This window comes from Crassostrea angulata, unplaced genomic scaffold (assembly GCF_025612915.1).
Source record: "Crassostrea angulata isolate pt1a10 unplaced genomic scaffold, ASM2561291v2 HiC_scaffold_263, whole genome shotgun sequence".
Lineage (NCBI taxonomy): Eukaryota > Metazoa > Mollusca > Bivalvia > Ostreida > Ostreidae > Magallana > Magallana angulata.
In genome coordinates, this window is record NW_026441816.1 from 4,838 (window position 1) to 76,926 (window position 72,089).

General features: G+C 33.3%; 5 protein-coding genes across 5 annotated transcripts; all 5 read left to right on the forward strand.

Annotated features, from left to right (window-relative positions):
• Positions 1-1,799: 1,799 nt before the first annotated feature.
• Positions 1,800-2,809, forward strand: LOC128169955 (uncharacterized; the record flags this gene model as incomplete). The annotated part of the gene is made up of 2 exons (XM_052835969.1): positions 1,800-2,077; positions 2,278-2,809. Coding segments are annotated over 2 exons (523 nt in total), but the record flags the coding sequence as incomplete, so codon positions are not given.
• Positions 2,810-27,197: 24,388 nt separating this feature from the next.
• LOC128169956 (uncharacterized) lies at positions 27,198-27,899 on the forward strand. The gene is made up of 2 exons (XM_052835970.1): positions 27,198-27,344; positions 27,546-27,899. The coding sequence occupies exons 1-2, from the start codon at positions 27,198-27,200 to the stop codon at positions 27,789-27,791; spliced, it is 393 nt and encodes a 130-aa protein (XP_052691930.1). The 3' UTR covers positions 27,792-27,899.
• Positions 27,900-30,047: 2,148 nt separating this feature from the next.
• On the forward strand, positions 30,048-32,320 carry LOC128169958 (short-chain collagen C4-like). Its single transcript, XM_052835973.1, has 5 exons — positions 30,048-30,148; positions 30,742-30,952; positions 31,061-31,138; positions 31,340-31,576; positions 31,777-32,320. The coding sequence occupies exons 2-5, from the start codon at positions 30,742-30,744 to the stop codon at positions 32,019-32,021; spliced, it is 771 nt and encodes a 256-aa protein (XP_052691933.1). The 5' UTR covers positions 30,048-30,148; the 3' UTR covers positions 32,022-32,320.
• Positions 32,321-47,736: 15,416 nt separating this feature from the next.
• LOC128169957 (uncharacterized) lies at positions 47,737-48,438 on the forward strand. The gene is made up of 2 exons (XM_052835971.1): positions 47,737-47,883; positions 48,085-48,438. The coding sequence occupies exons 1-2, from the start codon at positions 47,737-47,739 to the stop codon at positions 48,328-48,330; spliced, it is 393 nt and encodes a 130-aa protein (XP_052691931.1). The 3' UTR covers positions 48,331-48,438.
• Positions 48,439-50,586: 2,148 nt separating this feature from the next.
• On the forward strand, positions 50,587-52,856 carry LOC128169959 (short-chain collagen C4-like). The gene is made up of 5 exons (XM_052835974.1): positions 50,587-50,687; positions 51,281-51,491; positions 51,600-51,677; positions 51,880-52,116; positions 52,317-52,856. The coding sequence occupies exons 2-5, from the start codon at positions 51,281-51,283 to the stop codon at positions 52,559-52,561; spliced, it is 771 nt and encodes a 256-aa protein (XP_052691934.1). The 5' UTR covers positions 50,587-50,687; the 3' UTR covers positions 52,562-52,856.
• The last annotated feature ends 19,233 nt before the right edge of the window (positions 52,857-72,089 follow it).

The window sequence follows — 72,089 nt, forward strand, 5'->3', positions numbered from 1 at the left end:
CTTGAAGGTGACTTAAAGGTGGCTTAAAGATGGTATATCCTTTAAGCCACCTTTACGCCACCTTTAAGCCACCTTTAAGGACTTGCTTAAAGATTGTTTTTCGCCCTGTGCTTTTCAGTGTTTATTACCAATAGTCTAGCACTACCACTGTTAAGCTAAGCTGAAAGTACATGTAACCTAACTAGTTAAGCAGAATCAGACCCTACAGTACACAAAGGGAATTAAAAATAAAATAAACCACCGTGCATATATATTTCATGTGGACATTACTGCTGTGAATTTATCAAGCGGTGCCAACCTTTAGTAGTGTTTTTATATATGTTAACAAATGTTAAAGAACATTTGGTTCGAAAACATCGGAGGCTTTATCCCTGTGGGCTGAGATTCTCATGGCACCTACTAGTGGTGGGCAACCACCATTGTAAAAACTACAGTTACAATGTAGGGGAAAAATGAAAAAATAGGTTCTCTTATACTTGAAATACATCCATTTAACATAAATATTAAATAGAGTGTTAACATCGGGCTCGGAAACAATTAATGTCTGTTCTGTGTGAACGAAAATTTTCAGAGTTACTAACCAATAGTCTAGCACTCTCATTGTTAAGTTAAGCTGAATGTACATGTACCCTATTTAGTTTAACAGAGTCAAACCATTGATGATAACCTAACAAAAAAATATATGATGAACGCGATGAATTCAATTTTTCCAATAGTCATTTTTCCTTATGTATGTAGCAATACACCTTCCTCACTTGCACGGAGACCTCTTGGAGTCCTGTGGGATCTCACTGCGTCTTTATCGCACTCTCATTGTGCACTCACAGCGTTTGAACGAGTCTTTTTTTTTGCTGCGTTCACACAGCGACCCCCGAGAGCTGTTGCTGCGATCATCGCGCTCTCTTGGTGTTTCTTCTGCGTTTATTAGTGTTTGTACCACGCTCCCACGGCGTTTCTAGTGCGTTGTCAGCCAGCCAGGTGTGACAGGGGTTTAAAACAACACAGCCACAGTTCAGAAAACTATTTTCAAGCTTTTGAAAAATGACCCCGGGTACAAAAATATCACTTTATATCAATATATGGTGAGGGTAGATTCTCTAGTTGTCAAACTTTCAGAACTTTCACACAAAGACTTTTCGGACAAAGGCCCCATTTAATAAATGATAAATCAAAAGAACTGATGAGAAAAGTCGAATAGTATAAATTATTGGTATATAACGTAGTAGTTTTAGGTTATATTAACAAAACAAAAAATGTCAATGTTACTTAGAATTTATAACGTTACATTAATTTTGTCAAAATTGCAAATCAAAAGTGTTATATATTCAACATGTAATTTGAAAATCATTTATGTTTTAAAAAGGAGTCATACACTGATTTGATACTTATTAATTGGAAAGAATAGGGGAAATGGGTATAAAACATATACAACCCAATAAACAAATCATCCTGTGAGTCATTACGAAGCAGAATATATAGCAATTAAGTCAATAGTTTATTATAGTGATATGTGTACATGTATATAATTAATTACAAAATTCATTTTACAGATATAATGTTAATACACCCGGCCAATGGACCTATAAGTCGCTTTAAAACTATTACAAAGTGAATAAAATTTGCATGTTTTAGGAGTTAGTTGGCTTTGTCAAATGTTTTTGTTGTATAATTAATAGAAAAAATTGAGCAATTTGGCAAAGATAGTTACATGTTAGATCAGTGAACAGAGTACTATAATTGGTAATATTTTGAATGGACACTATTACTAAGAAAACTTTTCAGTTTCAATTTCATTCAAGTCACACAATTTACATATTCTGTCATGAACCGGTTCTCCTCTTTTTCACTGGCGGTTCATGGTACGATCACAAAGGAGCAGCGGTTGATCTTCTGTGTTTACCAAGAGATCCAGAGTGGGGTGAATACATTGATGGAGTTAAAGGGACCAAAGCTTATGTTTTTGGTGCGGAATACGAAACATACTACACCATCAGCAACCTGCGCAAAGTCTATAATCATGATGTACCGTGTGCTGTTTGTCTTCTTCGAAATAAATCCGTCGTCAAAATGTTTCCAGGTAAGTTTTCTAAAAGAAAAATTTTAATATAATTTTTTTTATCTGTCGTTTAATGAAAAACGTATACATATTTGTAATAATTTTTTAAATTGATAGACATATAACCTTTTTGTGTTTGTAGATGAAAGTTTTCTGCTTTGCTTTTATTTTTGCGTAGAAATACAGTCTTATGTGCATTGAATTTCATTATTTTTTTATAGCCAGAAAAACGTGTTACAAAGGATGGAAATTAGAGTATCACGGGAACTTAATGGCGGGATATTATAACAGTCCAGCTGGTACAATGTACACCTGTGTTGACGAGCATCCAGACACTTTACATGGTGGTCGTGCAAATCAAGATGGTAGACTGTTTTATTCCGTAGAGGCTCGATGTGGTTCCTTGAAGTGCCCACCTTATGTGGAAGGGAGAGAACTCGTCTGTGCTGTTTGTTCTAAGGAGTAAACATTAATAAACCAGTACTGACTTTTTTTCTACATTTTGTTAGGGTAATTTAAGATTTGTTTCAACGTCAAAATATGAGTCAAAACTGCTCTCAGTTTTGTTGTAAAATCTCTCACATTTTAATTATAATTCTTTATGTTGTTATTGATTCCCTTGAGCTAGTCAAATCTAGAGAGAATAAAATATAAAATCTGTTGTGTTTTATATATCCTATTTATTATAAGGGTTTTATTCGAAACCGCCAGGTTACGAGTTGAAAATGTAAATAAAACAAATAGATATCCGAAAGATAAGCGTCAAGTTTTTAAATCAAAATGATTTATTACATTGCGGAAAGCTTTATATTATTTTGAAGAATTAATTTATTAAGGTCTTCCGTTTTCAACGGAAGACCTTGTACTGATTCTGTTGGTAATTCTTTTTATTCTTTTTTTTCTTCTAGACGTTTTTTAAAACTCAAATATCTTGCTTGTTTGTTGTCCTATAAAGTTCAAATTTTCAGAGCTTATTGATAATTACTATTTCTCAATATCTAAGGAAAATCGTTGAAATCGACACTTCCGGTACCGAGTTATTTCCCTTTTCCCCAAAGATATAGGTATTCTTGTGCACGCAAAGGCTCTGAAACCGCTCACAGCGTGTGTTACAAAGTCACAAATCTTAAAAATAGAGAGTTTGAACGTTGTCCTCCGAGTTTTATTTTTACCATTTTCCTCCTTTAAAGTTTCAAAAAATTAATTTGAATTTGTGTTTCAAAAAATGCTGATTTTTGGTTTTGTTTTTGTTTTGTAGCTCTTTAGTTTAAAATTTTTTCTTAACACATATAGAACAAAATATGTGCAAAATATCAAGGGCTTTCACTTGACACCATTGAAAAAGGGCTGGCCCCTTAAATTAGGGGTCTAGAGCCCTTAAAATTTTTCGCTTTATAACTCAAAAATGGTTAATATTTCGCTATAGCTGTCGATAGAAAAGTTGTTCATTATTGTGTTATCAATGTCGTTACAAAATTATTTTGTACCGGTAATGCTTAATATGAGTGTAAAAAGCTTGTCTTGTTAACATGTACTTGTATTCATTTGGCAAGTAAGCGAATCGTCTTCGTGCGCATAACGAACATAAATTAACAGCTGAAAGTGTACCAGCATATACGGGATGCTTTGATTCATTTGAAAAATTGTCTAAAAAGTACATGTTTTTCTCACAGCCTTTTTTTTGGAGTCACCTCTGTTTAGGTCCTATGGTGGACAACCGTTAAGAAAAACAAAAACGAGAAAATATAAACGTTCTTTTTCTTATCTAGTGAGATACATAAACTAGTTTAAAAAAAAAATAACTTCCATGAAATAGATGTGTGTCATTTAACTGCAAGCATTTCAAATCGACCTAAATTCTTAGTTGTGTGCGTCATTACATAACCCATCTCGCCTGCGGCCGAGAAAATCGATCGCCAAGGTCGCGGCTGGACTACCTAGCGGTCAGCGGTTATCTAATACACAAGAGTCGCTTCTGTCATATGTGATTTTATTTAGCCGCAAACACAAGAATCGTACACAATGACATTAAAGCTTACTCTTCTTAATTTGAATTAAATGATAGAGTGTCAATAAGAAATTATTCTGTTTAATCATAAAAGCAATGCCATTCTCGAACTGAAGCAGTATCAGACAGGTAGATCAACTGTGGGATTAAAGGGGAAAAAAACTTATATTGATTAAGTTTAGTCATCATACTGCAAACATTGTAAATCTTCCTGGGTTCTGAGCCCTCTATGTGTGTTTTACCTTTACGTAAGTTATCCGATCCCTCATCTGCGGCCGAGGAAATCGGTCGCGGTTGCACTACCTAGAGGTCAGCGGTTATCTAATAACAAGATATATATACAAGAACTGTTTCAATTTTATGTTCTTAAAGTTTGTTCACCTTCAATTTATTTAATTAAACATTAGAATGTGAATTGAGAAGCCCCTCTAAAAATTGACAAAAGCGATATTATTCCAAATGAGAAACATCATCAGACATAAATCAATAGTGAATTTGTAATTCTAAAATGTTCTAAAAACTGTACATGTACTAATAATGTTATAGATAAACAACGAAAAACCACAAAGATTAAACCTTAAAATGATGATCACCCCTAGAACATAGCCAAGGAGATCCCGCGCGAGTGGACAAGTGATCCGCGGTAGCTTCTAGTCCTTCTACATATACTTTATCACACGTGCCTGTTTATTGATATTTTGTAGGATTCCAACTATTTGTTTATTCGAGATTTCGACCGGTACATGTAAGATTGACTAGTGTTTCAATTTAAGATTTTTTTATTTACCCACGAATATTTCCGCTAAATACTGCTGAGAGGTTTTATAAATATCGTGGAAAGTAGTTGACTCTTCATAAGGTTGCACATAAATGAGAGAGAGAGAGAAGAGAGAGAGAGAGCGCTCAACATTGGAAGCATTATTTAGCCGTATTTAGAAAATGAAACAGTCTCCAAGCGTTCAAGGCAGGATACAAAAAATCAAATATCAAATTAACACATGCGGTAGAGGCAATTGCAACTTCTCTGGCCTTTCCGGCAAGTTTGGAAAAACACCTCGAATGTATTAACATCACCGGATGTTAGAATTTTATACAAAATGGAGTCGCTTCCCATTAAAATAAGTATCGGCAAGAAGTCTTGTATGTCGTTTCTGTGTTATATTTTAGTGTATATTGATACCTTTAATGAAGTATAGCTCACATCTCAACAGATCATAAAATGTGTTGTAATTATATCAAGTTTTATAAAAAGGGGGGTTGTCATGGACGCCTAGGTAATACATTCGAAGTGTTTTTCCGAGCTTGCCGGAAAGGCCCGAGAAGTTGCGATTGGCGGTAGAGACTGACACGATAAAAGAATTGTCCAGAATTGAGGGATTTAGTGATATTTTTAGAATGTTCACATGAGTTTTTAAACAAGATTTGTTTAGATTTTATCGGTTTCATGATCACAGTGCAAGGACTTTATTTTTTTTCAAAATGTGGCGAAGACCTATTTTTGGCGACTACTTAACATGTGTACATTTTTCTCCTCAATGTATGTCACTTTCCCACCCGTGTGTTTATTCTGTCAATCTATGCTAAGTCAATCTGCTCCACGTGCGACCGAAAATCTCGTGTCGTGTCAGCGCACATTTAGCTCAGAATATTGCCCCCGGGCTGCAGATCAGCAATTGATAAATAATTGAGTAACATTTGGAAGGATGCTTTCACTGCAGCGGTCAATTGTTAAACAATAAGTATCTAAATATTCGATGTCAATCAACCTCACATTAAAGGTGCGATATCGTAATCTGAGACTGTGGCTAAAAATTAACCTGTTGAACATGCTAAACTTCTATAGTTATGAACAGAATAAAATATATATTATCAGAGACTTAAATAACTTAATAAGTTATTTATGTCTCTGGTTTTATAAGTTAACAGTTTTAAGTCAAAGATTAAATAAAATTTGTTCTCAGGATTAGAAGTAATGATATACGACTACATTAAGCAATAAAGTCGGTCGATCGTCATTAAATCATCAGAGTACTGCAAGTGTCGACAGTTTCTTATTTCTTTGAAATAATTGTAGTAGTTCAATTGACTTGCAGACTATAATATAGCGACTTTTCTGCCCCCCAAAAATGTATGCATTTAATTGCGATAGATATTTGTTCTTATTTTTACTTATTGTTATATGCACATTGATAAAAAAAATCATTGAAGTTGTGTGGTATGAGGTTGTAATGCAGATTAAGTGACCTAAAACTCAGCTGAATATTTTATTTTTAATCTAGCTTGTCAAAATGGGAGATTGTTAACTTGTAGCTTGTTAACTCTGAAAAAGTCTAGAACAGAAGAAATAAAGTCTTTATAGCTTTCGCTACATCTTTTTATTTATGTGTACGCGTACATAAAGCTATTTTATATTTTTTTTACTGTATAAAAAGGCGTTGTTTTTCCTAACCTTAAATTTAAATCTATAGAAATTCAATATCTACATGTAACATCTTAAAAGCTTTGATAGCTTACCGCCAAAAATCATTTAGTGATGCAAATTGACAAATGCCCATGAAAAGACAATATTGGACCCCAAGGGTCATTTAAGGAGAAACATTGGGAGTTTCTATTTCATGTAAAGATTCCTGATGACCGATGATGTGTCATTAACTTGACCCAGGGTCAGTTGCGCAAGTTCAAAGTCATATTAAACATGTGTCATATCTTGCATTAATGGAAATGAATAAAAGCTAGTGTTTGACATAAAGATTACTTGTGACCTGTAAATATACCCTGCCTTATCTGACTCACTTAAAAAAAAGAACCATCCATTATTCTCTAATAGAGAAATACGTGAGTAATGACTTCTTTCTTAGCGGGGATATCATTTGTGAGCTTGCTAACAGGACCTTTTAGATGGTCCAGTGGGAGCAATGCCCCCCTTTCTCTCAACCAAAATTTCCCTTAAGTTAACGCTTAGAAAATAGATTTTTGGGTCATGTCCCCCACCGCCACATCCACACTTTTATTATAATTAAATTAATTATATACATGTACATAAATGATGTACTTTTTAAAGTTATCCTAAACTTGAAGTAAGTAAAACTGAGAACTTGCCTGGTATGAAAATAATACTTTGAAATTGAGTCTCGTTTTCGATTTCTTGAACTTACTATTATCATATTGATAATCCAGTATCATTAAAAACCATTTGTCTTCTCCTTACACTCGCCAGGTTCTAATAGACCTGTATCAATAACAGACTATCTCCACCTGACCTCCACATTTGCATACAATCTAAATAAACACCTACTTAGCAAAGATATGCCTTTATCTGTTTAATGAGTGGTGCAATACTCAATCTAGAGGTTACATAGAAAACAGGCATGAATTAATTTTTTTGTCTCCATTTGAAGAGTTCCAATCAATTTTCTAAAGCTCTAATTGGTAACAAGAAATGGTCGTGTAAAGATGACCTTTAATCAATACAGGGTCTGTCAGGCTCTGACAAGTGTCAGGAGAAGGAGGTGTTTTAATCAGACTGATGGACAATCCTTTCGAAACACGAAGTTGCGACGGAAGACCTACTCGTTGCTTTGCAACGAGCTCGGCTCTAGTTTTTATTACTAATTCATCATGAAATATTTTCAGTAAAAACAACGACTCAGAAAAGCTAATGCTTTTTCCAGCCTATATGTTACACCCGTCAATTTTAGGATTGCTTGTCACTTTTTATATTCTAAACAGTTTATTCTAAAGGAACGCACGATTTAATTTAATTATATTAATAGATTCAATGAAAATTGATGGAAAACCATAATCTAGTTTGTTATAAGTCATTCCATTTGCTAAAAGAGTATTTTATTGCATAACCTTGTCTTTCTGAAATGATTTGCTTGAAAAACGATCAATCCGTTTTAATACATATAAATGTAGTACACATTAATGTCATTTTGAAGACGAAACAAAACCAGACCGAAAACCAGGCACACATATTTCAAAAATCATCGATTATTTAAGAACTCTATGTCGTACTGTTATATCATCGCACATGTGCAAACGATACACTGAAGTGGATCGTACAGTGGCATTATAATTTTGCTGGGTTTTAAAAATTAGTAGCAAGTACCCGAGAGATCAATGACAAAGTATATATTGTTGTTTTCCTTAGTGAATCTTGGAACCATAACACAGGTGATGAGTATAATATGCATTGTTGATCAATTCTTTAAAACACCAGTAGCTCTCCCAAATAGCTTTTTAAAATTTTATTATCAGAACGAATTTCTGATCCACTGAATAAAATACATGTATATATATTGATGAAACAATTACAACAAGCATTCTGAGAGTATTGCATAAGCAATACACGTCCCCTACCGGATTGCAGAAATATTTGAAAACTATGCAGTGTTATGCAGAATATTATTTCTTACCGTCTTCCGTGTCCCGAATCAACAGACCAACCAGATAACGAACCCGATTGTAATAATACAAAAAACCCTGTCGATTAAATCTACAACACAATGCTTGCCACTATTTTACAGAACTTATTTGTTAGAAACAATAAAAGGAATGGTCCAAGTAATGCGCGATGTTATTACTGACTACATACTTTCCTCGTTTATTCAATACACACCGAACCCGATAACGAACCCGAACATTAAAAAAATTGGAACATAAAAAATTAATTTTCTCGAAAATACGTCAACCAGACGCTACAAAAACTTGATCTGTAGTTCGACATTTGGAAGCTGTTCAGCAAATTTCACAGTATTCCTCAAACGCATAAAGAAAAAAGGTGTGGAAAACTGAAGTGGGACAGACAGACAGACGGACGGACAGACGGACTGACGGACGCAGAGGAAAGCTATAATCCCCTCCGGTGATAACCGGTAGGGGACTAATAACAATCATATATATATATATATATATATATATATATATATATATATATATATATATATATATATATATATATATATATATATATATATATATATATATATATATATATATAAGAAGCACTAGCAAACCAACAACACTCGTTATCTAAAGTGTCGGATCAAAAGATACAAGGTTATAAGATGAGATATAAAAAAGCACTAAAAATAACCAACGACACGAACAATAAAGTAAAATATTGTCAAATTTTCGGGACAACCCGTCCCTTCTTCAGGACAACAAAATAAAAACTACATAAGAAAGAAGAAAAACATCTACAAAACTAGCACTAAACTAAACTAAATAATATATAAAAACTAGATAATGTTTAAACACCGGATCAAAACGTGGCAGCTACATCTTTATATTTTAGAATTCGAGCCCGAGAAAGAAAAATCCCGTCCGACGCAGCGGACGGTCTGTGAAGAAGTGCTGAAAGATAACGCGAACGAATTAACTTGCTAATTGGGGGTTGCTGTTAATTAAGTTGTACTAGTAAGATAATTCGTAGTGAAAGTTTGTAGGGAAGATTGGCCCTGTAAAAGACCACATAAAAAATCATGAATGTTAAAACTAATGGAAGTGAAATAAAGCAAAAGAACAAAACCGATTAAGGAAATAGCTAATAATTTGAATAAATAACATGATTAATAGTTTGTACATGGACCGAAAAAGATGAAGATGGTGATATTGCTACGAAAACAAATCAGTACTTAGTTGATGTTCATTTTGGTGAAGTCACTTAAATTGTTAATGCCGTCAGGGCGGAATGACTTCAGTCTATGCATCCAAAATTTTTCTTTGTTTTTTCTCTCCGCATCTGTCCAGTTAGGGTTGTGATCAATGACCAAAACCATCATGTCCTCCCATTTGTGATCATCTAAATTAAAATGTTCCCCGACGGGTTCTTTAATTTTCTTAGTTTTGATGGTGGAACGATGGTTATTGATGCGCCTGCGGAGGTCTCCTGTTTCCCCTACGTATTGTTTCTGACAAAATTTACAATTGATGAGATATACACAATTGTCCGTACGACAAGAAGTATTTGCGAAAATTTTGTAAGTACGGCCAGTAATGGGGCTAGAGAAGTCGTCTGCATCAGAGCTGTGTTTGCACAACAGACATCTGGTGTCAGAACAAGTTCTAAAGCCACCATTAGGCAGAGGGTTCTTTAGTTTGGTTCTTACCACCATGTCCTTAAGGTTTCTAGGGCGCTTGAAAGCTGCCATTGGGGGGTTTTTGAAAACCTCAACCATTTTATCATTGCTGTAAAGGATTGGTAGGTTCTTCTTTAAGACTGCATTTAGGCCCCTAAGGACAGGGTGGTAAGTAGTGACAAATGGGACCTTGTTTTCTTCGTTTTCGGGTTTATATTTCAGAAGGGATAAACGATCCTCTTTAGCTAAATCATCAATTGCATTCTGTACAGAGTGCGAGCTGTAGCCCCTGGCACATAAGTGGGATTTTAGGAGTTGACTTTGCTCAGAGTATAGTTCTTGAGTTGAACAAATACGTCTGACTCTGGTGGCTAGGCCTTTTGGTATGCCTCTAAACGTATGAGGTGGGTGGCAGCTAGACGTCATTAAATAGAGGTGGGAATCTGTAGGTTTAGTATGAAGATTGAAGACCTTGAAAACCATAAACTATATAGACCTAAGAGCAACTGGGAACCAGCCCCTGGTAAATGCGGAGCCTTAGAATCATATATAGAAGCTGTCGAGTCAGACATCGAGAAACTCCTTTCCAAACAACACAGACACCCGGATAATCTAAATAAAGAAGAAAGATCAGCATTACAAACCCTAAAGAACCGGGAAGACATCGTCATTAAAAAAGCAGATAAAGGGTCAACAATTGTTGTGATGGACCAAGACAAATATCTTGCAGAAGCATACAGACAATTGTCAGATGAACGTTTTTACCAAAAGCTTGACACTGATCCTACAGATGACTTCTCAAATACTATTACCAAAACATTAGATACTATGTTTGAAAATAATGAAATTGGTTACAATATTTATTCTACCCTTCTTCCTATCAACTGTAAGCCCGGCCAATTTTATGTTCTTCCAAAAATTCACAAACCTGGAATGCCAGGACGTCCCATAGTAAGTGCCATTGGACATCCCACTGAAAAAATTTCAGAATTCATCGACCTTCATCTCCGTCCACATGTTGAAAATTTACCGTCATATCTTAAAGATACAACGGATTATCTTAACAAAACGCCATCTTCAAATCTTCCAGATAATACTATTCTCGTGACGATGGATGTCACATCCCTTTACACCAACATTCCGCATGACGAAGGTATTGCAGCCTGTAAAGAGGTATGGGACGCTAGAGAGGTTCAGATCCCTTCAACTGAATCACTCACCAAGCTCCTAGAGCATGTTCTAAAATTCAATAATTTTATGTTCAATGGAGAACACTACCTTCAAGTCAGTGGCACTGCTATGGGCACCAAAATGGCACCATCTTACGCCAATATATTCATGGGTAATCTAGAGCGTAACCTACTAACACAGTCACCCTTCAAACCTCTTAGTTGGTTGCGCTTCATAGACGACATCGAAATGAAGTGGGTTGACAACAGAAACAACCTCGATGATTTTATTACCTTTGTCAATTCTTTCCATCATTCTATCAAATTTACGACTGAAATTTCCTCATTCAACAACACGTTTCTTGACACTACTTCAACTTTAGTCGATGGTAAACTCGATTTCAATCTTCATACTAAACCTACAGATTCCCACCTCTATTTAATGACGTCTAGCTGCCACCCACCTCATACGTTTAGAGGCATACCAAAAGGCCTAGCCACCAGAGTCAGACGTATTTGTTCAACTCAAGAACTATACTCTGAGCAAAGTCAACTCCTAAAATCCCACTTATGTGCCAGGGGCTACAGCTCGCACTCTGTACAGAATGCAATTGATGATTTAGCTAAAGAGGATCGTTTATCCCTTCTGAAATATAAACCCAAAAACGAAGAAAACAAGGTCCCATTTGTCACTACTTACCACCCTGTCCTTAGGGGCCTAAATGCAGTCTTAAAGAAGAACCTACCAATCCTTTACAGCAATGATAAAATGGTTGAGGTTTTCAAAAACCCCCCAATGGCAGCTTTCAAGCGCCCTAGAAACCTTAAGGACATGGTGGTAAGAACCAAACTAAAGAACCCTCTGCCTAATGGTGGCTTTAGAACTTGTTCTGACACCAGATGTCTGTTGTGCAAACACAGCTCTGATGCAGACGACTTCTCTAGCCCCATTACTGGCCGTACTTACAAAATTTTCGCAAATACTTCTTGTCGTACGGACAATTGTGTATATCTCATCAATTGTAAATTTTGTCAGAAACAATACGTAGGGGAAACAGGAGACCTCCGCAGGCGCATCAATAACCATCGTTCCACCATCAAAACTAAGAAAATTAAAGAACCCGTCGGGGAACATTTTAATTTAGATGATCACAAATGGGAGGACATGATGGTTTTGGTCATTGATCACAACCCTAACTGGACAGATGCGGAGAGAAAAAACAAAGAAAAATTGTGGATGCATAGACTGAAGTCATTCCGCCCTGACGGCATTAACAATTTAAGTGACTTCACCAAAATGAACATCAACTAAGTACTGATTTGTTTTCGTAGCAATATCACCATCTTCATCTTTTTCGGTCCATGTACAAACTATTAATCATGTTATTTATTCAAATTATTAGCTATTTCCTTAATCGGTTTTGTTCTTTTGCTTTATTTCACTTCCATTAGTTTTAACATTCATGATTTTTTATGTGGTCTTTTACAGGGCCAATCTTCCCTACAAACTTTCACTACGAATTATCTTACTAGTACAACTTAATTAACAGCAACCCCCAATTAGCAAGTTAATTCGTTCGCGTTATCTTTCAGCACTTCTTCACAGACCGTCCGCTGCGTCGGACGGGATTTTTCTTTCTCGGGCTCGAATTCTAAAATATAAAGATGTAGCTGCCACGTTTTGATCCGGTGTTTAAACATTATCTAGTTTTTATATATTATTTAGTTTAGTTTAGTGCTAGTTTTGTAGATGTTTTTCTTCTTTCTTATGTAGTTTTTATTTTGTTGTCCTGAAGAAGGGACGGGTTGTCCCGAAAATTTGACAATATTTTACTTTATTGTTCGTGTCGTTGGTTATTTTTAGTGCTTTTTATATATATATATATATATATATATATATATATATATATATATATATATATATATATATATATATATATATATATATATATATATATATATATATATACTCGACTATCATGGTCAATGTCGACGCTCGATATACATAGCATGAATGTCGACACTTAGGAAAATTGAGTTTATAAGCGTTTGCTAGTTGTAATTTGACAAGGATGGACTTTGATAAGATTGGTTTGCCGTAATTAATACATATCTTATCGTTTTATAAAATAAAATCTAAGAAAACAAAAGATGTCAGAATCGTGTCGACTTTCGCAATATATACGCGTCGACATTATGTTTTTCTGCAGAATGTCAACACGAAAAAATGTATATGTGTTTGAAAGGGGTATTACTGTTCCCGTCTTATTTCGTGTTTTGAAAAGAAAAATAGTTTTAAAATACATGGGGATTTTATTTATCAAAAACGCTACACATATTCAGTGTTTTCGTTTTATGTCGTCAACTGTATTTAGTTTTTGAGCGGAATTTGCAAATCTTTTAATAAATCGGTGCATTATCTCAGTTTTTCTAAAAATAGACAGAGAGTTGTCCCGCATGACAGTGATGCGGAAAGTCCCTTCTACTTTCGTTTTTCAACTTACTCGCGTATATTTACATTATGAATTCTTTATTCCTCGCGGCATTTCTTGTTTCTAGATTGTAATTTTTGTTTGAAAGAAACAAGAAATAGTTTTATAATTGTATCCACCGGTGTATAATAACAGCGTGTCCCCCCCCCCTTCCGGTAAGAGTACTTATCTGGTCGCGTCTTATTCTTTTTGAGAGCGTCATCATATATTTACAGGTTTTGTTATGTCTTAATTAATGTCTTAGTTAAAAAACACATGGATGCAGATATATCATGACATGACATGCAACACATCTTATATACTGTCGACGCCTTGTGCAAAAAATTGCGATTACGAATTAATTTGCAAAAAATTAAGGTTGTTCGGAAAAAGAGATCAAAACGAAGTAACTTTAACTTTCATCTAGGGGAAATAATCTGAACTACAAGGCATCATACAAATATTTAGGGATGATTTTTCAACGAAAATACGTGATTTTAAAGTGAATGCTGAAAACCAAGCCTAGTCCGGAGGATGTGCCCTGCGATCCGTCTTCTAAAGAATCAACGCAATTAAATTGGTTCGATTCCGAACCTTCGAAAAATTATTTTATTATTTTGTTATATCCCTTCTTTATTATCAGTGGGGTATGGGGATACAAGAAGCATCATTGTATTGAAACTGTACAAAATCGAGCCCTCCGATATTTTCTCGATGTTCATCGGATTACTCCGTTGCTAGGGAAAGCGGGTGTTAAAGTTCTAAAATCCGACACGAAATGAACATTTTGCGTCTTTTGAATCGACCAGTATATCCAAAACTTCGAACATATATCCTATTTAAATCAAGCTTTTACGTAGAAGAATATACGTTATGCTAGATCTCGCTTAACCCATCAGATCCTTGGCAATGTTTAGATGTGGTGTTCTTCCTCTAAGGATTGAAACAGGTCGCAATACAGAGGAGAACCGGTTCATGACAGAATATGTAAATTGTGTGACTTGAATGAAATTGAAACTGAAAAGTTTTCTTAGTAATAGTGTCCATTCAAAATATTACCAATTATAGTACTCTGTTCACTGATCTAACATGTAACTATCTTTGCCAAATTGCTCAATTTTTTCTATTAATTATACAACAAAAACATTTGACAAAGCCAACTAACTCCTAAAACATGCAAATTTTATTCACTTTGTAATAGTTTTAAAGCGACTTATAGGTCCATTGGCCGGGTGTATTGACATTATATCTGTAAAATGAATTTTGTAATTAATTATATACATGTACACATATCACTATAATAAACTATTGACTTAATTGCTATATATTCTGCTTCGTAATGACTCACAGGATGATTTGTTTATTGGGTTGTATATGTTTTATACCCATTCCCCCTATTCTTTCCAATTAATAAGTATCAAATCAGTGTATGACTCCTTTTTAAAACATAAATGATTTTCAAATTACATGTTGAATATATAACACTTTTGATTTGCAATTTTGACAAAATTAATGTAACGTTATAAATTCTAAGTAACATTGACATTTTTTGTTTTGTTAATATAACCTAAAACTACTACGTTATATACCAATAATTTATACTATTCGACTTTTCTCATCAGTTCTTTTGATTTATCATTTATTAAATGGGGCCTTTGTCCGAAAAGTCTTTGTGTGAAAGTTCTGAAAGTTTGACAACTAGAGAATCTACCCTCACCATATATTGATATAAAGTGATATTTTTGTACCCGGGGTCATTTTTCAAAAGCTTGAAAATAGTTTTCTGAACTGTGGCTGTGTTGTTTTAAACCCCTGTCACACCTGGCTGGCTGACAACGCACTAGAAACGCCGTGGGAGCGTGGTACAAACACTAATAAACGCAGAAGAAACACCAAGAGAGCGCGATGATCGCAGCAACAGCTCTCGGGGGTCGCTGTGTGAACGCAGCAAAAAAAAAGACTCGTTCAAACGCTGTGAGTGCACAATGAGAGTGCGATAAAGACGCAGTGAGATCCCACAGGACTCCAAGAGGTCTCCGTGCAAGTGAGGAAGGTGTATTGCTACATACATAAGGAAAAATGACTATTGGAAAAATTGAATTCATCGCGTTCATCATATATTTTTTTGTTAGGTTATCATCAATGGTTTGACTCTGTTAAACTAAATAGGGTACATGTACATTCAGCTTAACTTAACAATGAGAGTGCTAGACTATTGGTTAGTAACTCTGAAAATTTTCGTCCACACAGAACAGACATTAATTGTTTCCGAGCCCGATGTTAACACTCTATTTAATATTTATGTTAAATGGATGTATTTCAAGTATAAGAGAACCTATTTTTTCATTTTTCCCCTACATTGTAACTGTAGTTTTTACAATGGTGGTTGTCCACCACTAGTAGGTGCCATGAGAATCTCAGCCCACAGGGATAAAGCCTCCGATGTTTTCGAACCAAATGTTCTTTAACATTTGTTAACATATATAAAAACACTGCTAAAGGTTGGCACCGCTTGATAAATTCACAGCAGTAATGTCCACATGAAATATATATGCACGGTGGTTTATTTTATTTTTAATTCCCTTTGTGTACTGTAGGGTCTGATTCTGCTTAACTAGTTAGGTTACATGTACTTTCAGCTTAGCTTAACAGTGGTAGTGCTAGACTATTGGTAATAAACACTGAAAAGCACAGGGCGAAAAACAATCTTTAAGCAAGTCCTTAAAGGTGGCTTAAAGGTGGCGTAAAGGTGGCTTAAAGGATATACCATCTTTAAGCCACCTTTAAGTCACCTTTAAGCTGAGCTTATAGGTCCTTAATGTCCAAACTTCTTTAAGTCACCTTTAAGCCATCTTTAAGCCGCCTTTAAACATCTTTAAGTGGCATTTACGCTCCCTTTAAGTTGTCTTTAAACTATCTTTAAGTTCCCTTTAAGTCAAGTTTGATCAAACTGAACAATAAAAACATATATTGAATGAAAAAGCTCTTTTATAGTGATGGGAGGGGGTCATCCGAATGATAATATAATTTCCAAGGAAGGGGGGTGGTGTTCCAGGCGGTTTTAATTGTCGCTCCATTAAACACAGATCGCTATCATCAACACCGCTCCGATGGACACAGATTGCCGATATAAAATTCTTTATAATTGTTTAGGGGTTTCAAAATTATTGTAGGGGTGAGCGCAGTCTCTGTATCTTAATCTGTGCATGAAACTAATTAAAGTATGTTTGTTTCCTATTATAAATTAATCGGTGAAATTTCTCTCTCTCTCTCTCTCTCTCTCTCTCTCTCTCTCAGTTCATATGGTCATTAAACAAAATAAAGATAATGAACCAAAAATGCATGATTTAATTTGATAATCGGTTTAAGGTTTGTATTTTTTTTTTCAATTTTCAATATTTCTAGGGCTAACTCTAGATCTGCTAGATACAAGACTCTCAACTGCCTTTGTTATACTAGTATCGGGCAGGGTATTACTGCTTTGTTTGTCTAGACATAGTTTTGTTCGTTTGTGTATATCTAATTAGAGTCTAATGTTTGTCCAACTTAAGAAAACCCCTGGAACTAACACAGAACATACAACATATACACAACAGTTGTGTCGTGTACCCAGGTGCAGGTTTGTGTATATCTAATTATATTATCATTATGATGTTGACAGTTAGGTAAGCATAATACATGTAGTAGCAGTAGCACAATATAATGAGATGCCAGTGCCAGCATACATATATAAGTTCTACTTTCACTTTCTAAATGTGATCTCCCTTTGACAGCATCTGTATCATCATCTTTTAATATTTAAATAAGCTTATCATCGTTACCTATCAGTGAGTGAGTATCGCATTTGTAAAGTTTCTGTCATTTTAGTTGCAAAAGTTATTTTTTTCATTTGTCAGACTGCATGCACTATTGAGTTGACCCCATATTGACCCTGTATAAACAATTTCTTATCAAATTTGTGTATTACATGCAAGAAGGTGTAGACACTTTTTTTTTATATGAGTTATAATATTATAGGAAGGAAGGAGTATTTCTTTCTTAATGTATTATAATGCATCAAATACAATATTGGTCATGACCTTATGGGACTGTTCTGACCCCACGAAACAGGAAAATACAAAATATCTTCTAATGTCATTATGATGCATCAAATGGTGTAAAGTACATTAATGACCCCCAGGTGTTGTCTTTAATAATAGGAAGGAAGGAGTATTTCTTTCTTAATGTATTATAATGCATCAAATACAATGTAGGTCATGACCTTATGGGACTGTTCTGACCCCACGAAACCAGAAAATACAAAATATCTTCTAATGTCATTATGGTGCATCAAATGGTGTAAAGTACATTATTAATGTAACATTAATGACCCCCAGGTGTTGTCTTTAACCCCCCCCCCCCCGCATTTCTGAAATAGGAAATGATATGATACACTGTATATTTTGTTAACTTCTGAGATCTGAGATCCTCATCCCTAAACCATATAATTTATTTTTGCTCTTTGTGTCATTACGCGTAAAATTGTATATAGAGTATGCCCCCTTGGAGACACCCTGACATTTTAGAACTAGAAATATTAATGTATTTTATCTTATTCATATGTTATACAGTAGCGTTTGATCCATGTGGGTATTTCCTAGGCTAATGATGTCACTGCTTTGTTTAGGAGACTTTACAATTGCCCCATATAGGCGAATACACATGGAAGTGATGCATATAACATTTTGTTTATAAATCTTAAAAATTGAATTAAGCAATTTCCAAAATGTTAATGTGAATCACGAGAGAAAAAGCAATCAAGAAATGATTTAAAATTTGTTACTGTACACATGTAAGAATGTATTAAGAAGACTGAATCTTTATAACTAGGTTAGATTGTGGGGGGGGGGGGGGTGAATGTGGAGTATAAACATTTATAATTTGAATCATTTATTGTTATAAATTTAACTTGTCAATGAATACTACTTATTGATCCCAAGGTAGAAATATGACCTCTGATCATATCTCAATAGATCATTTGTTAATTATGCAAGGTGTAAGGGTTAGGGTTAGGGTTAGGGTTGGGGTTAGGGTTAGGGTTATGGGTTAGGGTTATGGGTTAGGGTTAGGGTTAGGGGTTAGGGTTGGGGGTTAGGGTTAGGGTTAGGGGGGTTAGGGTTAGGGGGGTTAGGGTTAGGGGGTTAGGGTTAGGGTTAGGGTTAGGGTAAAGGCATATTTACGAAATCATTTGCTGTATCAACTTTTCAATGTCACCGAATTGTCACGTGGTCTTTGAAGGGCGGAGTTAAAGCTGGATTGATACATAAATATAGTGATTGTTGTTTAGGTTAAATTTCTTTACCAGCCATTTTACCTCACATTTAAACCTGAAACCATAAACTTGTTGTTGAACCCTGTATGGGGTTAAGTTTTGAACTTATACTTCAGTAGAAGCTCTTTAAAGACGAAACAAATTCATTAAATGTTCCGGTTTGCATTAAAATTTACAAATATCAATTATTGTAAATGACGAAATGAACTCTTCTTAAAACTCCCACAATAGATGTTAAGCTGGAATGTTTGATTTAAAAGGTTAAGGTTAAAAGATGAACCTTAAATGTCTTATTGAGTTTTCTAGGTATCAGTAAAGTTGTGTAAAGTCAACACAACAGACATAACCGCATAACCATGATTGAAGTTAGTTGAATAGAGTCAGAGTTCGATATATAGAGGTTAAGAGTCAAGATACAAGTCGTCCGTCTAATCCGTTACGTTTTCCCTCACTGTCATATGTAGGTTAACATTAAGTTAGAATTATTAATAAGCGAGTTCCCCCTTTTTAATGTGTACGGAGCGGAGAGTAACTGTTTGTATAATTGTGTTATTAACTGGAATAAATGTGGAAAATACAGCGAGTGTTGAGCTAATTCCCTAGTAATCGCCCGGGACAGAAAATACCCCATACGGTACAAACCCGGCGGTTATATTACTCCCTATAAAGCACTGATGGTAGCACAACATTATAAACTTAGATACAGTATTACGGTTTAAAATAATGTGCAAAGTAGAATGTTTGCCTTTTCTCGCGTGCCTTGTTCATTCATTCGGAAATGCTACACTTTTGATTTAAAACAATTCCTAGATGATTACTGTAGTATTAGATTGTTCACAATACACTTTTGCAGGACCTAGATGCCGGGATTTCTATCTTATATAGAATATTTGTAGCGGAACTTTAAAATACATGGTTTAGTCCGGCTGAATGTAAACCTCCATGGTTACTAAAAAGTAGTTGTATGCAGTATCTAACACTCTTTAGAGCACACGCGGTAAATACCAATGAAGGACAAGTCATCTGCCAAAGAGGACATCTAAGGCGTGTTCAGCAAAGCGAGTGCTCGCGAACGCTTGCCAAAATTTGTGTGGCGGGTACAGGGGATTTTGGCGAGTGCTTGCGTGCACTTGCTCTCCTGAGCTCGTCTCTGCTAGGTATGATGGTTATACCTGTATTTGGGCTACCATACTGTAAAACATGCATAGTACCGTCTAGACATGATAAAGGCAGGTTGATAGTACGCCTCCCTGTCGAACACCTTGTTTTACTGGAAATATTCCGATTCATATTGATTTAGGACAATTGAATTTAGTGTGCTTTGATGAAATTTGGTGATGTAGGACAATACTTGGCCAAACTTTGTAAAGTTTGAACATGAGTCCAGGCCTTCACTCGGTCACTCTATCAAACGCCTTGCTAATGCCCGGAAAATATACGTATACATTGCTTTCTTTCTATATTATTATGCAGTGATAACTACATTTAATAAAGTTATAACAACCGATCTATAAATACTTAGACTTCAATATATGAAAACCGTTAAACACAACGGTGGTGTCACATACCATGCGGTCTAGGTATGAGCTATGGCTTCGATGGATAAAGTTATCAAATTGATTATTAAGTTGAAATATGTTTAACTGATCAATGCAACAACGGATACTGTATAAATGCTTCACAGCTATAATCGCTATAAAACAGGTAAATTATGTTACCCAGAATGGAGAAGAAAACCGCTTTACGTATGCAGATTTTTATTGGCGGGAAAAAAATTAAAAAAGATTCTCGAATCATTACATGTGTTAGATCGGTTTGTCCATTGTGAGACAGCGATGTAAGACACTGTAAAACGTAAACATACATCAATTGCTGTAAGGAAACGATCGATCAATGATCGAATGTGCTAACTCCTTGAAGAAATTGTTTTACTTCACTGATTACAATTTAACATATTTTCATTGATCTTTTTTTCTTCAAATTTTCACGACCTCTCCTCTTGACTTGCACTTTATGAAACACGCGGAGGAATAGCACATAAGCTAATATTTGAGCGTCATAAAAGAAAGTTGTCACTCCTCTCTACAGCGATTTAAGGAAGGAGTCTTCTCGTTATCAGACATCCTTCTTATATTAAGAAATTCATAACATTTTTACACAGTCAAACAGATTATATAACCAAATGATTCTTTCCGTTTAATCAAATTTGACCTTCTTGTTTTCGTATCAATGTCAGGTCAAGGTCACTACTTTTTCCTCAACTTAACGGATGTTATAAATAAATGTAGTTATCTGCAGTTATATAGACATCTGTTTAAGATATAAAGTTTCTATTCTTCAATGAAATGACAAAATATCAGAAAGTCTATCAGTTTATACTACTAAGTTGGATTTAATATTTAAACTAAAATTAATATTGCTTAGTTCGCATTTCCTCTAATTTTCTTAAATTTTGAAGATATTTTGATTATTTTTTTATGCTACCAATATTAAAATATTTCTGATTTTTACATATTATGAAGACCTTACATAAAGATATGAATTGACAGAAAAACTAGATTATTGACTATTTAATAAGAAAGAAACTCCGATTTTAGTAATTTTTTCACACAAATCAATTAATAGAATGAGCGCTTAAAAAAGCTAATAAAAATGAAAATTGATAAGCAAATCATATTTTAAAAACATATTCTGAAATCCAAGTACCTTATCATTAGTTCACATTAGTTGAAAAAATCCAACATTAATGTTATTGTTTTAAAAATGCTAAATAAACTCAAGAATGTCCATCAATTCTGAATTGCAAAAACATGTGATATTTTCCTACGCCAATGTTTTACAGTAAGTTCTACATGTCATCTCTTGTAAGGATGACATACACCGAAACTTTATGTTTTACTGTAAGTTCTATATGTCATCTCTTGTAAGGGTGACATACACCGATACTTTATGTTTTACAGTAAGTTCTACATGTCATCTCTTGTAAGGGTGACATACACCGATACTTTATGTTTTACTGTAAATTCTACATGTCATCTTTTGATAGGGTGACATACATCGATACTTAATGTTTAACTGTATCTTGTACATGTCATTTCTTGTAAGAGTGACACACACCGATACAATATGTTTTACTGTATGTTGTACATGTCATCTCTTGTAAGGGTGACATACACCGGTACTTTTTGTTTTACTGTAAATTCTACATGTGATCTCTTGTAAGGGTGACATACACCGATTATATATGTTTTAGTGTATGTTGCACATGTCCTCTTGTAAGGGTGACATACAAGGTTACTTTATGTTTTACTGTAAGTTCTACATGTCATCTTTTGATAGGGTGACATACACCGATACTTTATATTTTACTGTATGTTGTACATGTCATTTCTTGTAAGAGTGACACACCGATACTTTATGTTTTACTGTATGTTGTACATGTCATCTCTTGTAAGGGTGATATACACCGGTACTTTGTGTTTTACTGTAAATTCTATATGTAATCTCTTGTAAGGGTGACATACACCGATTATATATGTTTTAGTGTATGTTGTACATGTCCTCTTGTTAGGGTGACGTACACCGATACTTTATGTTTTACTGTAAGTTCTACATGTCATCATTTGTAAGGGTGACATACACCGGTACTTAATGTTTTACTGTGAGTTTTACATGTCGTCTTTTGTAAGGGTGACATACACCGATACTTTATGTTTTACTGTAAGTTCTAAATGTGATCTCTAGTAAGGGTGACACACACCGATACTTTATGTTTTACTGTAAGTTCTACATGTCATCTCTTGTAAGGGTGACATACACCGATACTTTATGTTTTACTGTAAATTCTACATGTCATTAATCTGATTTACATATATTGTAACAAAGATTGAGCTTACATGCCTGTGCGACTCAGAAATACACTTACCATAACCCCACATATTGAAGATAGCATGAATATGTGTGCGTTATTTCTTTATACAAAAGAGGTTTTATAGATACATAATCAAAAAACATCTTTGAAAGAACCCACACTTTTTAAATATTTTTTTAAAAGATGAATTAAGTTACATCTTTTTCACTTAAAATAAAACATGAAATTTATTTGATTCAAATAAACAGATAATAAAATATAATGATACATTTGTAAATTGTCAAAATCAACTTATCTTTATGAATTCTTAAACTATCACCTAGCGTCTATATCAGCAAGTATTTATATATATTACAACAAAGCCACAACAGCAGGTGCTTTTGTTCAACCTTCGCATTTTGAAAAAGCTAAACAGATCGAAATTAAATTAAAATTGTATACCATACATTTAAAATAACACAACCGAACATCCTGTTCTTTTGAAAAAGAACTATCCTTGCTAGCCTGTCACACATTTTTTCAGTTATTTGCGCAGTGGTAACATTTGGTATTGATATATTTTAACGATATTTTTATTCTGAAAGGCATGTGTGTATGGAATGAAACTATATCATCCATAAAAGATAGATTTATCTAAAATATCCGTCAATATGTAGTTCCTAATTACGTCCACCGTCTGCTGAGGGAAAGATACTAGTATGTGTGTTTGATCCAAAAGATAATAAACAAATACGTAAACAATAAAGAATACCAATAAAACACTATGTATTCATTTATTATTGCTGTCAATAAAAAAGTAATGTTGAACATCAAACAACGACTATTGAATTTATGTCTTTAAGTTAACGTATTTATCTTAACGAGGGTCATTTTCAAACACATGCGCTAAGTAAATATGTCCTGTCTAAGATTAAAGAACGAACAGGTTACGATGAAGAACATGACCAAAGATATGTCGTTGCAGTATTTTAATGAAACAATCTCAAATTTCAAAATTGTTATCAAAACCACAATCTAATTATTAATCATTATTTCTAAACCGTGTGAAATGAATGCAGAGATGATTTTTTTTTTTATTCTTTGATCGAGGTATCTTTGTCTTGCGTCAAGTGGGATAGTTTTGTATTAAATTTCGTCCTAAGTCACGTACCCATCAATATCAACTAAAGAAAAAGTCAAATAATTAGATATGAAAAAGCGTTTTAGTAACAGAGTTTTGATTCCATATTGTAAAACCATTTATTTTATATCGCACCAATCATTTATATCTTAAACATTATAAGTAGCGCACACCAAAAATTTGACTGATTATATTTAAATATATCTATCTATTATGGATAATAAAGTTTCATCCAATACACACATGCTTTTGAAATTAAAATGCGAGAATTCTTAAACGTCAGTTGAAAAAACAAGTAATTGTGTATTTGTACAATAACAAAAATAATTGCACAAATAACTGGGAAAATGTGTCGCAGAATACAGTGATGGAGTTGGTGGAGCGAGAGCTTTTGTTGATGGTGCGGAATTCGAAACATGCAACTCTCCCGGCAACTTGCACAAGCTCGCGGACCATGATGTACCGTGTGATGTTTGTCTTCTTCGAAATCAATCCGTCGTCAAAATGTTTACAGGTAAGTGAGAATTTTAGAAAAAAAAATTTAAATATCATTTTTTATCTGTTGTTTCATGGACAAAGTATAAATATTTGTATTGATTTTTCAAATTAATAAACTTGTAACTTATTTGAGTTTGTAGATGAAAGTTTTCAGCTATTTTGTATATTTGCATAGATATACAATCTTATGTGCATGGAATTTCATTATTTTTTATAGCCAGAAAAACCGTGTTACAAAGGATGGAAGTTAGAGTATCGTGGAAACTTAATGGTGGGATATTATGACCATCCAGCTGGTACAATGTACACCTGTGATGACGAGTATCCAGACACTTTACATGGTGGTCGTGCAAATCAAGATGGTAGACTGTTTTATTCCGTAGAGGCTCGATGTGGTTTCTTGAAGTGCCCACCTTATGTGGAACGGAGAGAACTCGTTTGTGCTGTTTGTTTTAAGGAGTAAATATTATTAAACCATGAACCGCCAGTGAAGCCTTGGGATATCAGAGAAACGTTTTTATTATAGTTTATGCTTAAATGTCTTATATTATTTGAACTTATAATTTTATATAATCATAAAGCAGGGCTTTTTGTGTTCATTTTAAAATACCACAATTTCTGGACTGAAGTTTTTAATGTAGCTGTGAAAAAAAATGTTTATAAGTGTCAGAAATAATAAAAGTGGATTAAAAAATGACTTTACCTGATAGAACTAACTCGGCATTCGAAGGACATTTTTTTCCCCATCTTGTGTAAACAACGCTCCTGTTTTTGGTTTCTTGAAACAATCAATTAAGTAAGAAATGTACTTGTAACATTACGGTATTCACATATTTTTAATGACATTTCATATATGTAGTATACCTTGCATCTTTTGTGCATCGACCTCTGTTTTTTCTTTAATAGCTTTCACTGATTTTTCGATTTTCTGTTTTTGGTCAAATATTAGAAATATAGTTATTTTGAATGTTGGAATTTTGAGGTCTATTCATTTTTTGAGACTTTTTGGTAAATTTGAGTCATCAGCGATGATTGAATATTGATAATTACTGATAATTACTGATAATTAACTTTTTGCATGCACGGCCTAGATGAAAATACTTGTTATTAATCTGATTTACATATATTGTAACAAAGATTGAGCTTACATGCCTGTGCGACTCAGAAATACACTTACCATAACCCCACATATTGAAGATAGCATGAATATGTGTGCGTTATTTCTTTATACAAAAGAGGTTTTATAGATACATAATCAAAAAACATCTTTGAAAAAACCCACACTTTTTAAATATTTTTTTAAAAGATGAATTAAGTTACATCTTTTTCACTTAAAATAAAACATGAAATTTATTTGATTCAAATAAACAGATAATAAAATATAATGATACATTTGTAAATTGTCAAAATCAACTTATCTTTATGAATTCTTAAACTATCACCTAGCGTCTATATCAGCAAGTATTTATATATATTACAACAAAGCCACAACAGCAGGTGCTTTTGTTCAACCTTCGCATTTTGAAAAAGCTAAACAGATCGAAATTAAATTAAAATTGTATACCATACATTTAAAATAACACAACCGAACATCCTGTTCTTTTGAAAAAGAACTATCCTTGCTAGCCTGTCACACATTTTTTCAGTTATTTGCGCAGTGGTAACATTTGGTATTGATATATTTTAACGATATTTTTATTCTGAAAGGCATGTGTGTATGGAATGAAACTATATCATCCATAAAAGATAGATTTATCTAAAATATCCGTCAATATGTAGTTCCTAATTACGTCCACCGTCTGCTGAGGGAAAGATACTAGTATGTGTGTTTGATCCAAAAGATAATAAACAAATACGTAAACAATAAAGAATACCAATAAAACACTATGTATTCATTTATTATTGCTGTCAATAAAAAAGTAATGTTGAACATCAAACAACGACTATTGAATTTATGTCTTTAAGTTAACGTATTTATCTTAACGAGGGTCATTTTCAAACACATGCGCTAAGTAAATATGTCCTGTCTAAGATTAAAGAACGAACAGGTTACGATGAAGAACATGACCAAAGATATGTCGTTGCAGTATTTTAATGAAACAATCTCAAATTTCAAAATTGTTATCAAAACCACAATCTAATTATTAATCATTATTTCTAAACCGTGTGAAATGAATGCAGAGATGATTTTTTTTTTTATTCTTTGATCGAGGTATCTTTGTCTTGCGTCAAGTGGGATAGTTTTGTATTAAATTTCGTCCTAAGTCACGTACCCATCAATATCAACTAAAGAAAAAGTCAAATAATTAGATATGAAAAAGCGTTTTAGTAACAGAGTTTTGATTCCATATTGTAAAACCATTTATTTTATATCGCACCAATCATTTATATCTTAAACATTATAAGTAGCGCACACCAAAAATTTGACTGATTATATTTAAATATATCTATCTATTATGGATAATAAAGTTTCATCCAATACACACATGCTTTTGAAATTAAAATGCGAGAATTCTTAAACGTCAGTTGAAAAAACAAGTAATTGTGTATTTGTACAATAACAAAAATAATTGCACAAATAACTGGGAAAATGTGTCGCAGAATACAGTGATGGAGTTGGTGGAGCGAGAGCTTTTGTTGATGGTGCGGAATTCGAAACATGCAACTCTCCCGGCAACTTGCACAAGCTCGCGGACCATGATGTACCGTGTGATGTTTGTCTTCTTCGAAATCAATCCGTCGTCAAAATGTTTACAGGTAAGTGAGAATTTTAGAAAAAAAAATTTAAATATCATTTTTTATCTGTTGTTTCATGGACAAAGTATAAATATTTGTATTGATTTTTCAAATTAATAAACTTGTAACTTATTTGAGTTTGTAGATGAAAGTTTTCAGCTATTTTGTATTTTTGCATAGATATACAATCTTATGTGCATTGAATTTCATTATTTTTTATAGCCAGAAAAACCGTGTTACAAAGGATGGAAGTTAGAGTATCGTGGAAACTTAATGGTGGGATATTATGACCATCCAGCTGGTACAATGTACACCTGTGATGACGAGTATCCAGACACTTTACATGGTGGTCGTGCAAATCAAGATGGTAGACTGTTTTATTCCGTAGAGGCTCGATGTGGTTTCTTGAAGTGCCCACCTTATGTGGAACGGAGAGAACTCGTTTGTGCTGTTTGTTTTAAGGAGTAAATATTATTAAACCATGAACCGCCAGTGAAGCCTTGGGATATCAGAGAAACGTTTTTATTATAGTTTATGCTTAAATGTCTTATATTATTTGAACTTATAATTTTATATAATCATAAAGCAGGGCTTTTTGTGTTCATTTTAAAATACCACAATTTCTGGACTGAAGTTTTTAATGTAGCTGTGAAAAAAAATGTTTATAAGTGTCAGAAATAATAAAAGTGGATTAAAAAATGACTTTACCTGATAGAACTAACTCGGCATTCGAAGGACATTTTTTTCCCCATCTTGTGTAAACAACGCTCCTGTTTTTGGTTTCTTGAAACAATCAATTAAGTAAGAAATGTACTTGTAACATTACGGTATTCACATATTTTTAATGACATTTCATATATGTAGTATACCTTGCATCTTTTGTGCATCGACCTCTGTTTTTTCTTTAATAGCTTTCACTGATTTTTCGATTTTCTGTTTTTGGTCAAATATTAGAAATATAGTTATTTTGAATGTTGGAATTTTGAGGTCTATTCATTTTTTGAGACTTTTTGGTAAATTTGAGTCATCAGCGATGATTGAATATTGATAATTACTGACAATTACTGATAATTAACTTTTTGCATGCACGGCCTAGATGAAAATACTTGTTATTAATCTGATTTACATATATTGTAACAAAGATTGAGCTTACATGCCTGTGCGACTCAGAAATACACTTACCATAACCCCACATATTGAAGATAGCATGAATATGTGTGCGTTATTTCTTTATACAAAAGAGGTTTCATAGATACATAATCAAAAAACATCTTTGAAAAAACCCACACTTTTTAAATATTTTTTTAAAAGATGAATTAAGTTACATCTTTTTCACTTAAAATAAAACATGAAATTTATTGATTCAAATAAACAGATAATAAAATATAATGATACATTTGTAAATTGTCAAAATCAACTTATCTTTATGAATTCTTAAACTATCACCTAGCGTCTATATCAGCAAGTATTTATATATATTACAACAAAGCCACAACAGCAGGTGCTTTTGTTCAACCTTCGCATTTTGAAAAAGCTAAACAGATCGAAATTAAATTAAAATTGTATACCATACATTTAAAATAACACAACCGAACATCCTGTTCTTTTGAAAAAGAACTATCCTTGCTAGCCTGTCACACATTTTTTCAGTTATTTGCGCAGTGGTAACATTTGGTATTGATATATTTTAACGACATTTTTATTCTGAAAGGCATGTGTGTATGGAATGAAACTATATCATCCATAAAAGATAGATTTATCTAAAATATCCGTCAATATGTAGTTCCTAATTACGTCCACCGTCTGCTGAGGGAAAGATACTAGTATGTGTGTTTGATCCAAAAGATAATAAACAAATACGTAAACAATAAAGAATACCAATAAAACACTATGTATTCATTTATTATTGCTGTCAATAAAAAAGTAATGTTGAACATCAAACAACGACTATTGAATTTATGTCTTTAAGTTAACGTATTTATCTTAACGAGGGTCATTTTCAAACACATGCGCTAAGTAAATATGTCCTGTCTAAGATTAAAGAACGAACAGGTTACGATGAAGAACATGACCAAAGATATGTCGTTGCAGTATTTTAATGAAACAATCTCAAATTTCAAAATTGTTATCAAAACCACAATCTAATTATTAATCATTATTTCTAAACCGTGTGAAATGAATGCAGAGATGATTTTTTTTTTATTCTTTGATCGAGGTATCTTTGTCTTGCGTCAAGTGGGATAGTTTTGTATTAAATTTCGTCCTAAGTCACGTACCCATCAATATCAACTAAAGAAAAAGTCAAATAATTAGATATGAAAAAGCGTTTTAGTAACAGAGTTTTGATTCCATATTGTAAAACCATTTATTTTATATCGCACCAATCATTTATATCTTAAACATTATAAGTAGCGCACACCAAAAATTTGACTGATTATATTTAAATATATCTATCTATTATGGATAATAAAGTTTCATCCAATACACACATGCTTTTGAAATTAAAATGCGAGAATTCTTAAACGTCAGTTGAAAAAACAAGTAATTGTGTAATTGTACAATAACAAAAATAATTGCACAAATAACTGGGAAAATGTGTCGCAGAATAGCAAGGATAGTTCTTTTTCAAACGTGTTTCGCACGCACAGGATATTCAATTTTGTAATTTTAGATGTATGGAATACATTTTCAACTTAATTTCAATGTGTAGCTTTGTCAAAATGCGTAGGTTGAACAAAGGCATCAGATGTTGTGGCTTCTTTGTTGTAATATATATAAATGCATGCTGATATAGAGGATAAGTGATAGTTTAAGAATTCATAAAGGTAAGTAGATTTTGTCATTTTACAAGTGTATGAATATATTTTCTCATCCGTTTATTTTAATCGAATGAATTTCATGTTTTATTTTAAATGAAAAGATATAACTGAATTCATCTTAAAAAAATATATAATAAGTGGAGGCTTTTTTCAAAGATATTTTTCGTTCCTTATCTATGAAACCTCTTTTTTACAAAAATCACAACAAAAAACACACAAACTTCCATGCTATGTTTGGTCTGTGAGTTAAAATAAGTGTATTTATGAGTTGCAATCGCATGTAAGCTCAGTCATAAACAGCACACATACTCATAGACAACACACGTATCTTTGATTAGATATATGTAAAGCAGATTTATTACAAGTATTTTCATCTAGGCCGTGCATGCAAAAAGTTAATTATCAGTTAATATTCATGTAACATGGAAACTGCAAATTTACCAAAAGTCTCACACAATGAATATACCTCAACATTCTAACATTAAAAAAAATTTATTTTACCAATATTTTACCAAACAAAAACCAGAACTAAGGTTACATTTAGTTGATTTGACCTTAAGTGATTACAAAACTAATATTGTATTTTAACTGTGCTTCAGATGATTGTGGCTCTTATTCTTGTGATTTTTGTGATGGAAGTACGGGCTGTAACAAACGATGGAAGTTGTAAAGACATGCTGCAGCAATATCTGACAGGACATTTGTCATCTGCTCTAGGAGCATACCAAATAGAGGATTTGAGGGACGAATTCAAAAGTTTCACCGACCAAATCGAAAAATCAGTGAAAGCTATTAAAGAAAAAAACAGAGGTAGGTGCACGAAAGATGCAAGGTATAATACATGTATTAAATGTCGTTAAAAATATGTGAATACCGTAATTTTACAAGTACGTTTCTTACTTAATTGATTATTTCAAGAAACCAAAAACAGGAGCGTTGTTTACACAAGATGGGGGAAAAAAACATGTCCTTCGAATGCCGAGTTAGTTCTATCAGGTAAAGTCATTTTTGAATCCACTTTTATTATTTCTGACGCTAAATTTTTTTTTTCACAGCTATATTAAAGACTTCAGTCCAGAAATTGTGGTCTTTTAAAATGAACACAAAACCCCTGCTTTATGATTATATAAAATTATAAGTTAAAAGAAATATGACATTTAAACATAAAATATAATAACGTTTCTCTGGTATCCCAAGGCTTCACTGGCGGTTCATGGTACGATCACAAAGGAGCAGCGGTTGATCTTCTGTGTTTACCAAGAGATCCAGAGTGGGGTGAATACATTGATGGAGTTAAAGGGACCAAAGCTTATGTTTTTGGTGCGGAATACGAAACATACTACACCATCAGCAACCTGCGCAAAGTCTATAATCATGATGTACCGTGTGCTGTTTGTCTTCTTCGAAATAAATCCGTCGTCAAAATGTTTCCAGGTAAGTTTTCTAAAAGAAAAATTTTAATATAATTTTTTTTATCTGTCGTTTAATGAAAAACGTATACATATTTGTAATAATTTTTTAAATTGATAGACATATAACCTTTTTGTGTTTGTAGATGAAAGTTTTCTGCTTTGCTTTTATTTTTGCGTAGAAATACAGTCTTATGTGCATTGAATTTCATTATTTTTTTATAGCCAGAAAAACGTGTTACAAAGGATGGAAATTAGAGTATCACGGGAACTTAATGGCGGGATATTATAACAGTCCAGCTGGTACAATGTACACCTGTGTTGACGAGCATCCAGACACTTTACATGGTGGTCGTGCAAATCAAGATGGTAGACTGTTTTATTCCGTAGAGGCTCGATGTGGTTCCTTGAAGTGCCCACCTTATGTGGAAGGGAGAGAACTCGTCTGTGCTGTTTGTTCTAAGGAGTAAACATTAATAAACCAGTACTGACTTTTTTTCTACATTTTGTTAGGGTAATTTAAGATTTGTTTCAACGTCAAAATATGAGTCAAAACTGCTCTCAGTTTTGTTGTAAAATCTCTCACATTTTAATTATAATTCTTTATGTTGTTATTGATTCCCTTGAGCTAGTCAAATCTAGAGAGAATAAAATATAAAATCTGTTGTGTTTTATATATCCTATTTATTATAAGGGTTTTATTCGAAACCGCCAGGTTACGAGTTGAAAATGTAAATAAAACAAATAGATATCCGAAAGATAAGCGTCAAGTTTTTAAATCAAAATGATTTATTACATTGCGGAAAGCTTTATATTATTTTGAAGAATTAATTTATTTTTATTACTAATTCATCATGAAATATTTTCAGTAAAAACAACGACTCAGAAAAGCTAATGCTTTTTCCAGCCTATATGTTACACCCGTCAATTTTAGGATTGCTTGTCACTTTTTATATTCTAAACAGTTTATTCTAAAGGAACGCACGATTTAATTTAATTATATTAATAGATTCAATGAAAATTGATGGAAAACCATAATCTAGTTTGTTATAAGTCATTCCATTTGCTAAAAGAGTATTTTATTGCATAACCTTGTCTTTCTGAAATGATTTGCTTGAAAAACGATCAATCCGTTTTAATACATATAAATGTAGTACACATTAATGTCATTTTGAAGACGAAACAAAACCAGACCGAAAACCAGGCACACATATTTCAAAAATCATCGATTATTTAAGAACTCTATGTCGTACTGTTATATCATCGCACATGTGCAAACGATACACTGAAGTGGATCGTACAGTGGCATTATAATTTTGCTGGGTTTTAAAAATTAGTAGCAAGTACCCGAGAGATCAATGACAAAGTATATATTGTTGTTTTCCTTAGTGAATCTTGGAACCATAACACAGGTGATGAGTATAATATGCATTGTTGATCAATTCTTTAAAACACCAGTAGCTCTCCCAAATAGCTTTTTAAAATTTTATTATCAGAACGAATTTCTGATCCACTGAATAAAATACATGTATATATATTGATGAAACAATTACAACAAGCATTCTGAGAGTATTGCATAAGCAATACACGTCCCCTACCGGATTGCAGAAATATTTGAAAACTATGCAGTGTTATGCAGAATATTATTTCTTACCGTCTTCCGTGTCCCGAATCAACAGACCAACCAGATAACGAACCCGATTGTAATAATACAAAAAACCCTGTCGATTAAATCTACAACACAATGCTTGCCACTATTTTACAGAACTTATTTGTTAGAAACAATAAAAGGAATGGTCCAAGTAATGCGCGATGTTATTACTGACTACATACTTTCCTCGTTTATTCAATACACACCGAACCCGATAACGAACCCGAACATTAAAAAAATTGGAACATAAAAAATTAATTTTCTCGAAAATACGTCAACCAGACGCTACAAAAACTTGATCTGTAGTTCGACATTTGGAAGCTGTTCAGCAAATTTCACAGTATTCCTCAAACGCATAAAGAAAAAAGGTGTGGAAAACTGAAGTGGGACAGACAGACAGACGGACGGACAGACGGACTGACGGACGCAGAGGAAAGCTATAATCCCCTCCGGTGATAACCGGTAGGGGACTAATAACAATCATATATATATATATATATATATATAAAAATATATATATATATATATATATATATATATATATATATATATATATATATATATATATATATATATATATATATATATATATATATATATATATATATATATATATATACTCGACTATCATGGTCAATGTCGACGCTCGATATACATAGCATGAATGTCGACACTTAGGAAAATTGAGTTTATAAGCGTTTGCTAGTTGTGATGGACTTTGATAAGATTGGTTTGCCGTAATTAATACATATCTTATCGTTTTATAAAATAAAATCTAAGAAAACAAAAGATGTCAGAATCGTGTCGACTTTCGCAATATATACGCGTCGACATTATGTTTTTCTGCAGAATGTCAACACGAAAAAATGTATATGTGTTTGAAAGGGGTATTACTGTTCCCGTCTTATTTCGTGTTTTGAAAAGAAAAATAGTTTTAAAATACATGGGGATTTTATTTATCAAAAACGCTACACATATTCAGTGTTTTCGTTTTATGTCGTCAACTGTATTTAGTTTTTGAGCGGAATTTGCAAATCTTTTAATAAATCGGTGCATTATCTCAGTTTTTCTAAAAATAGACAGAGAGTTGTCCCGCATGACAGTGATGCGGAAAGTCCCTTCTACTTTCGTTTTTCAACTTACTCGCGTATATTTACATTATGAATTCTTTATTCCTCGCGGCATTTCTTGTTTCTAGATTGTAATTTTTGTTTGAAAGAAACAAGAAATAGTTTTATAATTGTATCCACCGGTGTATAATAACAGCGTGTCCCCCCCCCCCCCTTTCCGGTAAGAGTACTTATCTGGTCGCGTCTTATTCTTTTTGAGAGCGTCATCATATATTTACAGGTTTTGTTATGTCTTAATTAATGTCTTAGTTAAAAAACACATGGATGCAGATATATCATGACATGACATGCAACACATCTTATATACTGTCGACGCCTTGTGCAAAAAATTGCGATTACGAATTAATTTGCAAAAAATTAAGGTTGTTCGGAAAAAGAGATCAAAACGAAGTAACTTTAACTTTCATCTAGGGGAAATAATCTGAACTACAAGGCATCATACAAATATTTAGGGATGATTTTTCAACGAAAATACGTGATTTTAAAGTGAATGCTGAAAACCAAGCCTAGTCCGGAGGATGTGCCCTGCGATCCGTCTTCTAAAGAATCAACGCAATTAAATTGGTTCGATTCCGAACCTTCGAAAAATTATTTTATTATTTTGTTATATCCCTTCTTTATTATCAGTGGGGTATGGGGATACAAGAAGCATCATTGTATTGAAACTGTACAAAATCGAGCCCTCCGATATTTTCTCGATGTTCATCGGATTACTCCGTTGCTAGGGAAAGCGGGTGTTAAAGTTCTAAAATCCGACACGAAATGAACATTTTGCGTCTTTTGAATCGACCAGTATATCCAAAACTTCGAACATATATCCTATTTAAATCAAGCTTTTACGTAGAAGAATATACGTTATGCTAGATCTCGCTTAACCCATCAGATCCTTGGCAATGTTTAGATGTGGTGTTCTTCCTCTAAGGATTGAAACAGGTCGCAATACAGAGGAGAACCGGTTCATGACAGAATATGTAAATTGTGTGACTTGAATGAAATTGAAACTGAAAAGTTTTCTTAGTAATAGTGTCCATTCAAAATATTACCAATTATAGTACTCTGTTCACTGATCTAACATGTAACTATCTTTGCCAAATTGCTCAATTTTTTCTATTAATTATACAACAAAAACATTTGACAAAGCCAACTAACTCCTAAAACATGCAAATTTTATTCACTTTGTAATAGTTTTAAAGCGACTTATAGGTCCATTGGCCGGGTGTATTGACATTATATCTGTAAAATGAATTTTGTAATTAATTATATACATGTACACATATCACTATAATAAACTATTGACTTAATTGCTATATATTCTGCTTCGTAATGACTCACAGGATGATTTGTTTATTGGGTTGTATATGTTTTATACCCATTCCCCCTATTCTTTCCAATTAATAAGTATCAAATCAGTGTATGACTCCTTTTTAAAACATAAATGATTTTCAAATTACATGTTGAATATATAACACTTTTGATTTGCAATTTTGACAAAATTAATGTAACGTTACAAATTCTAAGTAACATTGACATTTTTTGTTTTGTTAATATAACCTAAAACTACTACGTTATATACCAATAATTTATACTATTCGACTTTTCTCATCAGTTCTTTTGATTTATCATTTATTAAATGGGGCCTTTGTCCGAAAAGGCTTTGTGTGAAAGTTCTGAAAGTTTGACAACTAGAGAATCTACCCTCACCATATATTGATATAAAGTGATATTTTTGTACCCGGGGTCATTTTTCAAAAGCTTGAAAATAGTTTTCTGAACTGTGGCTGTGTTGTTTTAAACCCCTGTCACACCTGGCTGGCTGACAACGCACTAGAAACGCCGTGGGAGCGTGGTACAAACACTAATAAACGCAGAAGAAACACCAAGAGAGCGCGATGATCGCAGCAACAGCTCTCGGGGGTCGCTGTGTGAACGCAGCAAAAAAAAAGACTCGTTCAAACGCTGTGAGTGCACAATGAGAGTGCGATAAAGACGCAGTGAGATCCCACAGGACTCCAAGAGGTCTCCGTGCAAGTGAGGAAGGTGTATTGCTACATACATAAGGAAAAATGACTATTGGAAAAATTGAATTCATCGCGTTCATCATATATTTTTTTGTTAGGTTATCATCAATGGTTTGACTCTGTTAAACTAAATAGGGTACATGTACATTCAGCTTAACTTAACAATGAGAGTGCTAGACTATTGGTTAGTAACTCTGAAAATTTTCGTCCACACAGAACAGACATTAATTGTTTCCGAGCCCGATGTTAACACTCTATTTAATATTTATGTTAAATGGATGTATTTCAAGTATAAGAGAACCTATTTTTTCATTTTTCCCCTACATTGTAACTGTAGTTTTTACAATGGTGGTTGTCCACCACTAGTAGGTGCCATGAGAATCTCAGCCCACAGGGATAAAGCCTCCGATGTTTTCGAACCAAATGTTCTTTAACATTTGTTAACATATATAAAAACACTGCTAAAGGTTGGCACCGCTTGATAAATTCACAGCAGTAATGTCCACATGAAATATATATGCACGGTGGTTTATTTTATTTTTAATTCCCTTTGTGTACTGTAGGGTCTGATTCTGCTTAACTAGTTAGGTTACATGTACTTTCAGCTTAGCTTAACAGTGGTAGTGCTAGACTATTGGTAATAAACACTGAAAAGCACAGGGCGAAAAACAATCTTTAAGCAAGTCCTTAAAGGTGGCTTAAAGGTGGCGTAAAGGTGGCTTAAAGGATATACCATCTTTAAGCCACCTTTAAGTCACCTTTAAGCTGAGCTTATAGGTCCTTAATGTCCAAACTTCTTTAAGTCACCTTTAGGCCATCTTTAAGCCGCCTTTAAACATCTTTAAGTGGCATTTACGCTCCCTTTAAGTTGTCTTTAAACTATCTTTAAGTTCCCTTTAAGTCAAGTTTGATCAAACTGAACAATAAAAACATATATTGAATGAAAAAGCTCTTTTATAGTGATGGGAGGGGGTCATCCGAATGATAATATAATTTCCAAGGAAGGGGGGTGGTGTTCCAGGCGGTTTTAATTGTCGCTCCATTAAACACAGATCGCTATCATCAACACCGCTCCGATGGACACAGATTGCCGATATAAAATTCTTTATAATTGTTTAGGGGTTTCAAAATTATTGTAGGGGTGAGCGCAGTCTCTGTATCTTAATCTGTGCATGAAACTAATTAAAGTATGTTTGTTTCCTATTATAAATTAATCGGTGAAATTTCTCTCTCTCTCTCTCTCTCTCTCTCTCTCTCTCTCTCAGTTCATATGGTCATTAAACAAAATAAAGATAATGAACCAAAAATGCATGATTTAATTTGATAATCGGTTTAAGGTTTGTATTTTTTTTTTCAATTTTCAATATTTCTAGGGCTAACTCTAGATCTGCTAGATACAAGACTCTCAACTGCCTTTGTTATACTAGTATCGGGCAGGGTATTACTGCTTTGTTTGTCTAGACATAGTTTTGTTCGTTTGTGTATATCTAATTAGAGTCTAATGTTTGTCCAACTTAAGAAAACCCCTGGAACTAACACAGAACATACAACATATACACAACAGTTGTGTCGTGTACCCAGGTGCAGGTTTGTGTATATCTAATTATATTATCATTATGATGTTGACAGTTAGGTAAGCATAATACATGTAGTAGCAGTAGCACAATATAATGAGATGCCAGTGCCAGCATACATATATAAGTTCTACTTTCACTTTCTAAATGTGATCTCCCTTTGACAGCATCTGTATCATCATCTTTTAATATTTAAATAAGCTTATCATCGTTACCTATCAGTGAGTGAGTATTGCATTTGTAAAGTTTCTGTCATTTTAGTTGCAAAAGTTATTTTTTTCATTTGTCAGACTGCATGCACTATTGAGTTGACCCCATATTGACCCTGTATAAACAATTTCTTATCAAATTTGTGTATTACATGCAAGAAGGTGTAGACACTTTTTTTTTATATGAGTTATAATATTATAGGAAGGAAGGAGTATTTCTTTCTTAATGTATTATAATGCATCAAATACAATATTGGTCATGACCTTATGGGACTGTTCTGACCCCACGAAACAGGAAAATACAAAATATCTTCTAATGTCATTATGATGCATCAAATGGTGTAAAGTACATTAATGACCCCCAGGTGTTGTCTTTAATAATAGGAAGGAAGGAGTATTTCTTTCTTAATGTATTATAATGCATCAAATACAATGTAGGTCATGACCTTATGGGACTGTTCTGACCCCACGAAACCAGAAAATACAAAATATCTTCTAATGTCATTATGGTGCATCAAATGGTGTAAAGTACATTATTAATGTAACATTAATGACCCCCAGGTGTTGTCTTTAACCCCCCCCCCCCCCCGCATTTCTGAAATAGGAAATGATATGATACACTGTATATTTTGTTAACTTCTGAGATCTGAGATCCTCATCCCTAAACCATATAATTTATTTTTGCTCTTTGTGTCATTACGCGTAAAATTGTATATAGAGTATGCCCCCTTGGAGACACCCTGACATTTTAGAACTAGAAATATTAATGTATTTTATCTTATTCATATGTTATACAGTAGCGTTTGATCCATGTGGGTATTTCCTAGGCTAATGATGTCACTGCTTTGTTTAGGAGACTTTACAATTGCCCCATATAGGCGAATACACATGGAAGTGATGCATATAACATTTTGTTTATAAATCTTAAAAATTGAATTAAGCAATTTCCAAAATGTTAATGTGAATCACGAGAGAAAAAGCAATCAAGAAATGATTTAAAATTTGTTACTGTACACATGTAAGAATGTATTAAGAAGACTGAATCTTTATAACTAGGTTAGATTGTGGGGGGGGGGTGAATGTGGAGTATAAACATTTATAATTTGAATCATTTATTGTTATAAATTTAACTTGTCAATGAATACTACTTATTGATCCCAAGGTAGAAATATGACCTCTGATCATATCTCAATAGATCATTTGTTAATTATGCAAGGTGTAAGGGTTAGGGTTAGGGTTAGGGTTAGGGTTATGGGTTAGGGTTATGGGTTAGGGTTAGGGTTAGGGGTTAGGGTTGGGGGTTAGGGTTAGGGTTAGGGGGGTTAGGGTTAGGGGGGTTAGGGTTAGGGGGGTTAGGGTTAGGGGGGTTGGGGTTAGGGTTAGGGTTAGGGTTAGGGTAAAGGCATATTTACGAAATCATTTGCTGTATCAACTTTTCAATGTCACCGAATTGTCACGTGGTCTTTGAAGGGCGGAGTTAAAGCTGGATTGATACATAAATATAGTGATTGTTGTTTAGGTTAAATTTCTTTACCAGCCATTTTACCTCACATTTAAACCTGAAACCATAAACTTGTTGTTGAACCCTGTATGGGGTTAAGTTTTGAACTTATACTTCAGTAGAAGCTCTTTAAAGACGAAACAAATTCATTAAATGTTCCGGTTTGCATTAAAATTTACAAATATCAATTATTGTAAATGACGAAATGAACTCTTCTTAAAACTCCCACAATAGATGTTAAGCTGGAATGTTTGATTTAAAAGGTTAAGGTTAAAAGATGAACCTTAAATGTCTTATTGAGTTTTCTAGGTATCAGTAAAGTTGTGTAAAGTCAACACAACAGACATAACCGCATAACCATGATTGAAGTTAGTTGAATAGAGTCAGAGTTCGATATATAGAGGTTAAGAGTCAAGATACAAGTCGTCCGTCTAATCCGTTACGTTTTCCCTCACTGTCATATGTAGGTTAACATTAAGTTAGAATTATTAATAAGCGAGTTCCCCCTTTTTAATGTGTACGGAGCGGAGAGTAACTGTTTGTATAATTGTGTTATTAACTGGAATAAATGTGGAAAATACAGCGAGTGTTGAGCTAATTCCCTAGTAATCGCCCGGGACAGAAAATACCCCATACGGTACAAACCCGGCGGTTATATTACTCCCCATAAAGCACTGATGGTAGCACAACATTATAAACTTAGATACAGTATTACGGTTTAAAATAATGTGCAAAGTAGAATGTTTGCCTTTTCTCGCGTGCCTTGTTCATTCATTCGGAAATGCTACACTTTTGATTTAAAACAATTCCTAGATGATTACTGTAGTATTAGATTGTTCACAATACACTTTTGCAGGACCTAGATGCCGGGATTTCTATCTTATATAGAATATTTGTAGCGGAACTTTAAAATACATGGTTTAGTCCGGCTGAATGTAAACCTCCATGGTTACTAAAAAGTAGTTGTATGCAGTATCTAACACTCTTTAGAGCACACGCGGTAAATACCAATGAAGGACAAGTCATCTGCCAAAGAGGACATCTAAGGCGTGTTCAGCAAAGCGAGTGCTCGCGAACGCTTGCCAAAATTTGTGTGGCGGGTACAGGGGATTTTGGCGAGTGCTTGCGTGCACTTGCTCTCCTGAGCTCGTCTCTGCTAGGTATGATGGTTATACCTGTATTTGGGCTACCATACTGTAAAACATGCATAGTACCGTCTAGACATGATAAAGGCAGGTTGATAGTACGCCTCCCTGTCGAACACCTTGTTTTACTGGAAATATTCCGATTCATATTGATTTAGGACAATTGAATTTAGTGTGCTTTGATGAAATTTGGTGATGTAGGACAATACTTGGCCAAACTTTGTAAAGTTTGAACATGAGTCCAGGCCTTCACTCGGTCACTCTATCAAACGCCTTGCTAATGCCCGGAAAATATACGTATACATTGCTTTCTTTCTATATTATTATGCAGTGATAACTACATTTAATAAAGTTATAACAACCGATCTATAAATACTTAGACTTCAATATATGAAAACCGTTAAACACAACGGTGGTGTCTCATACCATGCGGTCTAGGTATGAGCTATGGCTTCGATGGATAAAGTTATCAAATTGATTATTAAGTTGAAATATGTTTAACTGATCAATGCAACAACGGATACTGTATAAATGCTTCACAGCTATAATCGCTATAAAACAGGTAAATTATGTTACCCAGAATGGAGAAGAAAACCGCTTTACGTATGCAGATTTTTATTGGCGGGAAAAAAATTAAAAAAGATTCTCGAATCATTACATGTGTTAGATCGGTTTGTCCATTGTGAGACAGCGATGTAAGACACTGTAAAACGTAAACATACATCAATTGCTGTAAGGAAACGATCGATCAATGATCGAATGTGCTAACTCCTTGAAGAAATTGTTTTACTTCACTGATTACAATTTAACATATTTTCATTGATCTTTTTTTCTTCAAATTTTCACGACCTCTCCTCTTGACTTGCACTTTATGAAACACGCGGAGGAATAGCACATAAGCTAATATTTGAGCGTCATAAAAGAAAGTTGTCACTCCTCTCTACAGCGATTTAAGGAAGGAGTCTTCTCGTTATCAGACATCCTTCTTATATTAAGAAATTCATAACATTTTTACACAGTCAAACAGATTATATAACCAAATGATTCTTTCCGTTTAATCAAATTTGACCTTCTTGTTTTCGTATCAATGTCAGGTCAAGGTCACTACTTTTTCCTCAACTTAACGGATGTTATAAATAAATGTAGTTATCTGCAGTTATATAGACATCTGTTTAAGATATAAAGTTTCTATTCTTCAATGAAATGACAAAATATCAGAAAGTCTATCAGTTTATACTACTAAGTTGGATTTAATATTTAAACTAAAATTAATATTGCTTAGTTCGCATTTCCTCTAATTTTCTTAAATTTTGAAGATATTTTGATTATTTTTTTATGCTACCAATATTAAAATATTTCTGATTTTTACATATTATGAAGACCTTACATAAAGATATGAATTGACAGAAAAACTAGATTATTGACTATTTAATAAGAAAGAAACTCCGATTTTAGTAATTTTTTCACACAAATCAATTAATAGAATGAGCGCTTAAAAAAGCTAATAAAAATGAAAATTGATAAGCAAATCATATTTTAAAAACATATTCTGAAATCCAAGTACCTTATCATTAGTTCACATTAGTTGAAAAAATCCAACATTAATGTTATTGTTTTAAAAATGCTAAATAAACTCAAGAATGTCCATCAATTCTGAATTGCAAAAACATGTGATATTTTCCTACGCCAATGTTTTACAGTAAGTTCTACATGTCATCTCTTGTAAGGATGACATACACCGAAACTTTATGTTTTACTGTAAGTTCTATATGTCATCTCTTGTAAGGGTGACATACACCGATACTTTATGTTTTACAGTAAGTTCTACATGTCATCTCTTGTAAGGGTGACATACACCGATACTTTATGTTTTACTGTAAATTCTACATGTCATCTTTTGATAGGGTGACATACATCGATACTTAATGTTTAACTGTATCTTGTACATGTCATTTCTTGTAAGAGTGACACACACCGATACAATATGTTTTACTGTATGTTGTACATGTCATCTCTTGTAAGGGTGACATACACCGGTACTTTTTGTTTTACTGTAAATTCTACATGTGATCTCTTGTAAGGGTGACATACACCGATTATATATGTTTTAGTGTATGTTGCACATGTCCTCTTGTAAGGGTGACATACAAGGTTACTTTATGTTTTACTGTAAGTTCTACATGTCATCTTTTGATAGGGTGACATACACCGATACTTTATATTTTACTGTATGTTGTACATGTCATTTCTTGTAAGAGTGACACACCGATACTTTATGTTTTACTGTATGTTGTACATGTCATCTCTTGTAAGGGTGATATACACCGGTACTTTGTGTTTTACTGTAAATTCTATATGTAATCTCTTGTAAGGGTGACATACACCGATTATATATGTTTTAGTGTATGTTGTACATGTCCTCTTGTTAGGGTGACGTACACCGATACTTTATGTTTTACTGTAAGTTCTACATGTCATCATTTGTAAGGGTGACATACACCGGTACTTAATGTTTTACTGTGAGTTTTACATGTCGTCTTTTGTAAGGGTGACATACACCGATACTTTATGTTTTACTGTAAGTTCTAAATGTGATCTCTAGTAAGGGTGACACACACCGATACTTTATGTTTTACTGTAAGTTCTACATGTCATCTCTTGTAAGGGTGACATACACCGATACTTTATGTTTTACTGTAAATTCTACATGTCATTAATCTGATTTACATATATTGTAACAAAGATTGAGCTTACATGCCTGTGCGACTCAGAAATACACTTACCATAACCCCACATATTGAAGATAGCATGAATATGTGTGCGTTATTTCTTTATACAAAAGAGGTTTTATAGATACATAATCAAAAAACATCTTTGAAAAAACCCACACTTTTTAAATATTTTTTTAAAAGATGAATTAAGTTACATCTTTTTCACTTAAAATAAAACATGAAATTTATTTGATTCAAATAAACAGATAATAAAATATAATGATACATTTGTAAATTGTCAAAATCAACTTATCTTTATGAATTCTTAAACTATCACCTAGCGTCTATATCAGCAAGTATTTATATATATTACAACAAAGCCACAACAGCAGGTGCTTTTGTTCAACCTTCGCATTTTGAAAAAGCTAAACAGATCGAAATTAAATTAAAATTGTATACCATACATTTAAAATAACACAACCGAACATCCTGTTCTTTTGAAAAAGAACTATCCTTGCTAGCCTGTCACACATTTTTTCAGTTATTTGCGCAGTGGTAACATTTGGTATTGATATATTTTAACGATATTTTTATTCTGAAAGGCATGTGTGTATGGAATGAAACTATATCATCCATAAAAGATAGATTTATCTAAAATATCCGTCAATATGTAGTTCCTAATTACGTCCACCGTCTGCTGAGGGAAAGATACTAGTATGTGTGTTTGATCCAAAAGATAATAAACAAATACGTAAACAATAAAGAATACCAATAAAACACTATGTATTCATTTATTATTGCTGTCAATAAAAAAGTAATGTTGAACATCAAACAACGACTATTGAATTTATGTCTTTAAGTTAACGTATTTATCTTAACGAGGGTCATTTTCAAACACATGCGCTAAGTAAATATGTCCTGTCTAAGATTAAAGAACGAACAGGTTACGATGAAGAACATGACCAAAGATATGTCGTTGCAGTATTTTAATGAAACAATCTCAAATTTCAAAATTGTTATCAAAACCACAATCTAATTATTAATCATTATTTCTAAACCGTGTGAAATGAATGCAGAGATGATTTTTTTTTTTATTCTTTGATCGAGGTATCTTTGTCTTGCGTCAAGTGGGATAGTTTTGTATTAAATTTCGTCCTAAGTCACGTACCCATCAATATCAACTAAAGAAAAAGTCAAATAATTAGATATGAAAAAGCGTTTTAGTAACAGAGTTTTGATTCCATATTGTAAAACCATTTATTTTATATCGCACCAATCATTTATATCTTAAACATTATAAGTAGCGCACACCAAAAATTTGACTGATTATATTTAAATATATCTATCTATTATGGATAATAAAGTTTCATCCAATACACACATGCTTTTGAAATTAAAATGCGAGAATTCTTAAACGTCAGTTGAAAAAACAAGTAATTGTGTATTTGTACAATAACAAAAATAATTGCACAAATAACTGGGAAAATGTGTCGCAGAATACAGTGATGGAGTTGGTGGAGCGAGAGCTTTTGTTGATGGTGCGGAATTCGAAACATGCAACTCTCCCGGCAACTTGCACAAGCTCGCGGACCATGATGTACCGTGTGATGTTTGTCTTCTTCGAAATCAATCCGTCGTCAAAATGTTTACAGGTAAGTGAGAATTTTAGAAAAAAAAATTTAAATATCATTTTTTATCTGTTGTTTCATGGACAAAGTATAAATATTTGTATTGATTTTTCAAATTAATAAACTTGTAACTTATTTGAGTTTGTAGATGAAAGTTTTCAGCTATTTTGTATATTTGCATAGATATACAATCTTATGTGCATGGAATTTCATTATTTTTTATAGCCAGAAAAACCGTGTTACAAAGGATGGAAGTTAGAGTATCGTGGAAACTTAATGGTGGGATATTATGACCATCCAGCTGGTACAATGTACACCTGTGATGACGAGTATCCAGACACTTTACATGGTGGTCGTGCAAATCAAGATGGTAGACTGTTTTATTCCGTAGAGGCTCGATGTGGTTTCTTGAAGTGCCCACCTTATGTGGAACGGAGAGAACTCGTTTGTGCTGTTTGTTTTAAGGAGTAAATATTATTAAACCATGAACCGCTAGTGAAGCCTTGGGATATCAGAGAAACGTTTTTATTATAGTTTATGCTTAAATGTCTTATATTATTTGAACTTATAATTTTATATAATCATAAAGCAGGGCTTTTTGTGTTCATTTTAAAATACCACAATTTCTGGACTGAAGTTTTTAATGTAGCTGTGAAAAAAAATGTTTATAAGTGTCAGAAATAATAAAAGTGGATTAAAAAATGACTTTACCTGATAGAACTAACTCGGCATTCGAAGGACATTTTTTTCCCCATCTTGTGTAAACAACGCTCCTGTTTTTGGTTTCTTGAAACAATCAATTAAGTAAGAAATGTACTTGTAACATTACGGTATTCACATATTTTTAATGACATTTCATATATGTAGTATACCTTGCATCTTTTGTGCATCGACCTCTGTTTTTTCTTTAATAGCTTTCACTGATTTTTCGATTTTCTGTTTTTGGTCAAATATTAGAAATATAGTTATTTTGAATGTTGGAATTTTGAGGTCTATTCATTTTTTGAGACTTTTTGGTAAATTTGAGTCATCAGCGATGATTGAATATTGATAATTACTGATAATTACTGATAATTAACTTTTTGCATGCACGGCCTAGATGAAAATACTTGTTATTAATCTGATTTACATATATTGTAACAAAGATTGAGCTTACATGCCTGTGCGACTCAGAAATACACTTACCATAACCCCACATATTGAAGATAGCATGAATATGTGTGCGTTATTTCTTTATACAAAAGAGGTTTTATAGATACATAATCAAAAAACATCTTTGAAAAAACCCACACTTTTTAAATATTTTTTTAAAAGATGAATTAAGTTACATCTTTTTCACTTAAAATAAAACATGAAATTTATTTGATTCAAATAAACAGATAATAAAATATAATGATACATTTGTAAATTGTCAAAATCAACTTATCTTTATGAATTCTTAAACTATCACCTAGCGTCTATATCAGCAAGTATTTATATATATTACAACAAAGCCACAACAGCAGGTGCTTTTGTTCAACCTTCGCATTTTGAAAAAGCTAAACAGATCGAAATTAAATTAAAATTGTATACCATACATTTAAAATAACACAACCGAACATCCTGTTCTTTTGAAAAAGAACTATCCTTGCTAGCCTGTCACACATTTTTTCAGTTATTTGCGCAGTGGTAACATTTGGTATTGATATATTTTAACGATATTTTTATTCTGAAAGGCATGTGTGTATGGAATGAAACTATATCATCCATAAAAGATAGATTTATCTAAAATATCCGTCAATATGTAGTTCCTAATTACGTCCACCGTCTGCTGAGGGAAAGATACTAGTATGTGTGTTTGATCCAAAAGATAATAAACAAATACGTAAACAATAAAGAATACCAATAAAACACTATGTATTCATTTATTATTGCTGTCAATAAAAAAGTAATGTTGAACATCAAACAACGACTATTGAATTTATGTCTTTAAGTTAACGTATTTATCTTAACGAGGGTCATTTTCAAACACATGCGCTAAGTAAATATGTCCTGTCTAAGATTAAAGAACGAACAGGTTACGATGAAGAACATGACCAAAGATATGTCGTTGCAGTATTTTAATGAAACAATCTCAAATTTCAAAATTGTTATCAAAACCACAATCTAATTATTAATCATTATTTCTAAACCGTGTGAAATGAATGCAGAGATGATTTTTTTTTTTATTCTTTGATCGAGGTATCTTTGTCTTGCGTCAAGTGGGATAGTTTTGTATTAAATTTCGTCCTAAGTCACGTACCCATCAATATCAACTAAAGAAAAAGTCAAATAATTAGATATGAAAAAGCGTTTTAGTAACAGAGTTTTGATTCCATATTGTAAAACCATTTATTTTATATCGCACCAATCATTTATATCTTAAACATTATAAGTAGCGCACACCAAAAATTTGACTGATTATATTTAAATATATCTATCTATTATGGATAATAAAGTTTCATCCAATACACACATGCTTTTGAAATTAAAATGCGAGAATTCTTAAACGTCAGTTGAAAAAACAAGTAATTGTGTATTTGTACAATAACAAAAATAATTGCACAAATAACTGGGAAAATGTGTCGCAGAATACAGTGATGGAGTTGGTGGAGCGAGAGCTTTTGTTGATGGTGCGGAATTCGAAACATGCAACTCTCCCGGCAACTTGCACAAGCTCGCGGACCATGATGTACCGTGTGATGTTTGTCTTCTTCGAAATCAATCCGTCGTCAAAATGTTTACAGGTAAGTGAGAATTTTAGAAAAAAAAATTTAAATATCATTTTTTATCTGTTGTTTCATGGACAAAGTATAAATATTTGTATTGATTTTTCAAATTAATAAACTTGTAACTTATTTGAGTTTGTAGATGAAAGTTTTCAGCTATTTTGTATTTTTGCATAGATATACAATCTTATGTGCATTGAATTTCATTATTTTTTATAGCCAGAAAAACCGTGTTACAAAGGATGGAAGTTAGAGTATCGTGGAAACTTAATGGTGGGATATTATGACCATCCAGCTGGTACAATGTACACCTGTGATGACGAGTATCCAGACACTTTACATGGTGGTCGTGCAAATCAAGATGGTAGACTGTTTTATTCCGTAGAGGCTCGATGTGGTTTCTTGAAGTGCCCACCTTATGTGGAACGGAGAGAACTCGTTTGTGCTGTTTGTTTTAAGGAGTAAATATTATTAAACCATGAACCGCCAGTGAAGCCTTGGGATATCAGAGAAACGTTTTTATTATAGTTTATGCTTAAATGTCTTATATTATTTGAACTTATAATTTTATATAATCATAAAGCAGGGCTTTTTGTGTTCATTTTAAAATACCACAATTTCTGGACTGAAGTTTTTAATGTAGCTGTGAAAAAAAATGTTTATAAGTGTCAGAAATAATAAAAGTGGATTAAAAAATGACTTTACCTGATAGAACTAACTCGGCATTCGAAGGACATTTTTTTCCCCATCTTGTGTAAACAACGCTCCTGTTTTTGGTTTCTTGAAACAATCAATTAAGTAAGAAATGTACTTGTAACATTACGGTATTCACATATTTTTAATGACATTTCATATATGTAGTATACCTTGCATCTTTTGTGCATCGACCTCTGTTTTTTCTTTAATAGCTTTCACTGATTTTTCGATTTTCTGTTTTTGGTCAAATATTAGAAATATAGTTATTTTGAATGTTGGAATTTTGAGGTCTATTCATTTTTTGAGACTTTTTGGTAAATTTGAGTCATCAGCGATGATTGAATATTGATAATTACTGACAATTACTGATAATTAACTTTTTGCATGCACGGCCTAGATGAAAATACTTGTTATTAATCTGATTTACATATATTGTAACAAAGATTGAGCTTACATGCCTGTGCGACTCAGAAATACACTTACCATAACCCCACATATTGAAGATAGCATGAATATGTGTGCGTTATTTCTTTATACAAAAGAGGTTTCATAGATACATAATCAAAAAACATCTTTGAAAAAACCCACACTTTTTAAATATTTTTTTAAAAGATGAATTAAGTTACATCTTTTTCACTTAAAATAAAACATGAAATTTATTGATTCAAATAAACAGATAATAAAATATAATGATACATTTGTAAATTGTCAAAATCAACTTATCTTTATGAATTCTTAAACTATCACCTAGCGTCTATATCAGCAAGTATTTATATATATTACAACAAAGCCACAACAGCAGGTGCTTTTGTTCAACCTTCGCATTTTGAAAAAGCTAAACAGATCGAAATTAAATTAAAATTGTATACCATACATTTAAAATAACACAACCGAACATCCTGTTCTTTTGAAAAAGAACTATCCTTGCTAGCCTGTCACACATTTTTTCAGTTATTTGCGCAGTGGTAACATTTGGTATTGATATATTTTAACGACATTTTTATTCTGAAAGGCATGTGTGTATGGAATGAAACTATATCATCCATAAAAGATAGATTTATCTAAAATATCCGTCAATATGTAGTTCCTAATTACGTCCACCGTCTGCTGAGGGAAAGATACTAGTATGTGTGTTTGATCCAAAAGATAATAAACAAATACGTAAACAATAAAGAATACCAATAAAACACTATGTATTCATTTATTATTGCTGTCAATAAAAAAGTAATGTTGAACATCAAACAACGACTATTGAATTTATGTCTTTAAGTTAACGTATTTATCTTAACGAGGGTCATTTTCAAACACATGCGCTAAGTAAATATGTCCTGTCTAAGATTAAAGAACGAACAGGTTACGATGAAGAACATGACCAAAGATATGTCGTTGCAGTATTTTAATGAAACAATCTCAAATTTCAAAATTGTTATCAAAACCACAATCTAATTATTAATCATTATTTCTAAACCGTGTGAAATGAATGCAGAGATGATTTTTTTTTTATTCTTTGATCGAGGTATCTTTGTCTTGCGTCAAGTGGGATAGTTTTGTATTAAATTTCGTCCTAAGTCACGTACCCATCAATATCAACTAAAGAAAAAGTCAAATAATTAGATATGAAAAAGCGTTTTAGTAACAGAGTTTTGATTCCATATTGTAAAACCATTTATTTTATATCGCACCAATCATTTATATCTTAAACATTATAAGTAGCGCACACCAAAAATTTGACTGATTATATTTAAATATATCTATCTATTATGGATAATAAAGTTTCATCCAATACACACATGCTTTTGAAATTAAAATGCGAGAATTCTTAAACGTCAGTTGAAAAAACAAGTAATTGTGTAATTGTACAATAACAAAAATAATTGCACAAATAACTGGGAAAATGTGTCGCAGAATAGCAAGGATAGTTCTTTTTCAAACGTGTTTCGCACGCACAGGATATTCAATTTTGTAATTTTAGATGTATGGAATACATTTTCAACTTAATTTCAATGTGTAGCTTTGTCAAAATGCGTAGGTTGAACAAAGGCATCAGATGTTGTGGCTTCTTTGTTGTAATATATATAAATGCATGCTGATATAGAGGATAAGTGATAGTTTAAGAATTCATAAAGGTAAGTAGATTTTGTCATTTTACAAGTGTATGAATATATTTTCTCATCCGTTTATTTTAATCGAATGAATTTCATGTTTTATTTTAAATGAAAAGATATAACTGAATTCATCTTAAAAAAATATATAATAAGTGGAGTCTTTTTTCAAAGATATTTTTCGTTCCTTATCTATGAAACCTCTTTTTTACAAAAATCACAACAAAAAACACACAAACTTCCATGCTATGTTTGGTCTGTGAGTTAAAATAAGTGTATTTATGAGTTGCAATCGCATGTAAGCTCAGTCATAAACAGCACACATACTCATAGACAACACACGTATCTTTGATTAGATATATGTAAAGCAGATTTATTACAAGTATTTTCATCTAGGCCGTGCATGCAAAAAGTTAATTATAAGTTAATATTCATGTAACATGGAAACTGCAAATTTACCAAAAGTCTCACACAATGAATATACCTCAACATTCTAACATTAAAAAAAATTTATTTTACCAATATTTTACCAAACAAAAACCAGAACTAAGGTTACATTTAGTTGATTTGACCTTAAGTGATTACAAAACTAATATTGTATTTTAACTGTGCTTCAGATGATTGTGGCTCTTATTCTTGTGATTTTTGTGATGGAAGTACGGGCTGTAACAAACGATGGAAGTTGTAAAGACATGCTGCAGCAATATCTGACAGGACATTTGTCATCTGCTCTAGGAGCATACCAAATAGAGGATTTGAGGGACGAATTCAAAAGTTTCACCGACCAAATCGAAAAATCAGTGAAAGCTATTAAAGAAAAAAACAGAGGTAGGTGCACGAAAGATGCAAGGTATAATACATGTATTAAATGTCGTTAAAAATATGTGAATACCGTAATTTTACAAGTACGTTTCTTACTTAATTGATTATTTCAAGAAACCAAAAACAGGAGCGTTGTTTACACAAGATGGGGGAAAAAAACATGTCCTTCGAATGCCGAGTTAGTTCTATCAGGTAAAGTCATTTTTGAATCCACTTTTATTATTTCTGACGCTAATTTTTTTTTTTTCACAGCTATATTAAAGACTTCAGTCCAGAAATTGTGGTCTTTTAAAATGAACACAAAACCCCTGCTTTATGATTATATAAAATTATAAGTTAAAAGAAATATGACATTTAAACATAAAATATAATAACGTTTCTCTGGTATCCCAAGGCTTCACTGGCGGTTCATGGTACGATCACAAAGGAGCAGCGGTTGATCTTCTGTGTTTACCAAGAGATCCAGAGTGGGGTGAATACATTGATGGAGTTAAAGGGACCAAAGCTTATGTTTTTGGTGCGGAATACGAAACATACTACACCATCAGCAACCTGCGCAAAGTCTATAATCATGATGTACCGTGTGCTGTTTGTCTTCTTCGAAATAAATCCGTCGTCAAAATGTTTCCAGGTAAGTTTTCTAAAAGAAAAATTTTAATATAATTTTTTTTATCTGTCGTTTAATGAAAAACGTATACATATTTGTAATAATTTTTTAAATTGATAGACATATAACCTTTTTGTGTTTGTAGATGAAAGTTTTCTGCTTTGCTTTTATTTTTGCGTAGAAATACAGTCTTATGTGCATTGAATTTCATTATTTTTTTATAGCCAGAAAAACGTGTTACAAAGGATGGAAATTAGAGTATCACGGGAACTTAATGGCGGGATATTATAACAGTCCAGCTGGTACAATGTACACCTGTGTTGACGAGCATCCAGACACTTTACATGGTGGTCGTGCAAATCAAGATGGTAGACTGTTTTATTCCGTAGAGGCTCGATGTGGTTCCTTGAAGTGCCCACCTTATGTGGAAGGGAGAGAACTCGTCTGTGCTGTTTGTTCTAAGGAGTAAACATTAATAAACCAGTACTGACTTTTTTTCTACATTTTGTTAGGGTAATTTAAGATTTGTTTCAACGTCAAAATATGAGTCAAAACTGCTCTCAGTTTTGTTGTAAAATCTCTCACATTTTAATTATAATTCTTTATGTTGTTATTGATTCCCTTGAGCTAGTCAAATCTAGAGAGAATAAAATATAAAATCTGTTGTGTTTTATATATCCTATTTATTATAAGGGTTTTATTCGAAACCGCCAGGTTACGAGTTGAAAATGTAAATAAAACAAATAGATATCCGAAAGATAAGCGTCAAGTTTTTAAATCAAAATGATTTATTACATTGCGGAAAGCTTTATATTATTTTGAAGAATTAATTTATTTTTATTACTAATTCATCATGAAATATTTTCAGTAAAAACAACGACTCAGAAAAGCTAATGCTTTTTCCAGCCTATATGTTACACCCGTCAATTTTAGGATTGCTTGTCACTTTTTATATTCTAAACAGTTTATTCTAAAGGAACGCACGATTTAATTTAATTATATTAATAGATTCAATGAAAATTGATGGAAAACCATAATCTAGTTTGTTATAAGTCATTCCATTTGCTAAAAGAGTATTTTATTGCATAACCTTGTCTTTCTGAAATGATTTGCTTGAAAAACGATCAATCCGTTTTAATACATATAAATGTAGTACACATTAATGTCATTTTGAAGACGAAACAAAACCAGACCGAAAACCAGGCACACATATTTCAAAAATCATCGATTATTTAAGAACTCTATGTCGTACTGTTATATCATCGCACATGTGCAAACGATACACTGAAGTGGATCGTACAGTGGCATTATAATTTTGCTGGGTTTTAAAAATTAGTAGCAAGTACCCGAGAGATCAATGACAAAGTATATATTGTTGTTTTCCTTAGTGAATCTTGGAACCATAACACAGGTGATGAGTATAATATGCATTGTTGATCAATTCTTTAAAACACCAGTAGCTCTCCCAAATAGCTTTTTAAAATTTTATTATCAGAACGAATTTCTGATCCACTGAATAAAATACATGTATATATATTGATGAAACAATTACAACAAGCATTCTGAGAGTATTGCATAAGCAATACACGTCCCCTACCGGATTGCAGAAATATTTGAAAACTATGCAGTGTTATGCAGAATATTATTTCTTACCGTCTTCCGTGTCCCGAATCAACAGACCAACCAGATAACGAACCCGATTGTAATAATACAAAAAACCCTGTCGATTAAATCTACAACACAATGCTTGCCACTATTTTACAGAACTTATTTGTTAGAAACAATAAAAGGAATGGTCCAAGTAATGCGCGATGTTATTACTGACTACATACTTTCCTCGTTTATTCAATACACACCGAACCCGATAACGAACCCGAACATTAAAAAAATTGGAACATAAAAAATTAATTTTCTCGAAAATACGTCAACCAGACGCTACAAAAACTTGATCTGTAGTTCGACATTTGGAAGCTGTTCAGCAAATTTCACAGTATTCCTCAAACGCATAAAGAAAAAAGGTGTGGAAAACTGAAGTGGGACAGACAGACAGACGGACGGACAGACGGACTGACGGACGCAGAGGAAAGCTATAATCCCCTCCGGTGATAACCGGTAGGGGACTAATAACAATCATATATATATATATATATATATATATATAAAAATATATATATATATATATATATATATATATATATATATATATATATATATATATATATATATATATATATATATATATATATATATATATATACTCGACTATCATGGTCAATGTCGACGCTCGATATACATAGCATGAATGTCGACACTTAGGAAAATTGAGTTTATAAGCGTTTGCTAGTTGTGATGGACTTTGATAAGATTGGTTTGCCGTAATTAATACATATCTTATCGTTTTATAAAATAAAATCTAAGAAAACAAAAGATGTCAGAATCGTGTCGACTTTCGCAATATATACGCGTCGACATTATGTTTTTCTGCAGAATGTCAACACGAAAAAATGTATATGTGTTTGAAAGGGGTATTACTGTTCCCGTCTTATTTCGTGTTTTGAAAAGAAAAATAGTTTTAAAATACATGGGGATTTTATTTATCAAAAACGCTACACATATTCAGTGTTTTCGTTTTATGTCGTCAACTGTATTTAGTTTTTGAGCGGAATTTGCAAATCTTTTAATAAATCGGTGCATTATCTCAGTTTTTCTAAAAATAGACAGAGAGTTGTCCCGCATGACAGTGATGCGGAAAGTCCCTTCTACTTTCGTTTTTCAACTTACTCGCGTATATTTACATTATGAATTCTTTATTCCTCGCGGCATTTCTTGTTTCTAGATTGTAATTTTTGTTTGAAAGAAACAAGAAATAGTTTTATAATTGTATCCACCGGTGTATAATAACAGCGTGTCCCCCCCCCCCCCTTTCCGGTAAGAGTACTTATCTGGTCGCGTCTTATTCTTTTTGAGAGCGTCATCATATATTTACAGGTTTTGTTATGTCTTAATTAATGTCTTAGTTAAAAAACACATGGATGCAGATATATCATGACATGACATGCAACACATCTTATATACTGTCGACGCCTTGTGCAAAAAATTGCGATTACGAATTAATTTGCAAAAAATTAAGGTTGTTCGGAAAAAGAGATCAAAACGAAGTAACTTTAACTTTCATCTAGGGGAAATAATCTGAACTACAAGGCATCATACAAATATTTAGGGATGATTTTTCAACGAAAATACGTGATTTTAAAGTGAATGCTGAAAACCAAGCCTAGTCCGGAGGATGTGCCCTGCGATCCGTCTTCTAAAGAATCAACGCAATTAAATTGGTTCGATTCCGAACCTTCGAAAAATTATTTTATTATTTTGTTATATCCCTTCTTTATTATCAGTGGGGTATGGGGATACAAGAAGCATCATTGTATTGAAACTGTACAAAATCGAGCCCTCCGATATTTTCTCGATGTTCATCGGATTACTCCGTTGCTAGGGAAAGCGGGTGTTAAAGTTCTAAAATCCGACACGAAATGAACATTTTGCGTCTTTTGAATCGACCAGTATATCCAAAACTTCGAACATATATCCTATTTAAATCAAGCTTTTACGTAGAAGAATATACGTTATGCTAGATCTCGCTTAACCCATCAGATCCTTGGCAATGTTTAGATGTGGTGTTCTTCCTCTAAGGATTGAAACAGGTCGCAATACAGAGGAGAACCGGTTCATGACAGAATATGTAAATTGTGTGACTTGAATGAAATTGAAACTGAAAAGTTTTCTTAGTAATAGTGTCCATTCAAAATATTACCAATTATAGTACTCTGTTCACTGATCTAACATGTAACTATCTTTGCCAAATTGCTCAATTTTTTCTATTAATTATACAACAAAAACATTTGACAAAGCCAACTAACTCCTAAAACATGCAAATTTTATTCACTTTGTAATAGTTTTAAAGCGACTTATAGGTCCATTGGCCGGGTGTATTGACATTATATCTGTAAAATGAATTTTGTAATTAATTATATACATGTACACATATCACTATAATAAACTATTGACTTAATTGCTATATATTCTGCTTCGTAATGACTCACAGGATGATTTGTTTATTGGGTTGTATATGTTTTATACCCATTCCCCCTATTCTTTCCAATTAATAAGTATCAAATCAGTGTATGACTCCTTTTTAAAACATAAATGATTTTCAAATTACATGTTGAATATATAACACTTTTGATTTGCAATTTTGACAAAATTAATGTAACGTTACAAATTCTAAGTAACATTGACATTTTTTGTTTTGTTAATATAACCTAAAACTACTACGTTATATACCAATAATTTATACTATTCGACTTTTCTCATCAGTTCTTTTGATTTATCATTTATTAAATGGGGCCTTTGTCCGAAAAGGCTTTGTGTGAAAGTTCTGAAAGTTTGACAACTAGAGAATCTACCCTCACCATATATTGATATAAAGTGATATTTTTGTACCCGGGGTCATTTTTCAAAAGCTTGAAAATAGTTTTCTGAACTGTGGCTGTGTTGTTTTAAACCCCTGTCACACCTGGCTGGCTGACAACGCACTAGAAACGCCGTGGGAGCGTGGTACAAACACTAATAAACGCAGAAGAAACACCAAGAGAGCGCGATGATCGCAGCAACAGCTCTCGGGGGTCGCTGTGTGAACGCAGCAAAAAAAAAGACTCGTTCAAACGCTGTGAGTGCACAATGAGAGTGCGATAAAGACGCAGTGAGATCCCACAGGACTCCAAGAGGTCTCCGTGCAAGTGAGGAAGGTGTATTGCTACATACATAAGGAAAAATGACTATTGGAAAAATTGAATTCATCGCGTTCATCATATATTTTTTTGTTAGGTTATCATCAATGGTTTGACTCTGTTAAACTAAATAGGGTACATGTACATTCAGCTTAACTTAACAATGAGAGTGCTAGACTATTGGTTAGTAACTCTGAAAATTTTCGTCCACACAGAACAGACATTAATTGTTTCCGAGCCCGATGTTAACACTCTATTTAATATTTATGTTAAATGGATGTATTTCAAGTATAAGAGAACCTATTTTTTCATTTTTCCCCTACATTGTAACTGTAGTTTTTACAATGGTGGTTGTCCACCACTAGTAGGTGCCATGAGAATCTCAGCCCACAGGGATAAAGCCTCCGATGTTTTCGAACCAAATGTTCTTTAACATTTGTTAACATATATAAAAACACTGCTAAAGGTTGGCACCGCTTGATAAATTCACAGCAGTAATGTCCACATGAAATATATATGCACGGTGGTTTATTTTATTTTTAATTCCCTTTGTGTACTGTAGGGTCTGATTCTGCTTAACTAGTTAGGTTACATGTACTTTCAGCTTAGCTTAACAGTGGTAGTGCTAGACTATTGGTAATAAACACTGAAAAGCACAGGGCGAAAAACAATCTTTAAGCAAGTCCTTAAAGGTGGCTTAAAGGTGGCGTAAAGGTGGCTTAAAGGATATACCATCTTTAAGCCACCTTTAAGTCACCTTTAAGCTGAGCTTATAGGTCCTTAATGTCCAAACTTCTTTAAGTCACCTTTAAGCCATCTTTAAGCCGCCTTTAAACATCTTTAAGTGGCATTTACGCTCCCTTTAAGTTGTCTTTAAACTATCTTTAAGTTCCCTTTAAGTCAAGTTTGATCAAACTGAACAATAAAAACATATATTGAATGAAAAAGCTCTTTTATAGTGATGGGAGGGGGTCATCCGAATGATAATATAATTTCCAAGGAAGGGGGGTGGTGTTCCAGGCGGTTTTAATTGTCGCTCCATTAAACACAGATCGCTATCATCAACACCGCTCCGATGGACACAGATTGCCGATATAAAATTCTTTATAATTGTTTAGGGGTTTCAAAATTATTGTAGGGGTGAGCGCAGTCTCTGTATCTTAATCTGTGCATGAAACTAATTAAAGTATGTTTGTTTCCTATTATAAATTAATCGGTGAAATTTCTCTCTCTCTCTCTCTCTCTCTCTCTCTCTCTCTCTCTCAGTTCATATGGTCATTAAACAAAATAAAGATAATGAACCAAAAATGCATGATTTAATTTGATAATCGGTTTAAGGTTTGTATTTTTTTTTTCAATTTTCAATATTTCTAGGGCTAACTCTAGATCTGCTAGATACAAGACTCTCAACTGCCTTTGTTATACTAGTATCGGGCAGGGTATTACTGCTTTGTTTGTCTAGACATAGTTTTGTTCGTTTGTGTATATCTAATTAGAGTCTAATGTTTGTCCAACTTAAGAAAACCCCTGGAACTAACACAGAACATACAACATATACACAACAGTTGTGTCGTGTACCCAGGTGCAGGTTTGTGTATATCTAATTATATTATCATTATGATGTTGACAGTTAGGTAAGCATAATACATGTAGTAGCAGTAGCACAATATAATGAGATGCCAGTGCCAGCATACATATATAAGTTCTACTTTCACTTTCTAAATGTGATCTCCCTTTGACAGCATCTGTATCATCATCTTTTAATATTTAAATAAGCTTATCATCGTTACCTATCAGTGAGTGAGTATCGCATTTGTAAAGTTTCTGTCATTTTAGTTGCAAAAGTTATTTTTTTCATTTGTCAGACTGCATGCACTATTGAGTTGACCCCATATTGACCCTGTATAAACAATTTCTTATCAAATTTGTGTATTACATGCAAGAAGGTGTAGACACTTTTTTTTTATATGAGTTATAATATTATAGGAAGGAAGGAGTATTTCTTTCTTAATGTATTATAATGCATCAAATACAATATTGGTCATGACCTTATGGGACTGTTCTGACCCCACGAAACAGGAAAATACAAAATATCTTCTAATGTCATTATGATGCATCAAATGGTGTAAAGTACATTAATGACCCCCAGGTGTTGTCTTTAATAATAGGAAGGAAGGAGTATTTCTTTCTTAATGTATTATAATGCATCAAATACAATGTAGGTCATGACCTTATGGGACTGTTCTGACCCCACGAAACCAGAAAATACAAAATATCTTCTAATGTCATTATGGTGCATCAAATGGTGTAAAGTACATTATTAATGTAACATTAATGACCCCCAGGTGTTGTCTTTAACCCCCCCCCCCGCATTTCTGAAATAGGAAATGATATGATACACTGTATATTTTGTTAACTTCTGAGATCTGAGATCCTCATCCCTAAACCATATAATTTATTTTTGCTCTTTGTGTCATTACGCGTAAAATTGTATATAGAGTATGCCCCCTTGGAGACACCCTGACATTTTAGAACTAGAAATATTAATGTATTTTATCTTATTCATATGTTATACAGTAGCGTTTGATCCATGTGGGTATTTCCTAGGCTAATGATGTCACTGCTTTGTTTAGGAGACTTTACAATTGCCCCATATAGGCGAATACACATGGAAGTGATGCATATAACATTTTGTTTATAAATCTTAAAAATTGAATTAAGCAATTTCCAAAATGTTAATGTGAATCACGAGAGAAAAAGCAATCAAGAAATGATTTAAAATTTGTTACTGTACACATGTAAGAATGTATTAAGAAGACTGAATCTTTATAACTAGGTTAGATTGTGGGGGGGGGTGAATGTGGAGTATAAACATTTATAATTTGAATCATTTATTGTTATAAATTTAACTTGTCAATGAATACTACTTATTGATCCCAAGGTAGAAATATGACCTCTGATCATATCTCAATAGATCATTTGTTAATTATGCAAGGTGTAAGGGTTAGGGTTAGGGTTAGGGTTAGGGTTATGGGTTAGGGTTATGGGTTAGGGTTAGGGTTAGGGGTTAGGGTTGGGGGTTAGGGTTAGGGTTAGGGGGGTTAGGGTTAGGGGGGTTAGGGTTAGGGGGGTTAGGGTTAGGGGGGTTGGGGTTAGGGTTAGGGTTAGGGTTAGGGTAAAGGCATATTTACGAAATCATTTGCTGTATCAACTTTTCAATGTCACCGAATTGTCACGTGGTCTTTGAAGGGCGGAGTTAAAGCTGGATTGATACATAAATATAGTGATTGTTGTTTAGGTTAAATTTCTTTACCAGCCATTTTACCTCACATTTAAACCTGAAACCATAAACTTGTTGTTGAACCCTGTATGGGGTTAAGTTTTGAACTTATACTTCAGTAGAAGCTCTTTAAAGACGAAACAAATTCATTAAATGTTCCGGTTTGCATTAAAATTTACAAATATCAATTATTGTAAATGACGAAATGAACTCTTCTTAAAACTCCCACAATAGATGTTAAGCTGGAATGTTTGATTTAAAAGGTTAAGGTTAAAAGATGAACCTTAAATGTCTTATTGAGTTTTCTAGGTATCAGTAAAGTTGTGTAAAGTCAACACAACAGACATAACCGCATAACCATGATTGAAGTTAGTTGAATAGAGTCAGAGTTCGATATATAGAGGTTAAGAGTCAAGATACAAGTCGTCCGTCTAATCCGTTACGTTTTCCCTCACTGTCATATGTAGGTTAACATTAAGTTAGAATTATTAATAAGCGAGTTCCCCCTTTTTAATGTGTACGGAGCGGAGAGTAACTGTTTGTATAATTGTGTTATTAACTGGAATAAATGTGGAAAATACAGCGAGTGTTGAGCTAATTCCCTAGTAATCGCCCGGGACAGAAAATACCCCATACGGTACAAACCCGGCGGTTATATTACTCCCCATAAAGCACTGATGGTAGCACAACATTATAAACTTAGATACAGTATTACGGTTTAAAATAATGTGCAAAGTAGAATGTTTGCCTTTTCTCGCGTGCCTTGTTCATTCATTCGGAAATGCTACACTTTTGATTTAAAACAATTCCTAGATGATTACTGTAGTATTAGATTGTTCACAATACACTTTTGCAGGACCTAGATGCCGGGATTTCTATCTTATATAGAATATTTGTAGCGGAACTTTAAAATACATGGTTTAGTCCGGCTGAATGTAAACCTCCATGGTTACTAAAAAGTAGTTGTATGCAGTATCTAACACTCTTTAGAGCACACGCGGTAAATACCAATGAAGGACAAGTCATCTGCCAAAGAGGACATCTAAGGCGTGTTCAGCAAAGCGAGTGCTCGCGAACGCTTGCCAAATTTTGTGTGGCGGGTACAGGGGATTTTGGCGAGTGCTTGCGTGCACTTGCTCTCCTGAGCTCGTCTCTGCTAGGTATGATGGTTATACCTGTATTTGGGCTACCATACTGTAAAACATGCATAGTACCGTCTAGACATGATAAAGGCAGGTTGATAGTACGCCTCCCTGTCGAACACCTTGTTTTACTGGAAATATTCCGATTCATATTGATTTAGGACAATTGAATTTAGTGTGCTTTGATGAAATTTGGTGATGTAGGACAATACTTGGCCAAACTTTGTAAAGTTTGAACATGAGTCCAGGCCTTCACTCGGTCACTCTATCAAACGCCTTGCTAATGCCCGGAAAATATACGTATACATTGCTTTCTTTCTATATTATTATGCAGTGATAACTACATTTAATAAAGTTATAACAACCGATCTATAAATACTTAGACTTCAATATATGAAAACCGTTAAACACAACGGTGGTGTCACATACCATGCGGTCTAGGTATGAGCTATGGCTTCGATGGATAAAGTTATCAAATTGATTATTAAGTTGAAATATGTTTAACTGATCAATGCAACAACGGATACTGTATAAATGCTTCACAGCTATAATCGCTATAAAACAGGTAAATTATGTTACCCAGAATGGAGAAGAAAACCGCTTTACGTATGCAGATTTTTATTGGCGGGAAAAAAATTAAAAAAGATTCTCGAATCATTACATGTGTTAGATCGGTTTGTCCATTGTGAGACAGCGATGTAAGACACTGTAAAACGTAAACATACATCAATTGCTGTAAGGAAACGATCGATCAATGATCGAATGTGCTAACTCCTTGAAGAAATTGTTTTACTTCACTGATTACAATTTAACATATTTTCATTGATCTTTTTTTCTTCAAATTTTCACGACCTCTCCTCTTGACTTGCACTTTATGAAACACGCGGAGGAATAGCACAAAAGCTAATATTTGAGCGTCATAAAAGAAAGTTGTCACTCCTCTCTACAGCGATTTAAGGAAGGAGTCTTCTCGTTATCAGACATCCTTCTTATATTAAGAAATTCATAACATTTTTACACAGTCAAACAGATTATATAACCAAATGATTCTTTCCGTTTAATCAAATTTGACCTTCTTGTTTTCGTATCAATGTCAGGTCAAGGTCACTACTTTTTCCTCAACTTAACGGATGTTATAAATAAATGTAGTTATCTGCAGTTATATAGACATCTGTTTAAGATATAAAGTTTCTATTCTTCAATGAAATGACAAAATATCAGAAAGTCTATCAGTTTATACTACTAAGTTGGATTTAATATTTAAACTAAATTTAATATTGCTTAGTTCGCATTTCCTCTAATTTTCTTAAATTTTGAAGATATTTTGATTATTTTTTTATGCTACCAATATTAAAATATTTCTGATTTTTACATATTATGAAGACCTTACATAAAGATATGAATTGACAGAAAAACTAGATTATTGACTATTTAATAAGAAAGAAACTCCGATTTTAGTAATTTTTTCACACAAATCAATTAATAGAATGAGCGCTTAAAAAAGCTAATAAAAATGAAAATTGATAAGCAAATCATATTTTAAAAACATATTCTGAAATCCAAGTACCTTATCATTAGTTCACATTAGTTGAAAAAATCCAACATTAATGTTATTGTTTTAAAAATGCTATATAAACTCAAGAATGTCCATCAATTCTGAATTGCAAAAACATGTGATATTTTCCTACGCCAATGTTTTACAGTAAGTTCTACATGTCATCTCTTGTAAGGATGACATACACCGATACTTTATGTTTTACTGTAAGTTCTATATGTCATCTCTTGTAAGGGTGACATACACCGATACTTTATGTTTTACAGTAAGTTCTACATGTCATCTCTTGTAAGGGTGACATACACCGATACTTTATGTTTTACTGTAAATTCTACATGTCATCTTTTGATAGGGTGACATACATCGATACTTAATGTTTAACTGTATCTTGTACATGTCATTTCTTGTAAGAGTGACACACACCGATACAATATGTTTTACTGTATGTTGTACATGTCATCTCTTGTAAGGGTGACATACACCGGTACTTTTTGTTTTACTGTAAATTCTACATGTGATCTCTTGTAAGGGTGACATACACCGATTATATATGTTTTAGTGTATGTTGTACATGTCCTCTTGTAAGGGTGACATACAAGGTTACTTTATGTTTTACTGTAAGTTCTACATGTCATCTTTTGATAGGGTGACATACACCGATACTTTATATTTTACTGTATGTTGTACATGTCATTTCTTGTAAGAGTGACACACCGATACTTTATGTTTTACTGTATGTTGTACATGTCATCTCTTGTAAGGGTGATATACACCGGTACTTTGTGTTTTACTGTAAATTCTATATGTAATCTCTTGTAAGGGTGACATACACCGATTATATATGTTTTAGTGTATGTTGTACATGTCCTCTTGTTAGGGTGACGTACACCGATACTTTATGTTTTACTGTAAGTTCTACATGTCATCATTTGTAAGGGTGACATACACCGGTACTTAATGTTTTACTGTGAGTTTTACATGTCGTCTTTTGTAAGGGTGACATACACCGATACTTTATGTTTTACTGTAAGTTCTAAATGTGATCTCTAGTAAGGGTGACACACACCGATACTTTATGTTTTACTGTAAGTTCTACATGTCATCTCTTGTAAGGGTGACATACACCGATACTTTATGTTTTACTGTAAATTCTACATGTCATCTTTTGATAGGGTGACATACATCGATACTTAATGTTTAACTGTATCTTGTACATGTCATTTCTTGTAAGAGTGACACACACCGATACAATATGTTTTACTGTATGTTGTACATGTCATCTCTTGTAAGGGTGACATACACCGGTACTTTTTGTTTTACTGTAAATTCTACATGTGATCTCTTGTAAGGGTGACATACACCGATTATATATGTTTTAGTGTATGTTGTACATGTCCTCTTGTAAGGGTGACATACAAGGTTACTTTATGTTTTACTGTAAGTTCTACATGTCATCTTTTGATAGGGTGACATACACCGATACTTTATATTTTACTGTATGTTGTACATGTCATTTCTTGTAAGAGTGACACACCGATACTTTATGTTTTACTGTATGTTGTACATGTCATCTCTTGTAAGGGTGATATACACCGGTACTTTGTGTTTTACTGTAAATTCTATATGTAATCTCTTGTAAGGGTGACATACACCGATTATATATGTTTTAGTGTATGTTGTACATGTCCTCTTGTTAGGGTGACGTACACCGATACTTTATGTTTTACTGTAAGTTCTACATGTCATCATTTGTAACGGTGACATACACCGGTACTTAATGTTTTACTGTGAGTTTAACATGTCGTCTTTTGTAAGGGTGACATACACCGATACTTTATGTTTTACTGTAAGTTCTAAATGTGATCTCTAGTAAGGGTGACACACACCGATACTTTATGTTTTACTGTAAGTTCTACATGTCATCTCTTGTAAGGGTGACATACACCAGTACCTTATGTTTTACTGTATGTTGTACATGCCATCTTTTGTTAGGGTGACATACACCAATACTTAATGTTTTACTGTAAGTTCTACATGTCATCTCTTGTTAGGTTGACATAAACCGATACTTATATGTTTTACTGTATGTTGTACATATCATCTCTTGTAAGGGTGACATACACCGATACTTATGTGTTACTGTAGGTTCAACATGTCCTTTTGTTAGGTTGACATAAACCGATACTTTGTGTTTTACTGTAAGTTCTACATGTCATCTCTAGTAAGGGTGACGTACACCGATACTTTATGTTTTACTGTAAGTTCTACATGTCATCTCTAGTAAAGGTGACATACACCGCTACTTTATGTTTAACTGTAAGTTCTATATGTCATCTCTTGTAAGGGTGACGTACACCAATACTTTATGTTTTACTCTATTTTGTACATGTCCTCTAGTTAGGTTGACATAAACCGATACTTTGTGTTTTACTGTAAGTACTACATTTCATCTCTAGTAAGGGTGACATACACCGATACTTTATGTTCTACTGTAAGTACTACATGTCATCTCTTGATAGGGTGACATACACCGATACTTTATGTTTTACTGTAAGTTCTACATGTCATCTCTTGTAAGGGTGACATACACCAATACTTTATTTTTGGGTTAGGGTTAGGGTTAGGGTTAGGGTTAGGGTTAGGGTTGGGGTTAGGGTTGGGGTTAGGGTTAGGGTTAGGGTTAGGGTTAGGGTAAGGGCACTTTGACGTGTTGCGTGTGCGGGATTGCGGGACTCCGCCTATTTTAATCACATGACTTGTCAGTCATGTGGATATTGTTTGCAAGTGTGTACGTTTCTATTATAGCTGATCTTCGTAGAATTATTTGTGTGCAATTGGATGTGCAATCTGTTTTTTAGCGGTAAGTTGGTTTACTGTACTGCGTGTTTTAATTATCAAAAGATTTTTTACATTATTGCTTATACATATTAAGAAATTAATGGGATGTAGTAATCTTAAATAGAATATATGTAATGAGATAGTATTTTGTATAGAGAGAGAAATTCACTGAAAAGCAAACAATAAGATACTGACGGAAGGTTACTTGCAATATGATACAAAATATTTAGAATCAATGATTGCATAATTCTCTAATATCAACTTATATAAATTTTTTTAATTATAATTTATAAGTACATAGGTTATTCATTTTTGGTGTACCCTAGAAACACCTTGGGTATACCCAGGGTAAACCTAGGTATACCCTGAGTATACCCAGGGTTAGGGTATACCCTAGGTATACCAAGGTTATACCCTAGGTATACCCTAGGTATACCTAAGGGTATACCCAGGGTATACCCTGGGTATACCCAGAGTATACCCTGGGTAAACCCAGGATATACCTAAGTTAGTGTTTACGAATGTATTGGCCACGTTCACTGTTATTCTAATACGTTTTGTTGAAAATATTTCACAATTTTAATATTACTGATTTATTATTAAAGCGACCTCCGATTATTTGAGATATGTAAAGTTAACTTAACCTAGATGGATATATAAGAGAATCAATATGAATGGAACGGTTTTTTTTTAATTTTAAAGATGAATTCTGACGAAGATGAGCAGACCTTTACAGAAACTGTGATGGAAAACATGAACTTAGCGAATATGTATTATCCTGTGAGCCAGTCACCCATGTTATTCTTAAGAAGAGATAAACAGGTATTTGTAAGAAGCGTGACAGTTGACGAAGCAGAAAGAGATATTTGGCTTCAGTACTCTTTTGATATTGATGGATGTGTTATTGAACTGAAGAATTTAAATGGAATACGAATGCCAGTTAGACATATAACACTCTTTCCGAATGACAATGGCAGTTTACGTGAGATCAGAAGCACTTTAAAGAAACATATCAATTTAGCAGAATATTCTAAAAGCGAGCTTATGAATTTCAGCAGCTCTTTAGGGTTTCAATTGTTTTACGAAAGAGGATGGGAGTGTTGGATAGCCATGATACCTGTACACAAGCAAGGTTCTGTAGCTTTTCCGAAACAGATAATAAGACAACAAACATTCAATACTTTCCTTGAATGCAGAAGAAAATTCAAAGATATACTCGCAGATTATGCCATGAATGGAATTGCTTCAAAAACACTTATGAAAAACGATATCAAGGATGTCCGTAAAATGTTCGTGTTACCTGATGACTGTTCTACAATACTTTCTGCTGTACAGACTGCTCTGGACAACGTCTCTGTAACAGGATTTAGGCCAATAATATTTTGTTTTCGTTTTGGAGAAAAAATGACGGATGGACTACCATTATCTGATTTTAATAGGGAAGAGATATGTAGATCAACTGTTCATGCAGCTATAGACATTTCCACGGATGGTGAGGTGGATCTATTGTGGTCCACCTCAGGTTTGCAGGAATTAATCGGCTTGAGAGGTGTATTAAGCACATGTTTATCGCTTACAGACTGTGGAAATTTCCAAAGCAATCTAGATGGAAGGCCAATGGATATTAAGTACCGGTCTCACTAAGAATCAGACAGAGAGTGAATCATAGGGGTTACCCAATTGATATAACCTTTCTTTATTACAAGAGACTACAGTATAGCCACGTCATATTTTCCATAGCAACAAGACTCCAAATAGCTCTGTACATTAAAGGAAAATAGCATTTAAAATTCCATGACAGCAAGAAAATGAAAAAAGAGTGATATTTTGTTTTTGTTGGTTTATTAAGAGGATAATATGGTGTTTTAAAAAATCATTCAAATTTTTATAGATATTAAGCACATTTTTCTTGAAATGCAAATTAAAAGGGGTTCATATTGCAAAAATTAGCCAAAACTGAAACTACAAATTTGGTCTTTTTTATGTCAAAATATTAAAAACTTCTAATCAGCTTTTGTTCCCAATTCTAAATAGTTATAAAAGTCATCATATGAATAATAAAATTCCAGAATAAGATATGTGTGATTTTACCAATTAGAGGTGGTATCCATGGCAACAAAACCACAATATTTTAAAATTCACCTTTGCAAACCTTTTTCACTATAAGTTTTTGGCAATATATGTTCACAAAACAAGATAAAAATTTTCTTTTGTTATTTAAGAAAGTATCTTGTCTCACATAAATAGGTTTCTAAAAAGAAAATTGCCCATTTTTTCCTAATAAAACTACCACCATAAACATGAGAATCAATGGATTGTTGAAATCCCTTCATATGAAAAAATTGGCAATAACTTCATGTATTGTTATTATTATATCTTTTGTTAAAAATCAGTTTATATCTATAAAGTTGACAAATCTATGAGGACTATGAAGAACTTGTAAAAATCATTTAATTTTAGAACAATAGCCTCGGAAATTGACCTTTAAGCACTTGACTTATGACAACACATAAAATGACAGAACTGTACAGTAAGTGGACATGTAAATTCTTAAGTGCATATGTGAGATAAAAATACATGTGATTAACAAAAAAAAAGACATACCTATTGTTTTTTGCATAATATTGTCTCCAAAAGAATAAATTAGAAAACAGCAAATACTATGCTGTAATTTTATCAAGGGGGCGGGGGAGGATATGTAACCTCCAACATCATGCACTTCAGTTATTGCTTGCATCATACCTACATATAATGTAATTGCAATTTTTCAATTTAGAAAAAAAGAAATAAAATTTGATTGCACAAATAAATTCAAAAACATTTGAAGAATATATCAAGTGTAAAAACAAAATTTGATTTTGTTGCATAACAATGAAAATGGCAAAAATGTGTCCCTGCCATCTTCGCTAGCCAAGGGTTTTCGGTCCACTTTGCTCCCCATAAACCCTTGGCGGATTTCATTGCGAAAACTCGGTGATGTGGTGGCGCTATCTAGCGAGCAACTTGAGTTGTGCCCCTTGCATATTTACATTTTAATCGAATTAAACAACGGGTTATATACACACCACGGCATTAATACAACTTGAAAACATGTTGACTACCGAATATCGGAAGATAATTAAAGATGCTATTAAATACGAATTAAGTTATAAACTAGGGAAAGCATGGAATGTTTTATTCATAGTGTTTTGTAAGGACCTGTACCAGGAGTGAAAAAGTCGCGATTTATATCAAAGCTTTCATGTCATAAAACTAGGTATCGTTGTCGTAAATATTGTGAACCAAAGAAATTAAATAAAAAAAAATCTCATTGAACCTTTAAAAGCAATAACCATAAGCAGGAACGTATATACTAACGGGATGGGCAGCTTCTACATTCGCCATGTTTACTTCCCATGCTATCACGCGAGCCTTGACAAGTTTGTAGAACTATGTTCAATCCCAGTAAAATATATAGGTTTTTAAAGCGATCTGGTTAGACCATCGTTGGCGAGGCACTGTACTCGAGAACTTGTGTCTCAATTTGTTAAAAGCACCGAATGATTTACCTATGATCACACACGTGTTTTCTTTTAAAGTTTATATTTACAAGCACTGCGATTGGATCAGCCACTCGCAGCTGCAGCCAATCATAAAACGGAGCTCGTCACCGAGTTTTCGCAATGAAATCCGCCAAGGGTTTATGGGGAGCAAAGTGGACCGAAAACCCTTGGCTAGCGAAGATGGTCCCTGCATATTGGTAACCTTTTTACAATAAGAAGTTAAAGTCATCATATATATTGCAAGGGTAAAAAATTGAATGGAATACTGGTATCACTTACACACTATTTAAAATAAATACTGGTTATTTGAATTTTAATACAGAGAAAGAATTCTAAATTACAGAACTTGATTATGCAACCTTAGGAAAATTTTGAAATAACATTTATCTTGATTTGTCTTATACATGTATATAATATATATTGTAGTCATAAACATGATAAAACTAATTTGTTCGAAATTCTAGATATAGAGTTAAGGTTTACAGTCATTTGCATTTGGAATTATGAATCTGTAATAAAATATCTAACGTAAATTACATGTACATAGCTGAACAAAGGTTTCTCTTTCCTGATCACAGCGCATTCACAGTGTCTTTGATTTCCTGAATTTCAATTTCCCTGATAACGTGTTCCAGGTATTCATCATCCTCTTCTTCTGCTATTTCTCTGCTCCCTTGTTTCGAGGAATCCTTGGATTGTGATGTGAGCCTGGAGAAATAGGAAATTATTTGACTTGGCTTTAAACAGTCCTGAGCTGCAAAAATGCGCTCTCCCCTATCGTTTGTCAGTGCTCTCATGTTCAAAGCAACCTCTGCTGGATTAGCCTTCCTCCCAACCTCCGCTCCAGTCTTGAATACCTCGTTTAGATAATCGCGCACGTGCTGTTTGAACCGAACTTGTTTCTTTTCTTTCTTAAAAGCCCACCCTCTTATGCTAGAACCTTTTTCACCACTGTCAGACAGGGCTGTTGGCATGATGATCTGCTCTTCACTTTCATGCAGGTTACATTTTTCTGCCCAGCTAGGGCGCGTTACTCAATTTGTATGCACACATGCAACGCTGCAGTTATGAGACTATATCTTTCAAAAAATAATGATTCAATGCCTAAGTATATAACTTTGCATGTTTAAGTCCACTAGTTTAATTTATAAATATTCGTAAAATATGCTGAATACTTTAAATTTCTAAAACATATTTCATATATTATTAACATGACAAAATGGTGTTAAAAATAAGCATAAATCAATCAATTATTTGAGTTGGAGATGGGGTATAAGCAATAACATTTGTTATAAATTTGAATCATATTCTCAGGAAGTAAATAATTGGCAACATGAAATACCACTGAATTTTAATTGCACAATTTATATATGTACCTGGTAGTAATATCAATATACAATAACAGTGAAGATCTTGTTAAAGAATGGCACCCCCCTCCTAAAAAAAACCCCATAAATTTCTAAAGTCTGACTTAGTAAATAACTCTTATATATAAGCTTTTTATTATATTTTCATTGTCTCAAAAATATGTGCAAAAGCAAAATGAAATAGTATATTCATTATTATGACATGATACATGTACATACCTGAGCCAACTGGTACCAAAGTAGATAAGCTTGAGAAAACGAGTCTGCTCATTCGGAGAGAAAAACTACGGTATGGTTTAGCTTTCCCTTCGTGAAAAGGATATTGACACTTGACTCTCTGCTGCCATGCTAGTCCTAGAGAGTCTCTATGAAATGGGCACACGGTGAATGAGCTAAGATCTGTGTCGAACAGTCCGCATCGAAATGCAATCAATTGCCCTTCACTTGTAATGTCGGCGCTGTTAATAGAAAACTGACGCAAATGGTTGAAAATGGGCCTGTTACAGTCACTCAACCTCCTCACTTCACAGTCATTTCGATATCTTGAAGATACGTTGCAGTCTGTTTTAACTACACTAGATAAACAGGCGATCGAACACCTGCCGTCTGCCATTTGTTTACATCAGTAACACGAAAGAGTTTTCAAAGGGGAATAACTCTTACCTCAAAAACGGATTTTCAGAACTGTATTTTATACCGTTATATTTCATAAAATATAAATAAACACACCAGTTTTTTTTATCATGGCCTAGGATTAGTATTCAAAGTAACTGTTTATTATATATATGGGATTGTAGCTAACAAGTAATAGGTGTCAAGTCGATGTAAATTTTTAACATTTTGTATACACCGTAATGGCGGAGCCTGATTCGTAAGCTTATAAAATAATAGTGATTAGAGAAATTCTATAGAAACTTACTTGATTTTAAAATTATCTAGTGTTATAATAATAATTTTTAAGCATGAAAAACACTTTAAATGTACATTTTGTGGCCATGTCTCATTTATTTTTAAACCACGGTACCTGATTCTTAGTGAGACCGGTACTTAAGAATGGTTTACGAAAGGTTTGTCGCTTTCCAGACCAGTTACGGTTTGTTCAACTTTATGCAGATATACCACATCGTCAGCCCAATTGTCGATTTCATCCAGTGTCGGCTTGCATTGGTGGAGGTATGTGTTTTCCAAGGCCGACAGCAGAAGCTTTCCTACGCGACGCAGAACATTACATATCAACTCTAGAGAGCAATTGGGTGCTAATGAGAAAGAGTGCTTGTAGACTAGAATTTGTTGTTGAGCAGAATACCGCATTATCTGACAATCTGCATGCTCTTGACTTCTTCGATCTAATAAACTTAGAGCAACTTCTGGAAAGTGTGCCTTTGTTGGCTCCTTTGCCTCCTCAAACACTAAGTTGTATAAGACATTTAGGCTTGTGGATGTGTAAAGAACTTCGAGAATTGTTGGAGGGTTTTCAGAAAACGGG

Excerpts from the sequence above, each read along its gene's own strand:
- LOC128169956 (XM_052835970.1), top strand. The coding sequence starts at position 27,198 with ATGGAGTTGGTGGAGCGAGAGCTTTTGTTGATGGTGCGGAATTCGAAA. Across the intron at positions 27,345-27,545 it reads CGTCGTCAAAATGTTTACAG|CCAGAAAAACCGTGTTACAA; the intron begins GTAAGTGAGAAT and ends TATTTTTTATAG.
- LOC128169958 (XM_052835973.1), top strand. The coding sequence starts at position 30,742 with ATGATTGTGGCTCTTATTCTTGTGATTTTTGTGATGGAAGTACGGGCT. Across the intron at positions 30,953-31,060 it reads TATTAAAGAAAAAAACAGAG|AAACCAAAAACAGGAGCGTT; the intron begins GTAGGTGCACGA and ends GATTATTTCAAG. Across the intron at positions 31,139-31,339 it reads TGCCGAGTTAGTTCTATCAG|GCTTCACTGGCGGTTCATGG; the intron begins GTAAAGTCATTT and ends TGGTATCCCAAG.
- LOC128169957 (XM_052835971.1), top strand. The coding sequence starts at position 47,737 with ATGGAGTTGGTGGAGCGAGAGCTTTTGTTGATGGTGCGGAATTCGAAA. Across the intron at positions 47,884-48,084 it reads CGTCGTCAAAATGTTTACAG|CCAGAAAAACCGTGTTACAA; the intron begins GTAAGTGAGAAT and ends TATTTTTTATAG.
- LOC128169959 (XM_052835974.1), top strand. The coding sequence starts at position 51,281 with ATGATTGTGGCTCTTATTCTTGTGATTTTTGTGATGGAAGTACGGGCT. Across the intron at positions 51,678-51,879 it reads TGCCGAGTTAGTTCTATCAG|GCTTCACTGGCGGTTCATGG; the intron begins GTAAAGTCATTT and ends TGGTATCCCAAG. Across the intron at positions 52,117-52,316 it reads CGTCGTCAAAATGTTTCCAG|CCAGAAAAACGTGTTACAAA; the intron begins GTAAGTTTTCTA and ends ATTTTTTTATAG.